The sequence below is a fragment of the Pygocentrus nattereri genome, chromosome 29, assembly GCF_015220715.1.
Source record: "Pygocentrus nattereri isolate fPygNat1 chromosome 29, fPygNat1.pri, whole genome shotgun sequence".
Taxonomy (NCBI): Eukaryota; Metazoa; Chordata; class Actinopteri; order Characiformes; family Serrasalmidae; genus Pygocentrus; species Pygocentrus nattereri.
In genome coordinates this window covers 7625663-7691206 of record NC_051239.1, presented here as the reverse complement: position 1 = coordinate 7691206, position 65544 = coordinate 7625663, and the positions used below count along the sequence as shown (strand labels likewise).

General features: G+C 39.4%; 2 protein-coding genes across 2 annotated transcripts; both read left to right on the top strand.

The window, feature by feature from the left end:
• The first annotated feature begins 26981 nt into the window (after positions 1-26981).
• myl7 (myosin, light chain 7, regulatory) lies at positions 26982-32908 on the top strand. The gene is made up of 7 exons (XM_017721666.2): positions 26982-27124; positions 29127-29225; positions 29305-29380; positions 30439-30543; positions 31115-31193; positions 31288-31336; positions 32559-32908. Exons 1-7 carry the CDS (start codon positions 27122-27124, stop codon positions 32661-32663), a joined length of 516 nt encoding a protein of 171 aa, XP_017577155.1. The 5' UTR covers positions 26982-27121; the 3' UTR covers positions 32664-32908.
• A 4064-nt stretch (positions 32909-36972) lies between these two features.
• tbc1d10aa (TBC1 domain family, member 10Aa) lies at positions 36973-62472 on the top strand. Its single transcript, XM_017721665.2, has 9 exons — positions 36973-38014; positions 45284-45383; positions 49533-49640; positions 53322-53428; positions 53765-53879; positions 54335-54400; positions 58416-58605; positions 59085-59239; positions 60606-62472. The coding sequence occupies exons 1-9, from the start codon at positions 37827-37829 to the stop codon at positions 61557-61559; spliced, it is 1983 nt and encodes a 660-aa protein (XP_017577154.2). The 5' UTR covers positions 36973-37826; the 3' UTR covers positions 61560-62472.
• The last annotated feature ends 3072 nt before the right edge of the window (positions 62473-65544 follow it).

Below are 65544 nucleotides of genomic sequence, written 5' to 3'. Positions count from 1 at the left end.
GACAAAATTCAGTCTGAATCTGACTGTAGCTGACATAATTCTGTCTGAATCTGACTGTAGCTGAAAAACCTCTGTCTATATCCAACTGTAGCTGGCAAAATTATATCTGAATCTGACTGTAGCTGACAAAATTCTGTTAGAATCTGACTGTACCCCAACAAAATTCTGTCTGAATCGGACTGTAGCCCAACAAAGTTCTGTCTGAATCTGACTGTAGCCGACAAAATTCTGTCTGAATATGACTGTAGCAAAAAAACCTCTGTCTGAATCTGACTGTAGCTGACAAAATTTTATCTGAATCTGACTGTAGCCAATAAAATTCTGCTTTATTCCGACTGTAGCTGACAAAATTCTGTCTGAATCTGACTGTAGCTGAAAAACCTCTCTCTGAATCTGACTGTAGCCTAACAAAATGTTGTCTGAATCTGACTGTAGCTGACAACATTCTGTCTGAATTTGACTGTAGCTAATAAAATTCTGCCTGATTCTGACTGTAGCCCTTCAAAATTCAGTCTGAATCTGACTGTAGCTGACATAATTCTGTCTGAATCTGACTGTAGCTGAAAAACCTCTGTCTGTATCCAACTGTAGCTGACAAAATTATATCCGAATCTGACTGTAGCTGGCAAAATTCTGTCTGAATCTGACTGTAGCCAATAAAATTCTGCCTGAATCCGACTGTACCTGACAAAATTCTGTCTGAATCTGACTGTAGCCCAACAAAATTCTGTCTGATTCTGATTGTACCTGACAAAATTTTATCTGAATCTGACTGTAGCTGACAAAATTCTGTCTGAATCTAACTGTAGCCCAACAAAATTCTGTCTGAATCTGACTGTAGCTGACAAAATTCTGTCTGAATCTGAATGTGGCTGACAAAACTCTGTCTGAATCTGATTGTAGCTGACAACATTCTGTCTGAATCTGACTATAGCCCAACAAAATTCTGCCTGAATCTGACTGTAGCAGATGAAATCCTGTCTGAATTTGACTGTAGCCGACAAAGTTCTGTCTGAATCTGATTGTAGCTGACAAAATTCTGTCTGAATCTGACTGAAGCCGACAAAATTCTGTCTGAATCTGACTATAGCCCAACAAAATTCTGTCTGAATCTGAATGTAGCTGATAAAACTGTCGGATCTGATTGTAGCCGACAAAATTCTGTCTGAATCTGATTGTAGCCCAACAAAGTTCTGTCTGAATCTGACTGTAGCCGACAAAATTCTGTCTGAATCTGATTGTAGCTGACAAAATTCTGTCTGCATCTGACTATAGCCAATAAAATTCTTCCTTATTCTGACTGTAGCTGACAAAATTCTGCCTGAATCTGACTGTAGCTGATAAAATTCTGTCTGAATCTTACTGTAGCTGACAAAATTTTATCTGGATCTGACAGTAGCCAACAAAAGTCTGTCTGAATCTGACTGTAGCTCACAAACCTCTGTCTGAATCTGACTGTAGCAAAAAAACCTCTGTCTGAATCTGACTGTAGCTGACAAAATTTTATCTGAATCTGACTGAATCCAATAAAATTCTGCTTTATTCTGACTGTAGCTGACAAAATTCTGTCTGAATCTGACTGTAGCTGACAAACCTCTCTCTGAATCTGACGGTAGCCGACAAAATTCTGTCTGAATCTGACTGTAGCCTAACAAAATGCTGTCTGAATCTGACTGTAGCTAATAAAATTCTGCCTGAATCTGACTGTACCCCTTCAAAATTCAGTCTGAATCTGACTGCAGCTGACATAATTCTGTCTGAATCTGACTGTAGCTGAAAAACCTCTGTCTGTATCCAACTGTAGCTGGCAAAATTATATCTGAATCTGACTGTAGCTGACAAAATTCTGTCTGAATCTGACTGTACCTGAAAAACCTCTGTCTGTATCCAACTGTAGCTGGCAAAATTATATCTGAATCTGACTGTAGCTGACAAAATTCAGTCTGAATCTGACTGTAGCTGACATAATTCTGTCTGAATCTGACTGTAGCTGAAAAACCTCTGTCTATATCCAACTGTAGCTGGCAAAATTATATCTGAATCTGACTGTAGCTGACAAAATTCTGTTAGAATCTGACTGTACCCCAACAAAATTCTGTCTGAATCGGACTGTAGCCCAACAAAGTTCTGTCTGAATCTGACTGTAGCCGACAAAATTCTGTCTGAATCTGACTGTAGCCCAAAAAAATTCTGCCTGAATCTGACTGTAGCTGACAAAATTCTGTCTGCATCTGACTATAGCCAATAAAATTCTTCCTTATTCTGACTGTAGCTGACAAAATTCTTTCTGAATCTGACTGTAGCTGACAAACCTCTCTCTGAATCTGACTGTAGCCGACAAAATTCTGTCTGAATCTTACTGTAGCCCAACAAAATTCTGTCTGAATCTGACTGTAGCTGACAAAATTTTATCTGAATCTGACAGTAGCCAACAAAATTCTGTCTGAATCTGACTGTAGCTCACAAAACTCTGTCTGAATATGACTGTAGCAAAAAAACCTCTGTCTGAATCTGACTGTAGCTGACAAAATTTTATCTGAATCTGACTGTAGCCAATAAAATTCTGCTTTATTCCGACTGTAGCTGACAAAATTCTGTCTGAATCTGACTGTAGCTGAAAAACCTCTCTCTGAATCTGACTGTAGCCTAACAAAATTCTGTCTGAATCTGACTGTAGCTGACAACATTCTGTCTGAATTTGACTGTAGCTAATAAAATTCTGCCTGATTCTGACTGTAGCCCTTCAAAATTCAGTCTGAATCTGACTGTAGCTGACATAATTCTGTCTGAATCTGAATGTGGCTGACAAAACTCTGTCTGAATCTGATTGTAGCTGACAACATTTTATCTGAATCTGACTGTAGCTGACAAAATTCTGTCTGAATTTGAGTGTAGGCCAACAAAATTATTTCTGAATCTGAATGTAGCTGACAAAATTTTATTTGAATCTGACAGTAGCCCAACAAAATTCTGTCTGAATCTGACTGTAGCCCAATAAAAGTCTGTCTAAATCTGACTGTAGCAGATGAAATCCTGTCTGAATTTGACTGTAGCCGACAAAGTTCTGTCTGAATCTGATTGTAGCTGACAAAATTCTGTCTGAATCTGACTGAAGCCGACAAAATTCTGTCTGAATCTGACTATAGCCCAACAAAATTCTGTCTGAATCTGAATGTAGCTGACAAACCTCTGTCTGAATCTGACTGTACCTGAAAAACCTCTGTCTGTATCCAACTGTAGCTGGCAAAATTATATCTGAATCTGACTGTAGCTGACAAAATTCAGTCTGAATCTGACTGTAGCTGACATAATTCTGTCTGAATCTGACTGTAGCTGAAAAACCTCTGTCTATATCCAACTGTAGCTGGCAAAATTATATCTGAATCTGACTGTAGCTGACAAAATTCTGTTAGAATCTGACTGTACCCCAACAAAATTCTGTCTGAATCGGACTGTAGCCCAACAAAGTTCTGTCTGAATCTGACTGTAGCCGACAAAATTCTGTCTGAATATGACTGTAGCAAAAAAACCTCTGTCTGAATCTGACTGTAGCTGACAAAATTTTATCTGAATCTGACTGTAGCCAATAAAATTCTGCTTTATTCCGACTGTAGCTGACAAAATTCTGTCTGAATCTGACTGTAGCTGAAAAACCTCTCTCTGAATCTGACTGTAGCCTAACAAAATGCTGTCTGAATCTGACTGTAGCTGACAACATTCTGTCTGAATTTGACTGTAGCTAATAAAATTCTACCTGATTCTGACTGTAGCCCTTCAAAATTCAGTCTGAATCTGACTGTAGCTGACATAATTCTGTCTGAATCTGACTGTAGCTGAAAAACCTCTGTCTGTATCCAACTGTAGCTGACAAAATTATATCCGAATCTGACTGTAGCTGACAAAATTCTGTCTGAATCTGACTGTAGCCAATAAAATTCTGCCTGAATCTGACTGTAGCTGAAAAAATTCTGTCTGAATCTGACTGTAGCCAACAAAATTCTGTCTGAATCTGAATGTGGCTGACAAAACTCTGTCTGAATCTGATTGTAGCTGACAACATTTTATCTGAATCTGACTGTAGCTGACAAAATTCTGTCTGAATTTGAGTGTATGCCAACAAAATTATTTCTGAATCTGAATGTAGCTGACAAAATTTTATTTGAATCTGACAGTAGCCCAACAAAATTCTGTCTGAATCTGACTGTAGCCCAATAAAAGTCTGTCTAAATCTGACTGTAGCAGATGAAATCCTGTCTGAATTTGACTGTAGCCGACAAAGTTCTGTCTGAATCTGATTGTAGCTGACAAAATTCTGTCTGAATCTGACTGAAGCCGACAAAATTCTGTCTGAATCTGACTATAGCCCAACAAAATTCTGTCTGAATCTGAATGTAGCTGACAAACCTCTGTCTGAATCTGACTGTAGCTCACAAACCTCTGTCTGAATCTGACTGTAGCTGACAAAATTTTATCTGAATCTGACTGTAGCTGACAAACTTCTGGCTGAATCTGACCGTAGCTGACAAAATCCTGTCTGGGTATGACTGTAGCCCAACAAAATTCTGCCTGAATCTGACTGTAGCTAACAAACTTCTTTCTGAATCTGATTGTAGCCCAACAAAATTCTGTCTGAATCTGAATGGAGCTGATAAAACTGTCGGATCTGATTGTAGCCGACATAATTCTGTCTGAATCTAACTGTAGCCCAACAAAGTTCTGTCTGAATCTGATTGTAGCTGACAAAATTCTGTCTGCATCTGAATATAGCCAATAAAATTCTTCCTTATTCCGACTGTAGCTGACAAAATTCTTTCTGAATCTTACTGTAGCCCAACAAAATTCTGTCTGAATCTGACTGTAGCTGACAAAATTTTATCTGGATCTGACAGTAGCCAATAAAATTCTGTCTGAATCTGACTGTAGCAAAAAAACTTCTGTCTGAATCTGACTGTAGCTGACAAAATTTTATCTGACTCTGACTGTAACCAATAAAATTATGCTTTATTCTGACTGTAGCTGACAAAATCCTGTCTGGGTATGACTGTAGCCCAACAAAATTCTGCCTGAATCTGACTGTAGCTAACAAACTTCTTTCTGAATCTGATTGTAGCTGACAACATTCTGTCTGAATCTGACTATAGCCCAACAAAATTCTGTCTGAATCTGAATGTAGCTGATAAAACTGTCGGATCTGATTGTAGCCGACAAAATTCTGTCTGAATCTGACTGTAGCCCAACAAAGTTCTGTCTGAATCTGACTGTAGCCGACAAAATTCTGTCTGAATCTGACTGTAGCCCAACAAAATTCTGCCTGAATCTGACTGTAGCTGACTAAATTCTGTCTGCATCTGACTATAGCCAATAAAATTCTTCCTTATTCCGACTGTAGCTGACAAAATTCTTTCTGAATCTGACTGTAGCTGACAAACCTCTCTCTGAATCTGACTGTAGCTGACAAAATTCTGTCTGAATCTTACTGTAGCCTAACAAAATGCTGTCTGAATCTGACTGTAGCTAATAAAATTCTGCCTGAATCTGACTGTACCCCTTCAAAATTCAGTCTGAATCTGACTGTAGCTGACATAATTCTGTCTGAATCTGACTGTAGCTGAAAAACCTCTGTCTGTATCCAACTGTAGCTGGCAAAATTATATATGAATCTGACTGTAGCTGACAAAATTCTGTCTGAATCTGACTGTACCTGACAAAATTCTGTCTGAATCTGACTGTAGCTGAAAAACCTCTGTCTGTATCCAACTGTAGCTGGCAAAATTCTGTCTGAATCTTACTGTAGCCCAACAAAATTCTGTCTGAATCTGACTGTAGCTGACAAAATTTTATCTGAATCTGACAGTAGCCAACAAAATTCTGTCTGAATCTGACTGTAGCTCACAAAACTCTGTCTGAATATGACTGTAGCAAAAAACCTCTGTCTGAATCTGACTGTAGCTGACAAAATTTTATCTGAATCTGACTGTAGCCAATAAAATTCTGCTTTATTCCGACTGTAGCTGACAAAATTCTGTCTGAATCTGACTGTAGCTGAAAAACCTCTCTCTGAATCTGACTGTAGCCTAACAAAATGCTGTCTGAATCTGACTGTAGCTGACAACATTCTGTCTGAATTTGACTGTAGCTAATAAAATTCTGCCTGATTCTGACTGTAGCCCTTCAAAATTCAGTCTGAATCTGACTGTAGCTGACATAATTCTGTCTGAATCTGACTGTAGCTGAAAAACCTCTGTCTGTATCCAACTGTAGCTGACAAAATTATATCCGAATCTGACTGTAGCTGACAAAATTCTGTCTGAATCTGACTGTAGCCAATAAAATTCTGCCTGAATCTGACTGTAGCTGAAAAAATTCTGTCTGAATCTGACTGTAGCCAACAAAATTCTGTCTGAATCTGAATGTGGCTGACAAAACTCTGTCTGAATCTGATTGTAGCTGACAACATTTTATCTGAATCTGACTGTAGCTGACAAAATTCTGTCTGAATTTGAGTGTAGGCCAACAAAATTATTTCTGAATCTGAATGTAGCTGACAAAATTTTATTTGAATCTGACAGTAGCCCAACAAAATTCTGTCTGAATCTGACTGTAGCCCAATAAAAGTCTGTCTAAATCTGACTGTAGCAGATGAAATCCTGTCTGAATTTGACTGTAGCCGACAAAGTTCTGTCTGAATCTGATTGTAGCTGACAAAATTCTGTCTGAATCTGACTGAAGCCGACAAAATTCTGTCTGAATCTAACTATAGCCCAACAAAATTCTGTCTGAATCTGAATGTAGCTGACAAACCTCTGTCTGAATCTGACTGTAGCTCACAAACCTCTGTCTGAATCTGACTGTAGCTGACAAAATTTTATCTGAATCTGACTGTAGCTGACAAACTTCTGGCTGAATCTGACCGTAGCTGACAAAATCCTGTCTGGGTATGACTGTAGCCCAACAATTTCTGCCTGAATCTGACTGTAGCTAACAAACTTCTTTCTGAATCTGATTGTAGCCCAACAAAATTCTGTCTGAATCTAAATGTAGCTGATAAAACTGTCGGATCTGATTGTAGCCAACAAAATTCTGTCTGAATCTAACTGTAGCCCAACAAAGTTCTGTCTGAATCTGATTGTAGCTGACAAAATTCTGTCTGCATCTGACTATAGCCAATAAAATTCTTCCTTATTCCGACTGTAGCTGACAAAATTCTTTCTGAATCTTACTGTAGCCCAACAAAATTCTGTCTGAATCTGACTGTAGCTGACAAAATTTTATCTGGATCTGACAGTAGCCAATAAAATTCTGTCTGAATCTGACTGTAGCAAAAAAACTTCTGTCTGAATCTGACTGTAGCTGACAAAATTTTATCTGACTCTGACTGTAACCAATAAAATTATGCTTTATTCTGACTGTAGCTGACAAAATCCTGTCTGGGTATGACTGTAGCCCAACAAAATTCTGCCTGAATCTGACTGTAGCTAACAAACTTCTTTCTGAATCTGATTGTAGCTGACAACATTCTGTCTGAATCTGACTATAGCCCAACAAAATTCTGTCTGAATCTGAATGTAGCTGATAAAACTGTCGGATCTGATTGTAGCCGACAAAATTCTGTCTGAATCTGACTGTAGCCCAACAAAGTTCTGTCTGAATCTGACTGTAGCCGACAAAATTCTGTCTGAATCTGACTGTAGCCCAACAAAATTCTGCCTGAATCTGACTGTAGCTGACTAAATTCTGTCTGCATCTGACTATAGCCAATAAAATTCTTCCTTATTCCGACTGTAGCTGACAAAATTCTTTCTGAATCTGACTGTAGCTGACAAACCTCTCTCTGAATCTGACTGTAGCTGACAAAATTCTGTCTGAATCTTACTGTAGCCTAACAAAATGCTGTCTGAATCTGACTGTAGCTAATAAAATTCTGCCTGAATCTGACTGTACCCCATCAAAATTCAGTCTGAATCTGACTGTAGCTGACATAATTCTGTCTGAATCTGACTGTAGCTGAAAAACCTCTGTCTGTATCCAACTGTAGCTGGCAAAATTATATCTGAATCTGACTGTAGCTGACAAAATTCTGTCTGAATCTGACTGTACCTGACATAATTCTGTCTGAATCTGACTGTAGCTGAAAAACCTCTGTCTGTATCCAACTGTAGCTGGCAAAATTCTGTCTGAATCTTACTGTAGCCCAACAAAATTCTGTCTGAATCTGACTGTAGCTGACAAAATTTTATCTGAATCTGACAGTAGCCAACAAAATTCTGTCTGAATCTGACTGTAGCTCACAAAACTCTGTCTGAATATGACTGTAGCAAAAAAACCTCTGTCTGAATCTGACTGTAGCTGACAAAATTTTATCTGAATCTGACTGTAGCCAATAAAATTCTGCTTTATTCCGACTGTAGCTGACAAAATTCTGTCTGAATCTGACTGTAGCTGAAAAACCTCTCTCTGAATCTGACTGTAGCCTAACAAAATGCTGTCTGAATCTGACTGTAGCTGACAACATTCTGTCTGAATTTGACTGTAGCTAATAAAATTCTGCCTGATTCTGACTGTAGCCCTTCAAAATTCAGTCTGAATCTGACTGTAGCTGACATAATTCTGTCTGAATCTGACTGTAGCTGAAAAACCTATGTCCGTATCCAACTGTAGCTGACAAAATTATATCCGAATCTGACTGTAGCTGACAAAATTCTGTCTGAATCTGACTGTAGCCAATAAAATTCTGCCTGAATCTGACTGTAGCTGAAAAAATTCTGTCTGAATCTGACTGTAGCCAACAAAATTCTGTCTGAATCTGAAAGTGGCTGAAAAAACTCTGTCTGAATCTGATTGTAGCTGACAACATTTTATCTGAATCTGACTGTAGCTGACAAAATTCTGTCTGAATTTGAGTGTAGGCCAACAAAATTATTTCTGAATCTGAATGTAGCTGACAAAATTTTATTTGAATCTGACAGTAGCCCAACAAAATTCTGCCTGAATCTGACTGTAGCCCAATAAAAGTCTGTCTAAATCTGACTGTAGCAGATGAAATCCTGTCTGAATTTGACTGTAGCCGACAAAGTTCTGTCTGAATCTGATTGTAGCTGACAAAATTCTGTCTGAATCTGACTGAAGCCGACAAAATTCTGTCTGAATCTGACTATAGCCCAACAAAATTCTGTCTGAATCTGAATGTAGCTGACAAACCTCTGTCTGAATCTGACTGTAGCTCACAAACCTCTGTCTGAATCTGACTGTAGCTGACAAAATTTTATCTGAATCTGACCGTAGCTGACAAAATCCTGTCTGGGTATGACTGTAGCCCAACAAAATTCTGCCTGAATCTGACTGTAACTAACAAACTTCTTTCTGAATCTGATTGTAGCCCAACAAAATTCTGTCTGAATCTGAATGTAGCTGATAAAACTGTCGGATCTGATTGTAGCCGACAAAATTCTGTCTGAATCTAACTGTAGCCCAACAAAGTTCTGTCTGAATCTGATTGTAGCTGACAAAATTCTGTCTGCATCTGACTATAGCCAATCAAATTCTTCCTTATTCCGACTGTAGCTGACAAAATTATTTCTGAATCTTACTGTAGCCCAACAAAATTCTGTCTGAATCTGACTGTAGCTGACAAAATTTTATCTGGATCTGACAGTAGCCAACAAAATTCTGTCTGAATCTGACTGTAGCAAAAAAACTTCTGTCTGAATCTGACTGTAGCTGACAAAATTTTATCTGACTCTGACTGAAACCAATAAAATTATGCTTTATTCTGACTGTAGCTGACAAAATCCTGTCTGGGTATGACTGTAGCCCAACAAAATTCTGCCTGAATCTGACTGTAGCTAACAAACTTCTTTCTGAATCTGATTGTAGCTGACAACATTCTGTCTGAATCTGACTATAGCCCAACAAAATTCTGTCTGAATCTGAATGTAGCTGATAAAACTGTCGGATCTGATTGTAGCCGACAAAATTCTGTCTGAATCTAACTGTAGCCCAACAAAGTTCTGTCTGAATCTGACTGTAGCCGACAAAATTCTGTCTGAATCTCACTGTAGCCCAACAAAATTCTGCCTGAATCTGATTGTAGCTGACTAAATTCTGTCTGCATCTGACTATAGCCAATAAAATTCTTCCTTATTCCGACTGTAGCTGACAAAATTCTTTCTGAATCTGACTGTAGCTAACAAACCTCTCTCTGAATCTGACTGTAGCTGACAAAATTCTGTCTGAATCTTACTGTAGCCTAACAAAATGCTGTCTGAATCTGACTGTAGCTAATAAAATTCTGCCTGAATCTGACTGTACCCCTTCAAAATTCAGTCTGAATCTGACTGTAGCTGACATAATTCTGTCTGAATCTGACTGTAGCAAAAAACCTCTGTCTGTATCCAACTGTAGCTGGCAAAATTATATCTGAATCTGACTGTAGCTGACAAAATTCTGTCTGAATCTGACTGTACCTGACAAAATTATGTCTGAATCTGACTGTAGCTGAAAAACCTGTCTGTATCCAACTGTAGCTGGCAAAATTATATCTGAATCTGACTGTAGCTGACAAAATTCAGTCTGAATCTGACAGTAGCTGACATAATTCTGTCTGAATCTGACTGTAGCTGAAAAACCTCTGTCTGTATCCAACTGTAGCTGGCAAATTATATCTGAATCTGACTGTAGCTGACAAAATTCTGTTAGAATCTGACTGTACCCCAACAAAGTTCTGTCTGAATCTGACTGTAGCCCAACAAAGTTCTGTCTGAATCTGACTGTAGCCAACAAAATTCTGTCTGAATCTGACTGTAGCCTAACAAAATTCTGCCTGAATCTGACTGTAGCTGACAAAATTCTGTCTGCATCTGACTATAGCCAATAAAATTCTTCCTTATTCTGACTGTAGCTGACAAAATTCTTTCTGAATCTGACTGTAGCTGACAAACCTCTCTCTGAATCTGACTGTAGCCGACAAAATTCTGTCTGAATCTTACTGTAGCCCAACAAAATTCTGTCTGAATCTGACTGTAGCTGACAAAATTTTATCTGAATCTGACAGTAGCCAACAAAATTCTGTCTGAATCTGACTGTAGCTCACAAAACTCTGTCTGAATCTGACTGTAGCAAAAAACCTCTGTCTGAATCTGACTGTAGCTGACATAATTCTGTCTGAATCTGACTGTAGCTGAAAAACCTCTGTCTGTATCCAACTGTAGCTGGCAAAATTATATCTGAATCTGACTGTAGCTGACAAAATTCTGTCTGAATCTGACTGTAGCCCAACAAAATTCTGCCTGAATCTGACTGTAGCTGACAAAATTCTGTGTGCATCTGACTATAGCCAATAAAATTCTTCCTTATTCTGACTGTAGCTGACAAAATTCTTTCTGAATCTGACTGTAGCTGACAAACCTCTCTCTGAATCTGACTGTAGCCGACAAAATTCTGTCTGAATCTTACTGTAGCCCAACAAAATTCTGTCTGAATCTGACTGTAGCTGACAAAATTTTATCTGAATCTGACAGTAGCCAACAAAATTCTGTCTGAATCTGACTGTAGCTCACAGAACTCTGTCTGAATCTGACTGTAGCCGACAAAATTCTGTCTGAATCTTACTGTAGCCCAACAAAATTCTGTCTGAATCTGACTGTAGCTGACAAAATTTTACCTGAATCTGACAGTAGCCAACAAAATTCTGTCTGAATCTGACTGTAGCTCACAAAACTCTGTCTGAATCTGACTAGCAAAAAACCTCTGTCTGAATCTGACTGTAGCTGACATAATTCTGTCTGAATCTGACTGTAGCTGAAAAACCTCTGTCTGTATCCAACTGTAGCTGGCAAAATTATATCTGAATCTGACTGTAGCTGACAAAATTCTGTCTGAATCTGACTGTACCTGACAAAATTCTGTCTGAATCTGACTGTAGCTGAAAAACCTGTCTGTATCCAACTGTAGCTGGCAAAATTATATCTGAATCTGACTGTAGCTGACAAAATTCAGTCTGAATCTGACAGTAGCTGACATAATTCTGTCTGAATCTGACTGTAGCTGAAAAACCTCTGTCTGTATCCAACTGTAGCTGGCAAATTATATCTGAATCTGACTGTAGCTGACAAAATTCTGTTAGAATCTGACTGTACCCCAACAAAGTTCTGTCTGAATCTGACTGTAGCCCAACAAAGTTCTGTCTGAATCTGACTGTAGCCAACAAACATCTGTCTGAATCTGACTGTAGCCTAACAAAATTCTGCCTGAATCTGACTGTAGCTGACAAAATTCTGTCTGCATCTGACTATAGCCAATAAAATTCTTCCTTATTCTGACTGTAGCTGACAAAATTCTTTCTGAATCTGACTGTAGCTGACAAACCTCTCTCTGAATCTGACTGTAGCCGACAAAATTCTGTCTGAATCTTACTGTAGCCCAACAAAATTCTGTCTGAATCTGACTGTAGCTGACAAAATTTTATCTGAATCTGACAGTAGCCAACAAAATTCTGTCTGAATCTGACTGTAGCTCACAAAACTCTGTCTGAATCTGACTGTAGCAAAAAACCTCTGTCTGAATCTGACTGTAGCTGACATAATTCTGTCTGAATCTGACTGTAGCTGAAAAACCTCTGTCTGTATCCAACTGTAGCTGGCAAAATTATATCTGAATCTGACTGTAGCCGACAAAATTCTGTCTGAATCTGACTGTAGCCCAACAAAATTCTGCCTGAATCTGACTGTAGCTGACAAAATTCTGTGTGCATCTGACTATAGCCAATAAAATTCTTCCTTATTCTGACTGTAGCTGACAAAATTCTTTCTGAATCTGACTGTAGCTGACAAACCTCTCTCTGAATCTGACTGTAGCCGACAAAATTCTGTCTGAATCTTACTGTAGCCCAACAAAATTCTGTCTGAATCTGACTGTAGCTGACAAAATTTTATCTGAATCTGACAGTAGCCAACAAAATTCTGTCTGAATCTGACTGTAGCTCACAGAACTCTGTCTGAATCTGACTGTAGCAAAAAAACCTCTGTCTGAATCTGACAAAATTCTGTCTGAATCTGACTGTAGCTGAAAAACCTCTCTCTGAATCTGACTGTAGCCTAACAAAATGCTGTCTGAATCTGACTGTAGCTGACAACATTCTGTCTGAATTTGACTGTAGCTAATAAAATTCTGCCTGATTCTGACTGTAGCCCTTCAAAATTCAGTCTGAATCTGACTGTAGCTGACATAATTCTGTCTGAATCTGACTGTAGCTGAAAAACCTCTGTCTGTATCCAACTGTAGCTGACAAAATTATATCCGAATCTGACTGTAGCTGGCAAAATTCTGTCTGAATCTGACTGTAGCCAATAAAATTCTGCCTGAATCTGACTGTACCCCTTCAAAATTCAGTCTGAATCTGACTGTAGCTGAAAAAATTCTGTCTGAATCTGACTGTAGCCAACAAAATTCTGTCTGAATCTGAATGTGGCTGACAAAACTCTGTCTGAATCTGATTGTAGCTGACAACATTTTATCTGAATCTGACTGTAGCTGACAAAATTCTGTCTGAATTTGAGTGTAGGCCAACAAAATTATTTCTGAATCTGAATGTAGCTGACAAAATTTTATTTGAATCTGACAGTAGCCCAACAAAATTCTGTCTGAATCTGACTGTAGCCCAATAAAAGTCTGTCTAAATCTGACTGTAGCAGATGAAATCCTGTCTGAATTTGACTGTAGCCGACAAAGTTCTGTCTGAATCTGATTGTAGCTGACAAAATTCTGTCTGAATCTGACTGAAGCCGACAAAATTCTGTCTGAATCTGACTGTAGCCCAACAAAATTCTGTCTGAATCTGAATGTAGCTGACAAACCTCTGTCTGAATCTGACTGTAGCTGACAAAATTTTATCTGAATCTGACTGTAGCTGACAAACTTCTGGCTGAATCTGACCGTAGCTGACAAAATCCTGTCTGGGTATAACTGTAGCCCAACAAAATTCTGCCTGAATCTGACTGTAGCTAACAAACTTCTTTCTGAATCTGATTGTAGCCCAACAAAATTCTGTCTGAATCTGAATGTAGCTGATAAAACTGTCGGATCTGATTGTAACCGACAAAATTCTGTCTGAATCTAACTGTAGCCCAACAAAGTTCTGTCTGAATCTGATTGTAGCTGACAAAATTCTGTCTGCATCTGACTATAGCCAATAAAATTCTTCCTTATTCCGACTGTAGCTGACAAAATTCTTTCTGAATCTGACTGTAGCCCAACAAAATTCTGTCTGAATCTGACTGTAGCTGACAAAATTTTATCTGGATCTGACAGTAGCCAACAAAATTCTGTCTGAATCTGACTGTAGCAAAAAAACTTCTGTCTGAATCTGACTGTAGCTGACAAAATTTTATCTGACTCTGACTGTAACCAATAAAATTATGCTTTATTCTGACTGTAGCTGACAAAATCCTGTCTGGGTATGACTGTATCCCAACAAAATTCTGCCTGAATCTGACTGTAGCTAACAAACTTCTTTCTGAATCTGATTGTAGCTGACAACATTCTGTCTGAATCTGACTATAGCCCAACAAAATTCTGTCTGAATCTGAATGTAGCTGATGAAACTGTCGGATCTGATTGTAGCCGACAAAATTCTGTCTGAATCTGACTGTAGCCCAACAAAGTTCTGTCTGAATCTGACTGTAGCCGACAAAATTCTGTCTGAATCTGACTGTAGCCCAACAAAATTCTGCCTGAATCTGATTGTAGCTGACTAAATTCTGTCTGCATCTGACTATAGCCAATAAAATTCTTCCTTATTCCGACTGTAGCTGACAAAATTCTTTCTGAATCTGACTGTAGCTGACAAACCTCTCTCTGAATCTGACTGTAGCTGACAAAATTCTGTCTGAATCTTACTGTAGCCTAACAAAATGCTGTCTGAATCTGACTGTAGCTAATAAAATTCTGCCTGAATCTGACTGTACCCCTTCAAAATTCAGTCTGAATCTGACTGTAGCTGACATAATTCTGTCTGAATCTGACTGTAGCTGAAAAACCTCTGTCTGTATCCAACTGTAGCTGGCAAAATTATATCTGAATCTGACTGTAGCTGACAAAATTCAGTCTGAATCTGACTGTAGCTGACATAATTCTGTCTGAATCTGACTGTAGCTGAAAAACCTCTGTCTGTATCCAACTGTAGCTGGCAAATTATATCTGAATCTGACTGTAGCTGACAAAATTCTGTTAGAATCTGACTGTACCCCAACAAAGTTCTGTCTGAATCTGACTGTAGCCCAACAAAGTTCTGTCTGAATCTGACTGTAGCCAACAAAATTCTGTCTGAATCTGACTGTAGCCTAACAAAATTCTGCCTGAATCTGACTGTAGCTGACAAAATTCTGTCTGCATCTGACTATAGCCAATAAAATTCTTCCTTATTCTGACTGTAGCTGACAAAATTCTTTCTGAATCTGACTGTAGCTGACAAACCTCTCTCTGAATCTGACTGTAGCCGACAAAATTCTGTCTGAATCTTACTGTAGCCCAACAAAATTCTGTCTGAATCTGACTGTAGCTGACAAAATTTTACCTGAATCTGACAGTAGCCAACAAAATTCTGTCTGAATCTGACTGTAGCTCACAAAACTCTGTCTGAATCTGACTAGCAAAAAACCTCTGTCTGAATCTGACTGTAGCTGACATAATTCTGTCTGAATCTGACTGTAGCTGAAAAACCTCTGTCTGTATCCAACTGTAGCTGGCAAAATTATATCTGAATCTGACTGTAGCCGACAAAATTCTGTCTGAATCTGACTGTAGCCCAACAAAATTTTGCCTGAATCTGACTGTAGCTGACAAAATTCTGTGTGCATCTGACTATAGCCAATAAAATTCTTCCTTATTCTGACTGTAGCTGACAAAATTCTTTCTGAATCTGACTGTAGCTGACAAACCTCTCTCTGAATCTGACTGTAGCCGACAAAATTCTGTCTGAATCTTACTGTAGCCCAACAAAATTCTGTCTGAATCTGACTGTAGCTGACAAAATTTTATCTGAATCTGACAGTAGCCAACAAAATTCTGTCTGAATCTGACTGTAGCTCACAGAACTCTGTCTGAATCTGACTGTAGCAAAAAACCTCTGTCTGAATCTGACAAAATTCTGTCTGAATCTGACTGTAGCTGAAAAACCTCTCTCTGAATCTGACTGTAGCCTAACAAAATGCTGTCTGAATCTGACTGTAGCTGACAACATTCTGTCTGAATTTGACTGTAGCTAATAAAATTCTGCCTGATTCTGACTGTAGCCCTTCAAAATTCAGTCTGAATCTGACTGTAGCTGACATAATTCTGTCTGAATCTGACTGTAGCTGAAAAACCTCTGTCTGTATCCAACTGTAGCTGACAAAATTATATCCGAATCTGACTGTAGCTGGCAAAATTCTGTCTGAATCTGACTGTAGCCAATAAAATTCTGCCTGAATCCGACTGTACCTGACAAAATTCTGTCTGAATCTGACTGTAGCCCAACAAAATTCTGTCTGATTCTGATTGTACCTGACAAAATTTTATCTGAATCTGACTGTAGCTGACAAAATTCTGTCTGAATCTAACTGTAGCCCAACAAAATTCTGTCTGAATCTGACTGTAGCTGACAAAATTCTGTCTGAATCTGAATGTGGTTGACAAAATTCTGTCTGAATCTGACTGTAGCAAAAAAACCTCTGTCTGAATCTGACTGTCGCTGACAAAATTTTATCTGAATCTGACTGTAACCAATAAAATTCTGCTTTATTCTGACTGTAGCTGACAAAATTCTGTCTGAATCTGACTGTAGCTGAAAAACCTCTCTCTGAATCTGACTGTAGCTGACAAAATTCTGTCTGAATATGACTGTAGCCTTACAAAATGCTGTCTGAATCTGACTGTAGCTAATAAAATTCTGTCTGAATCTGACTGTAGCTGAAAAACCTCTCTCTGAATCTGACTGTAGCCGACAAAATTCTGTCTGAATCTGACTGTAGCCTAACAAAATGCTGTCTGAATCTGACTGTAGCTAATAAAATTCTGTCTGAATCTGACTGTAGCTGAAAAACCTCTTTCTGAATCTGACGGTAGCTGACAAAATTCAGTCTGAATCTGACTGTAGCTGACATAATTCTGTCTGAATCTGACTGTAGGTGAAAAACCTCTGTCTGTATCCAACTGTAGCTGACAAAATTATATCTGAATCTGACTGTAGCTGACAAAATTCTGTCGGAATCTGACTGTAGCCAATAAAATTCTGCCTGAATCCGACTGTAGCTGAAAAAATTCTGTCTGAATCTGACTGTAGCTGACAAACCTCTCTCTGAATCTGACTGTAGCCGAGACAATTCTGTCTGAATCTGACCATAGCTGACAAAATTGTGTTTGAATCTCACTGTAGCTGACAAAATTCTGTTTGAATCTGACTGTAGCCCAACAAAATTCTGTCTGAATCTGAATGTGGCTGACAAAATTCTGTCTGAATCTGACTGTACCAAAAAAACCTCTGTCTGAATCTGACTGTCGCTGTCAAAATTTTATCTGAATCTGACTGTAACCAATAAAATTCTGCTTTATTCTGACTGTAGTTGACAAAATTCTGTCTGAATCTGACTGTAGCTGAAAAACCTCTCTCTGAATCTGACTGTAGCTGACAAAATTCTGTCTGAATATGACTGTAGCCTAACAAAATGCTGTCTGAATCTGACTGTAGCTAATAAAATTCTGTCTGAATCTGACTGTAGCTGAAAAACCTCTCTCTGAATCTGACTGTAGCCGACAAAATTCTGTCTGAATCTGACTGTAGCCTAACAAAATGCTGTCTGAATCTGACTGTAGCTAATAAAATTCTGTCTGAATCTGACTGTAGCTGAAAAACCTCTTTCTGAATCTGACGGTAGCTGACAAAATTCAGTCTGAATCTGACTGTAGCTGACATAATTCTGTCTGAATCTGACTGTAGGTGAAAAACCTCTGTCTGTATCCAACTGTAGCTGACAAAATTATATCTGAATCTGACTGTAGCTGACAAAATTCTGTCTGAATCTGACTGTACCTGACAAAATTCTGTCTGAATCTGACTGTAGCTGAAAAACCTGTGTCTGTATCCAACTGTAGCTGGCAAAATTATAACTGAATCTGACTGTAGCTGACAAAATTCAGTCTGAATCTGACTGTAGCTGACATAATTCTGTCTGAATCTGACTGTAGCTGACAAAATTCTGTCTGAATCTGACTGTAGCTGAAAAACCTCTCTCTGAATCTGACTGTAGCCTAACAAAATGCTGTCTGAATCTGACTGTAGCTGACAACATTCTGTCTGAATTTGACTGTAGCTAATAAAATTCTGCCTGATTCTGACTGTAGCCCTTCAAAATTCAGTCTGAATCTGACTGTAGCTGACATAATTCTGTCTGAATCTGACTGTAGCTGAAAAACCTCTGTCTGTATCCAACTGTAGGTGACAAAATTATATCCGAATCTGACTGTAGCTGACAAAATTCTGTCTGAATCTGACTGTAGCCAATAAAATTCTGCCTGAATCCGACTGTACCTGACAAATTTCTGTCTGAATCTGACTGTAGCCCAACAAAATTCTGTCTGATTCTGATTGTACCTGACAAAATTTTATCTGAATCTGACTGTAGCTGACAAAATTCTGTCTAAATCTGACTGTAGCTGACAAAATTCTGTTTGAATCTGACTGTAGCCCAACAAAATTCTGTCTGAATCTGACTGTTGCTGACAAAATCCTGTCTGTGTCTGACTGTAGCCCAACACAATTCTGCCTGAATCTGACTGTAGCAAAAAACCTCTGTCTGAATCTGACTGTAGCTGACAAAATTTTATCTGAATCTGACTGTAACCAATAACATTCTGCTTTATTCTGACTGTAGCTGATAAAATTCTGTCTGAATCTGACTGTAGCTGAAAAACCTCTCTCTGAATCTGACTGTAACCGACAAAATTCTGTCTGAATCTGACAGTAGCCTAACAAAATGCTGTCTGAATCTGACTGTAGCTAATAAAATTCTGTCTGAATCTGACTGTAGCTGAAAAACCTCTCTCTGAATCTGACTGTAGCCGACAAAATTCTGTCTGAATCTGACTGTAGCCTAACAAAATGCTGTCTGAATCTGACTGTAGCTAATAAAATTCTGCCTGAATCTGACTGTACCCCTTCAAAATTCAGTCTGAATCTGACTGTAGCTGACATAATTCTGTCTGAATCTGACTGTAGCTGAAAAACCTCTGTCTGTATCCAACTGTAGCTGAAAAATTATATCTGAATCTGACTGTAGCTGACAAAATTCTGTCTGAATCTGACTGTACCTGACAAAATTCTGTCTGAATCTGACTGTAGCTGAAAAACCTCTGTCTGTATCCAACTGTAGCTGGCAAAATTATATCTGAATCTGACTGTAGCTGACAAAATTAAGTCTGAATCTGACTGTAGCTGACATAATTCTGTCTGAATCTGACTGTAGCTGACAAAATTCTGTCTGAATCTGACTGTAGCTGACAAAATTCTGTTTGAATCTGACTGTAGCCCAACAAAATTCTGTCTGAATCTGAATGTGGCTGACAAAATTCTGTCTGAATCTGACTGTTGCTGACAAAATCCTGTCTGTGTTTGACTGTAGCCCAACACAATTCTGCCTGAATCTGACTGTAGCAAAAAAACCTCTGTTAGAATCTGACTGTACCCCAACAAAATTTTATCTGAATCTGACTGTTGCTGACAAAATCCTGTCTGTGTCTGACTGTAGCCCAACACAATTCTGCCTGAATCTGACTGTAGCAAAAAAACCTTTGTCTGAATCTGACTGTAGCTGACAAAATTTTATCTGAATCTGACTGTAACCAATAAAATTCTGCTTTATTCTGACTGTAGCTGATAAAATTCTGTCTGAATCTGACTGTAGCTGAAAAACCTCTCTCTGAATCTGACTGTAACCGACAAAATTCTGTCTGAATCTGACTGTAGCCTAACAAAATGCTGTCTGAATCTGACTGTAGCTAATAAAATTCTGTCTGAATCTGACTAGCTGAAAAACCTCTCTCTGAATCTGACAGTAGCCGACAAAATTCTGTCTGAATCTGACTGTAGCCTAACAAAATGCTGCCTGAATCTGACTGTAGCAAAAAAACCTTTGTCTGAATCTGACTGTAGCTGACAAAATTTTATCTGAATCTGACTGTAACCAATAAAATTCTGCTTTATTCTGACTGTAGCTGATAAAATTCTGTCTGAATCTGACTGTAGCTGAAAAACCTCTCTCTGAATCTGACTGTAACCGACAAAATTCTGTCTGAATCTGACTGTAGCCTAACAAAATGCTGTCTGAATCTGACTGTAGCTAATAAAATTCTGTCTGAATCTGACTAGCTGAAAAACCTCTCTCTGAATCTGACAGTAGCCGACAAAATTCTGTCTGAATCTGACTGTAGCCTAACAAAATGCTGCCTGAATCTGACTGTAGCTAATAAAATTCTTCCTGAATCTGACTGTACCCCTTCAAAATTCAGTCTGAATCTGACTGTAGCTGACATAATTCTGTCTGAATCTGACTGTAGCTGAAAAACCTCTGTCTGTATCCAACTGTAGCTGGCAAAATTATATCTGAATCTGACTGTAGCTGACAAAATTCTATCTGAATCTGACTGTTGCTGACAAAATTCTGTCTGAATCGGACTGTAGCTGACATAATTCTGTCTGAATCTGACTGTAGCTGAAAAACCTCTGTCTGTATCCAACTGTAGCTGGCAAAATTATATCTGAATCTGACTGTAGCTGACAAAATTCTGTTAGAATCTGACTGTACCCCAACAAAATTCTGTCTGAATCTGACTGTAGCTGACAAAATTCTGTCTGCATCTGACTATAGCCAATAAAATTCTTCCTTATTCTGACTGTAGCTGACAAAATTCTTTCTGAATCTGACTGTAGCTGACAAACCTATCTCTGAATCTGACTGTAGCCGACAAAATTCTGTCTGAATCTTATTGTAGCCCAACAAAATTCTGTCTGAATCTGACTGTAGCTGACAAAATTTTATCTGAATCTGACAGTAGCCAACAAAATTCTGTCTGAATCTGACTGTAGCTCACAAAACTCTGTCTGAATCTGACTGTAGCAAAAAACCTCTGTCTGAATCTGACTGTAGCTGACAAAATGTTATCTGAATCTGACTGTAGCCAATAAAATTCTGCTTTATTCCGACTGTAGCTGACAAAATTCTGTCTGAATCTGACTGTAGCTGAAAAACCTCTCTCTGAATCTGACTGTAGCCTAACAAAATGCTGTCTGAATCTGACTGTAGCTGACAACATTCTGTCTGAATTTGACTGTAGCTAATAAAATTCTGCCTGATTCTGACTGTAGCCCTTCAAAATTCAGTCTGAATCTGACTGTAGCTGACATAATTCTGTCTGAATCTGACTGTAGCTGAAAAACCTCTGTCTGTATCCAACTGTAGCTGACAAAATTATATCCGAATCTGACTGTAGCTGGCAAAATTCTGTCTGAATCTGACTGTAGCCAATAAAATTCTGCCTGAATCCGACTGTACCTGACAAAATTCTGTCTGAATCTGACTGTAGCCCAACAAAATTCTGTCTGATTCTGATTGTACCTGACAAAATTTTATCTGAATCTGACTGTAGCTGACAAAATTCTGTCTGAATCTAACTGTAGCCCAACAAAATTCTGTCTGAATCTGACTGTAGCTGACAAAATTCTGTCTGAATCTGAATGTGGTTGACAAAATTCTGTCTGAATCTGACTGTAGCTGAAAAACCTCTGTCTGTATCCAACTGTAGCTGGCAAAATTCTGTCTGAATCTTACTGTAGCCCAACAAAATTCTGTCTGAATCTGACTGTAGCTGACAAAATTTTATCTGAATCTGACAGTAGCCAACAAAATTCTGTCTGAATCTGACTGTAGCTCACAAAACTCTGTCTGAATATGACTGTAGCAAAAAAAACTCTGTCTGAATCTGACTGTAGCTGACAAAATTTTATCTGAATCTGACTGTAGCCAATAAAATTCTGCTTTATTCCGACTGTAGCTGACAAAATTCTGTCTGAATCTGACTGTAGCTGAAAAACCTCTGTCTGTATCCAACTGTCGCTGACAAAATTATATCCGAATCTGACTGTAGCTGACAAAATTCTGTCTGAATCTGACTGTAGCCAATAAAATTCTGCCTGAATCCGACTGTACCTGACAAAATTCTGTCTGATTCTGATTGTACCTGACAAAATTTTATCTGAATCTGACTGTAGCTGACAAAATTCTGTCTGAATCTGACTGTAGCTGACAAAATTCTGCCTGAATCCGACTGTACCTGACAAAATTCTGTCTGATTCTGATTGTACCTGACAAAATTTTATCTGAATCTGACTGTAGCTGACAAAATTCTGCCTGAATCCGACTGTACCTGACAAAATTCTGTCTGATTCTGATTGTACCTGACAAAATTTTATCTGAATCTGACTGTAGCCCAACAAAATTCTGCATGAATCTGACTGTAGCTGACAAAATTCTATCTGAATCTGACTGTAGCCAATAAAATTCTGCCTGAATCCGACTGTAGCTGAAAAAATTCTGTCTGAATCTGACTGTAGCTGACAAACCTCTCTCTGAATCTGACTGTAGCCGAGAAAATTCTGTCTGAATCTGACTGTAGCTGACAAAATTCTGTTTGAATCTGACTGTAGCTGACAAAATTCTGTTTGAATCTGACTGTATCCCAACAAAATTCTCTCTGAATCTGAATGTGGCTGACAAAATTCTGTCTGAATCTGACTGTAGCTGACAAAATTCTGTTAGAATCTGACTGTACCCCAACAAAATTCTGTCTGAATCTGACTGTAGCTGACAAAATTCTGTCTGCATCTGACTATAGCCAATAAAATTCTTCCTTATTCTGACTGTAGCTGACAAAATTCTTTCTGAATCTGACTGTAGCTGACAAACCTATCTCTGAATCTGACTGTAGCCGACAAAATTCTGTCTGAATCTTATTGTAGCCCAACAAAATTCTGTCTGAATCTGACTGTAGCTGACAAAATTTTATCTGAATCTGACAGTAGCCAACAAAATTCTGTCTGAATCTGACTGTAGCTCACAAAACTCTGTCTGAATCTGACTGTAGCAAAAAACCTCTGTCTGAATCTGACTGTAGCTGACAAAATGTTATCTGAATCTGACTGTAGCCAATAAAATTCTGCTTTATTCCGACTGTAGCTGACAAAATTCTGTCTGAATCTGACTGTAGCTGAAAAACCTCTCTCTGAATCTGACTGTAGCCTAACAAAATGCTGTCTGAATCTGACTGTAGCTGACAACATTCTGTCTGAATTTGACTGTAGCTAATAAAATTCTGCCTGATTCTGACTGTAGCCCTTCAAAATTCAGTCTGAATCTGACTGTAGCTGACATAATTCTGTCTGAATCTGACTGTAGCTGAAAAACCTCTGTCTGTATCCAACTGTAGCTGACAAAATTATATCCGAATCTGACTGTAGCTGGCAAAATTCTGTCTGAATCTGACTGTAGCCAATAAAATTCTGCCTGAATCCGACTGTACCTGACAAAATTCTGTCTGAATCTGACTGTAGCCCAACAAAATTCTGTCTGATTCTGATTGTACCTGACAAAATTTTATCTGAATCTGACTGTAGCTGACAAAATTCTGTCTGAATCTAACTGTAGCCCAACAAAATTCTGTCTGAATCTGACTGTAGCTGACAAAATTCTGTCTGAATCTGAATGTGGTTGACAAAATTCTGTCTGAATCTGACTGTAGCTGAAAAACCTCTGTCTGTATCCAACTGTAGCTGGCAAAATTCTGTCTGAATCTTACTGTAGCCCAACAAAATTCTGTCTGAATCTGACTGTAGCTGACAAAATTTTATCTGAATCTGACAGTAGCCAACAAAATTCTGTCTGAATCTGACTGTAGCTCACAAAACTCTGTCTGAATATGACTGTAGCAAAAAAAACTCTGTCTGAATCTGACTGTAGCTGACAAAATTTTATCTGAATCTGACTGTAGCCAATAAAATTCTGCTTTATTCCGACTGTAGCTGACAAAATTCTGTCTGAATCTGACTGTAGCTGAAAAACCTCTGTCTGTATCCAACTGTCGCTGACAAAATTATATCCGAATCTGACTGTAGCTGACAAAATTCTGTCTGAATCTGACTGTAGCCAATAAAATTCTGCCTGAATCCGACTGTACCTGACAAAATTCTGTCTGATTCTGATTGTACCTGACAAAATTTTATCTGAATCTGACTGTAGCTGACAAAATTCTGTCTGAATCTGACTGTAGCTGACAAAATTCTGCCTGAATCCGACTGTACCTGACAAAATTCTGTCTGATTCTGATTGTACCTGACAAAATTTTATCTGAATCTGACTGTAGCTGACAAAATTCTGCCTGAATCCGACTGTACCTGACAAAATTCTGTCTGATTCTGATTGTACCTGACAAAATTTTATCTGAATCTGACTGTAGCCCAACAAAATTCTGCATGAATCTGACTGTAGCTGACAAAATTCTATCTGAATCTGACTGTAGCCAATAAAATTCTGCCTGAATCCGACTGTAGCTGAAAAAATTCTGTCTGAATCTGACTGTAGCTGACAAACCTCTCTCTGAATCTGACTGTAGCCGAGAAAATTCTGTCTGAATCTGACTGTAGCTGACAAAATTCTGTTTGAATCTGACTGTAGCTGACAAAATTCTGTTTGAATCTGACTGTATCCCAACAAAATTCTCTCTGAATCTGAATGTGGCTGACAAAATTCTGTCTGAATCTGACTGTTGCTGACAAAATCCTGTCTGTGTCTGACTGTAGCCCAACAAAATTCTGCCTGAATCTGACAGTAGCTGACAATTTTTGTCTGAATCTGATTGTAGCCCAACAAAAGTCTGTCTGAATCTGACTGTCACCGACAAAATTCTGCCTGAGTCCGACTGTATCCTAACAAAAGTCAGAACCAGACTGAAACTCACATCTGTTTCCTCTCACACGCATGTTGACCTTGTGGACCTGACTGTGAGCAATGTGAGTGATGCAATGTGAGGCTCATTAAAAATTGCTTATGGTAATAAAAGTAGAGAGAAACATTAATGTGAAAGTAAATGCAGGCCAAAATCCATTAAAGGTGAGAGATGGGATATGAACCCAACCTGAGGGCAAAAAATGTTTTAGATCTTAAAATTCAAAACATTTATTCTAGCACAGTACTTCCCAAACCTGGAGATCTACCCCCTAAAATATTTAGTTCCAACCCTTACTGCCTCTAATGTTCACATATTTCTGACTCTGATTTTGAGGTATGTTAGATTAAGGCTGAACTTTGCTTGCTGAGTTGATATACGTGTATTAGCACCTTCTCAACTCAGTACAACAGCATCTCACTCTGGAAGCATATGACCTAAAACCCAATCCACATCTCTTAAAAGGTACGGTTTCAGGGGACAACGGTGGTCCAATTGTGTCCCTTTGATCAGTTTATCCCAGTGAAAAAGTACATATTTGTACCTTTCATAACCTTTTGTTTTAAAACAGAATGATAAAATTGAAGGCCTGTAGTAAAGACAACATAAAAAAGAGAACTGCAATGGGTTATGGCACAATTATGTTCCCTTGCTAAAGGTACACTCCTAAAAAGATGCCTATTCAAGAGTTCTTTAGCATAGGGAATGGTTCTATTCGGGACCATGGGTCATATACATATAATATACAGTACTTTGCGAAAGTCTTAGGCACCCAAGACATTTTCAAAATCTATTTATTTTTGTAGTTTGTGTTTATTTGCTGAGAAAAGTGTTAATATTTGAATAAACAAAGTTTTTAGAATTAGAATATTAATTACCGCGACCCTGAGGGAGAAGCAGCTTAGAAAGCTGAAAGAAGAAGAAGAAGATATACATATATATATATATATATATATATATAGTGATTTTATGGATGTTAGTGGGATTGTTTAACCATTTTCAAGCCTCTCCTCGAGGAAGCCCAGTATTATATATAGTTAAAAAGCAGCTCCTGGTTTGCTGAGGTAACTTGTTTAAAAATTTGCTTAGATGCCTAAAACTTTCGCACAGTACTGTATATTGTATATATCATATATATTTCACAGTTTTCATTCATCTGAAGAACTATTTTACCATGCAGAGAACTATGTAACCATGAAATGGTTCTTCAGACAAATGGAGAATGTGTTGTATATGGTTCTATGCATCTATCTTATATGTCAAGATTCACACTTGTTGGTTGATGATGGTTCTTCAGGGGTACTTTAGTAAAGAAAACGGTTCTATATAGAACATTGAACTATCAGAGAACTCTTTGCATGTTTTGCATCATGAAAGATTTCTTCAGATTAACAGTGTGTTTCATATGATTCTATATAAAACCTTTTTGTAACAATAGAACTACTTTTTATTGTTTTTATGTTTATTTAAATTATGAATACGACTTTATTCTAATGTATATTGTGATAAACTCACTGCTGAGGTAAATTGTTTAAAAATTAGCTTAGATGCCTAAAACCTTTGCACAGTACTGTATATAATATATAAATAACCATAAATAAAACCATGCATCAGACATCGGGCAGTACATTTGTAACCACTTCATGTAATAACTTTCTGCAAGGGAGCTTTTAGAGGCATGAGGTATTAGACGTCTGGTTCCTATCACCACCACTGTGAACAATTCTGACTCTAAATTTCTCCAGAACAGAGCGTTTCACACTAAACCACTCTGAGCGACTTTGTTTACATCTCAATCGTTTAATTATGCAGAAATTTGAAACAATCTGTGGAATTCCCCTTTGAGACCACCGTCTTCCACCCCTCCCTCTTCTTCACACCCATCTCTCTCTTTCCCTATCTCATGTCCTGGCTCTGAGGCATCTGGCTACTTACGTGCTTATCATGGCTGCTGTTTTGGGGAGCGTCCGAGTGGCCTTTTAGGGGACTGAGCGAGGCACCACGTTCTTTTTATAAGCAGCCCACTGATAAGATGTGCCACATAAAGACCTAATCAGCAGCACCACTGACCCGAGCTCGCTTACCCAAACCAGTGAACATGGTAAGTAAGCAACATTTTTACTTTCTTCACATCTGTTCACATTTTCTGGCCATTTTTTGAAAATTTTTGGTGTAAATCTCTGTAAGGTGTAACTCTATGACTTAATCCAATGGTTGTTGGCGATTCTACACATTTTAAAGCGATGGCTCTTGAAAAAAATGGTTCTTCAGGGGTTCTTTAGTTAAGACACTGGTTGATGGAGAATGTGGTGTAAATGGCTCTATATAGAACGATTTAGAAAAGGGTTCTATGTAGCACCAAAAAGAGTTCTGCTACTTCTACAATGTGAAGCTTGTTAGAATAGAAGAACCCTCTTTGGTGCTATAAAGAACCCCTTTCAAAAATGTTCCATAGAGAACCATATACATCACATTCTCCACCAATCTGAAGAACACTTTAATGATGCAAACAACCCTTTAAGCATGCATAGGGTTCTTTGAGTGTTCATGTTTCTACATAGAACTGTTTTCTTTGCTAAAGAACCCTTGAAGAACCATTGTTTTTAAGTCTGTACTTTTCTAAGATGTGTGTCAAAAACTATTAGTTGCATATGAGGCTATAAGATGAGCAAATGGCAAAGGATTGCAGAGCTATTTCAACATAATCAGCTAAACCAGAGTAAAAGTAAACATACGTTAAGTGTTGGTATGACAACTGAAAGGGAAATTCCAGTGACTTTTCAATGTCAAGCCTAATTAAATAGTTAAGATGTAGACAAAGTGGTTTGGTGTGAAATGCCCTCTTCTGGGGAAACTTACAGAGTCAGAATTGTTCACAGTGGTGGTAATAGGAACCAAACGTCTGAAGCTCGATATTATGTGCAATATGAATGTCTTGCCTGACGCCCGAGACGTTGTTTTACTACAGCACTCTAAAACAGGGTAAAACAGGCAAAATAATTAACATTATACATAAAACTCAGAAGCCATGTAGGTTCACTAGTGGTTTTAGATAGTAAAACGGCTGTATTCAAGTTGAAGACATTGTCACCTCTGGTTTCTATCACCACCACTACAAAGACTAAATATGGAAAAGCAGCCTTTAGCTCCTATGCTGCTCTTGAATGGAACCACTTGACAGACGAGCCCCAACACTAGACACGTTAAATCTGTTTAAAACACTGTTAGCCCTTCTGGACTCTCCTTTAATGGCACTTTATTATCCTAACTTAGTTTTTAACCTGACACTTTTTTCTCTTCTACCTCTATTGTGTCTGTTCGTCATGTCTTGAGTTTCTATTCTCATATTTTTACATTTTAATTTGAATTGTCTTTGTATTTTCTCTTATGTTAAGCACTCTGAATGGCCACTGTACATGAAAGGTGCTGTATAGCTAAACTCGCCTTGCCTTAATAAACGACGGTCGTTATATTTCTCCACAATGACTGCAGTCACTGCACATGACTGCACTCAAACTTTTGCACACCACAATAAGTTCCCAAAGTAAAGGTGCTGAAGACGTGCAGTAGTGCAGTAGATTTTCCCTCATGGATCACAAGAACATTTCCGAATTCCTTACAAAAATGATAATAAAATGATCTTTACTTACTTAATACTTCTCATATCTATACATACACCGATCAATCAGAACACTCCAGCAGCACTGCTGACTGAGTGTCTGATCCGCTCGTAACACACCAGCACCACGTCAGTGTTACTGCAGTGCTGACAATGATCCACCACCCAAATAGTACCTGCTGTGTGAGGGTCCATGGGGGTCCTGACCACTGAAGAACAGGGTAAAAGGGGGTAACAGAGTATCAGAGAAACAGATGGACTACAGTCTGTAACTGTAGAACTACAGAGTGCAGCTATACAGTAAGTGGTGCTGATAAAATGGACAATGAGTGTAGAAACAAGGAGGTGGTCATGATGTCATAACTATCTGTCTATCTATCTATCTATCTATCTATCTATCTATCTATCTATCTATCTATCTATCTATCTATCTATATTTTTTTATATATATGTATTAAGGAAATGCTTGTTGTTCTTTAATTAGTCTAGTAAGAAAGCAGCAGCTAAGAGGAAGAATGCCCAGCGGGCCTCATCCAACGTCTTCTCCATGTTTGAGCAATCGCAGATTCAGGAGTTCAAAGAGGTGAAGAACTTTAATATTAATAAAAAGATAAATATCATTCGGTGTGAATCATGTAGTATATCACGGGTGTTGTTTATAGGCCTTTGGCTGCATTGATCAGGACCGAGACGGCGTCATTAAGAAATCTGACCTGAAGGAGACCTACGCACAGTTGGGTAAGACCAGTAACCTTTTACATACTAACAGCAGCTCTCTTCACCTTTAAGTGTGCAGAATGACTAAATACTACAGAACAACGAGCCATTAAATCGTCACTGTCCAAAGAGAAACAAGTATCTCCAAAATAGTCACTTTAAAGCGTGCTAAAACGTTCTTAGCTTTTAATGCAAGTTTAGCTTTTTTTTTTTTTGGGCGGAGTGACAATACATGACAGGTTTGCTGGACAGTCCGAATGGACCGAGTGGGTTTGGCTTTCATTGAACAGCCTCGAGCTTCCTTCGTAGAATTTTAATGTTTGACATTTACATATAAAGACAATGAAATCAGATTAGATAAGATATAGTGCACTTTATTGATCCTCTAACCGAGATTCGGTTGCTTCCTAGTAGCAGTGTGCGCACCACAGTGTACTGACTCAGTGTAAAATTGTGTAATATGACTATTTATTTCATTTGTCAGCAAGACAAAATAAATGAAAGCTGCATTTTGATGTGAAATGATTAATTGTGGAGAAACTTGCTGACTGCTTTCTTTACAGTGGTGGTGATAGGAACCAGGGGTCGTCATGTCTACAACACAAATACAGCCATATATATATTTTATTTATTATCCAAAACCACCAGTGAACCTACAAGTGTCTTATGTACTGTCGATGTTGGTAAAATAGTAATAAATATGAAAAAATAACTTTTCTTTAGAGACTATTTTGTCTTACAACACCTGGCATGTACACCTCCATCATGAATGGATTCAAATACACTTTAAGCCATAACCTAATCACAAAATCAGTGTCTCAGACATCAGGCAGCACACATCTAACAGCGTCGTGTAAAACCTTTACTTTCTCTAGAATGCAGCATTTCATATTGAACCATGCTGAATGACTTTGTTAACGTTTCAGTCTTTTAAATTATGTCGAAATTTTGAAAAAGTCACTGGAATTCATTTCTAAGAACAATTTAATAATGTGGAAATTTTGGGGAAAAAGTGGTGGAATTCCATTTTAAGTGCCTTTAACATCATTAACCACATCTTTCTGTGTGTGTGTGTACAGGGAAACTGAATGTAAGCGATGAGGAACTGGAGGGAATGCTGTCTGAGGGAAAAGGGCCCATCAACTTCACTGTTTTCCTCTCTCTGTTCGGAGAAAAACTCAACGGTATGAATGTCTTTTTAAGTGATACTTTTTTTTTAATTAATCCCACAAACAGGGAAGTTCCACCTCCGCATTTAACCCATCCATGAAGTGAAACACCACATACACACTAGAATAGACAAACACTAGGGGGCAGTGATCACACTTGCCCGGAGCGGTGGGCAGCCCTATCCACAGCACCCGGGGAGCAATTGGGGGTTAGGTGTCTTGCTAAAGGACACCTCAGTCATGTGCTGTAGGCCCTGGGGATTGAACTGGCAACCTTCTGGTCACACAGCTAGTTCCCTGACCTCCAGCCCACCCCCCAAAGAGTTAGACTGAATGCACAAAAGCTTTCAGAGCACCGCAAGTTGACTTTTTAGATCAGCATCTATTAGTTCTTTTTCACCCTATAAAGCTGTCCTCTACACTATGTGATCATTTCAGGATGAATGGACCAATAGACAGCAAGTTTGCAGTTACATTAGCAGTTAATATGTTTTTTCTTCTACTGTAAAGTTACTGTTTTGGATATGCAAAGTCTTCATACAGCAGTGACGATGTGGTCTCACTGAAACACCATGTCTCCCCACAGGGACTGACCCGGAGGAGACCATCCTCAATGCCTTCAAAGTGTTTGACCCGAATGCTACCGGCTTCATCAATAAGGATGAGTAAGTACACAAAGCACTGACTTATTCTGTTCAGAGACAAATATATATTTCATGCAGTTGAATGGATTTTGGAGTCATTTTATTTTTTGCTCAGGTTCAGGCGGATGCTGATAACCCAGGCAGACAAATTTACGCCAGACGAGGTTTGTGTTTACTGTCTGCATTCATTGTTTCCACTCATCCAAGTTTGCAGACACGTATCAGCCGTAGCGTTAAAACCACACCCACTGTCCATTTAATCAGCTCCACTTATCATGTAGGAGCACTTTCTAGTTCCACAATTACAGACAGTAGTCCACCTGTTTCTCTGAATAAACACAATAACATAATAATGAGGTACTATTGGGGTGGTGGGTCATTCTCAGTACTGCAGTATCACTGACGTGGTGGTGGTGGTGGTGTGTTAGTGTGTGTTGCGCTGGTCTGAGTGGATCAGACACAGCAGTGCTGCTGGAGTTTTTAAACACTGTGTCCACTCACTGTCCACTCTATTAGACACTCCTACCTTGTCAGTCCACCTTGTAGGTGTAAAGTCAGAGACGACAGCTCATCTGCTGCTGCACAGTTTGTGTTGGTCATCCTCTAGTCCTTCATCAGTGGTCACAGGACGCTGTTGGCTGGATATTTTTGGTTGGTGGACTATTCTCAGTCCAGTGTGACACTGAGGTGTTTAAAAACTCCAGCAGCACTGCTGTGTCTGATCCACTCAGACCAGCGCAGCACACACTAACACACCACCACCACGTCAGTGTCACTGCAGTGTGGAGAATAATGAGTATTGATTTTTAATGAATAGTTTACATGCAAAGATTCGTGGCAGACAGTAGTTCATTTTGTGCTGTGTTTAAAGCTCTGATCGCTAGTGAGCAGTGTTGGAATCCATCTTTAGTGATCTGACTGTTTCTTTCACTCAGATTTTATGCATGTCGCTTTTTTTAGAACACTTCATATTTGTAAAATGGTAACTTTACAGGAGAAGGAGAAAATATACTTTACCTTTAATGGGAGTCAATGGAACCAGACTTCATTCCAAGTAATTTTGGGCCGTTTCTTTTGGAATATTCGTCATAAAAATGATACACAATGTAAAATGCAGCATTTTTATATTATGCCATAAACTGCTCTGCGATATGGGGGTGTAAATACTATGATAGTTAATATCACCTTGCTTGCAGTATTACAGTATATCACAATACGTTGACTTGTGTCCCATGATACAGATTGTAATGCTACATTCTTACCAATACACAGCCCTGATTGCAGGATTACAGTACAGAGTCTAATCAGGTAAATTAATGTGCAAAGCACAAAAATGCTGTTTTTCATACAAGCACCTTGTCTTTTGTGTTTTTGTACATTTTCCAGGTGGAGCAGGCTTTTTCAGTGGCTCCTATAGACGTGACTGGGAAAATCGACTACAAATCACTTTGTTACATTATCACACACGGAGATGAGAAAGAGGAGTCGTAAAGGAAGATCTAAAACTCACCACGCTGGAACATGTCTGCTGTTTTTATGAATAAACATTCAGTAATGTGCTTTGTTGCATTAATTATGTGATTTTGGAATGGACTGTATGGAATAAAAATGAATAATAAATCCTATTTCAATATTAAATCTTCATTAATGAGTCCAACAGGTTCGTTTTGCATTCTCTGAGGATGTCAGAATGTTTTAACTGTCAAGTTGGAAATAAATAACCATCGGCAGTTTCACTCAAGTTGTTCATTTTTGCTTTAATACACTGTTCACCACTTTGTAAAGCACCTCTGCTTATTTATGGCCATTTCCCCAAGATGCCTCAACTTACCTACCTAGTTTTACATCACTTGATGTTCACTAGATGGCAGCAAATGGCCACTGAACTGCAAGTGCATCTGCCTACACCCATCGGCTGTGTTCAATATGTATGCTTGCACCCTAGCTAGTGGCTAAGCTTGTAATTCAAGTTATCATTTAGCTCTAGATAGCTAGAGCGCATCAAATAACACACATGTAACAAAGCTGAATGTGCCTTAAGGGCAGCAAAATGCTCAACTGTTTGGAACAAAACCTGCTATGTTTGTGTAGAAATTAAAGTTTTGATCAAACTTCTCTTTCTACAAGCTTTTGGGCTTATACTGTCGTATTAACTTATGTTTCCATTGCAGTTTCGCATTACAGCTTGTTCACATTAGTTTACTAATGTCCAACAAGTTGACTGACTCAGCAGCTGCAACCATCGCATGTAGTAAAACTGAGTAGAATTTCACTGATTCTTCACATTTTCTGCATGATTACATTTTTCAGATGTAAACAAAGTCCTTCAGAGTGGTCAGAACGGTCACAATACCTACAACATAAGTATATCCAATGTATTCACGATGCAGCACGACCTACACATCTAAGTTTGCCTACCTAATGTTTTTAAATGTTTTTTTTTTTTTTTTTCTAGCATGAAGGCAAGTTTTAGTCAGTCAGTGGCTGCATTTTTAGCTGCATTTGGTCACTCGGCCAGCTGGTTTTGTTTTTTGAAACGAGGTTTTGCCCCACCTGGTGTACTTATAGTAGGACTCAGTGAGAAGCTGTATTAGCAACTGGCCATTGACTTCGATTATGAGTGTGCTTCAATGTCGATGGGGTTTCTGTTCTTTTACTAACCACAGGAAATGCATCAACAATCCTGCCAGTTTTAACTGATCATAAGCAGAAGTATGAGCCTGCGGGAAAGTCCCCATGGAGTTCGTAATGGAGGAAAAGATGGAGAACGATGTTTTTAGGGAGGTGGAGAGTAAAAAGCTGGCATTTTTACAGCACTCATTTTACTGCAGCGTAAGGGCAGGACAGAGCAGGAAAGATGCCTGTGGAGCTGCCGAAACAGCTTCAAACCTACCCTCCTTCCACTGCTGTCCATACACAAACTCCACAATTGTTAATTACATTTCACATTCATTCTCATCTCCATCTGTCTCCAAGGACTTTTTTCTCTGTCTGTCTGTCTCTCTGTCTAAACAGCCATCTAATCTCCATCACTTCTTCTTAATTGTATCTCATTCTGTATCTCTTGGTCAGTAGCGCAGAGCAGCCTGCTCTCCTGGGCCTAATTTAAGGTATTCGGCAGAGACAAGGAGGTGTTATCAAGACGGAGAGAGCAGGTGGAGATGGAGTGGATGAAGCAAGAGAGTAAGAAAATTACCATCAGGCAATGAGACTATCTTTCCAAAAGGAAAAAAAACACAAGGAGAGAAATTAAGTCAGACAGAAAGGCATGATGAGATGAAAATTGTTCTGTTGATTTTGGAAGATGCTGAGTAAAGGAGAAATTTAGGGAGCAAGTGTACACTTTGTATTTGAAAAATACTGTCTCAGAGTCTGTGATCTCTCATTGTGAAGGCTTTCTTAGGAGAAAAGAACTCCTCAGGCCACAGGCAGTATGCCCGGGCAATATTTTGGGCAGTATTTTCCTGTTAAAAAAACAGGATGATTGATTATATCCCTTCTGATAATACAGGGAGATTTACTTGAAAGAGGCATGGAATATTCTGTAATAACCTTTGCTAAGATGAAGCAATCTGGATGAAATGATGTGCTCCTCAGTATATGGAGCTCCAAACAACCTGGGAAGCCCCTGTGTTGGGGCGCCGAACAGCTTTTGAGATGTTTAACCTCCATTTGCAACTTCCGGGTGCATACCGCCACACTGGTGTACAGTACACAGTTTGTATACTGTACACCACCAATATGTATACTGTACCTGATTTCAAAGGGGCTTTGGGCACCATGGTCGCTGGATCTGGCACCACCAGAATTCTTCCTTTGAGGTAAGCTCAAAGAAAAGTATCAGAACAAGTCTCTCACTGTGGAAGATTTTGAAGGAAAACATCCAACGTGAAATTGCTGCTGTTCCACCCACAGTCCAAAGACATGCAGTCAGCCTATTTAGAGACATTGAATTGCCCTTTGGTGGGTGGGTGTGGGTGTGTATCTGCCCCGTGATGGACTGGTGACCTGTCCAGGGTGTATCCTGCCTTCTGCTCGATAAATGCTGGGACCCTCCGTGACCCAGAATGCTTAGAAGATGGGTGGATGGACAGTTTTCTATCAGATCTATTTCCCACATCTCTTACATCTCCCTTATACTCAGGCCCAATACTTTTCTGTGTACTCAGAAGAGAAATCATTGAAGCACATGAAGAGACATTTCTTGCATGATCTGTCTGTCTGCTCTTTTTCTCAGTGCAGTCAAATGCACTGAAATGATTGGTCATGGTAATAGACTGTATGCTACACATGCAGCAGATGGATTTGGTTGAAAGAAATCCTGAAGTATTCCTTTAAACAGAGAATCAGGCAATGATAAATGAAGAGGTCAGCAGCACTCTACTCAATGACAGCGTGAATAGCGTGCTGTTGGCCTTTCGGGATTTGTAGGTGTACGTTTATTTTCATTATAGCCAGGTGGGCCACAGAAATCATCAGTCATCTTACGCTTTGATCAATATGTAATTATTAAACTCTGTGTTCATCTTTGGACTGATAGCTGCTGAGCAGCCTAAGTAAGGAAAAGATGAGCAATAACCTGAGGTGAGTTACAGCGTTTTGTTTTATTGATTGCCACCATTTTAGAGCCGCACTGAGCCTGCAGACTGATTTTGCAGAAGAAAGACAGACTTGGTTGGGTTTTATTTATTTATCAACTTTCACTGATTGCATGAGATGCACAATGAAAGAAACAACTGGTTTAGCATGGAGACATGTCACTTGCAGCGTGTTACGCTTGCAATCAAACTGTGCTGGGAGGGGAAGGTGTGAAAAGGCTTAAGCTCTGAGCAAAAAGCTGCATGTGCATGACTGAAGTGTGTCATGGTAATTTTGAAAAAAAAAAAAACTTTTCTTTGGGGACTATTTGGCTTTACAACACCCCACTGGTACCTCTCCCCAGACAGCAAGGGGACAGTGGGCCACTATTGGCCTGTTGCTAGCAAAGCTGGCGTCCCACTGGCTTTTTTCTCAGCGTTTTTGGGTGGGCCACAGGTTGTTAAACAGAGTGTTAGACAAAATGGCACTTTATGGTGCTCATTTTCACTCACAGTCCAATTTGCTTATTTTTACTACATTATTTTCTTCTATCGTTATTTGTAAATTAGTTTAATAAAGGATTTTAACAGCAATGTTATAAATGCAGTTGTATACTCAGTTTGTAGTATTTATCAAGCGCACTTAAAATCTGTTTGGTAAGGTTAAAAACTGCTTAGATGGGCAATACGCAGGACAATAATCTGGGTGCTCTGAGGATGTACCAGCAGTGGCATACAGAGTCAGCGGGGTGCTGGCCTTATCAAAGCCAGGGGGCTGATACATGCTTGCTATCTGGGTCTGCACAGAAAGGATTACAATAACATTTTAAGCCAACAACTTCTTTTAAAACTGCACTTAAACAATGTTTTGGGCAGCAAGCAATGCATTTTGGACATCTGGTTCCCAACACCACTAGCACAGTGAACAATTCTGACTCGGTAAGTTGCTTTGGAACGGAGCACTTCTCATCAAATCACTCTGAGTCTGTTTACATCCTCCCCATTTTGAAAAATCGGTGGAGTGCCCCTTTAACTGACAGAAAAAGGTCATGTTAAAGTGCTTTCCTTATTGGTTTTGATTGGACTGACCGACTGGTGGATAGGTTTGTGTTCTTAGCTAGTGTACACTAGCTAGTGTCCCAGTGCACGACGTGCCAATTGGAACACAGCCTTCATCGGCTGATCCGCTCGATGCGTGTCTGCGCATGCGCAGAGCTGTCAATTAGGAGGAGACTGACTGTTGGCAAAGTGCGAAAATGACATTTCGTCGCCGAAGGACTATTTTATTATTTTTTTCCAGACCAAATGTGAATTGAAACATAGGAAAACACTGAACTTGAGGGAATTACAGTAGCAAAGCAGTCCAACGCAGCTTAGGTTTGGCTGTACGTTCAAAGGTTGGCTTGTGGAAACTGCCCATGCCTCATAGAGTGAGCAACCGACGCTAGCAGGCTAAGCTAACTGGCTAACTGTAGTTCCAGCAGGTAAAAACACAGAATTGATGTGTTTTGTTCTGAGACAGCGCCGGTCGTTCACAGCGTTTACGGCGCGTTTAGTCTTTTTCGTGCGTGCAGTTGCTGTAGTTATGTAACCCGAGCTCAACCAAAGCTGACATTACTCTGAGTGACACGTCGCTATGCTAATGTAACGTTAGCTGCTAAAAGTTAACGCACTTTCCTGTCAACAAACCGAAGCTAACAGCACATAAACAACCTCTGAACTCAGCTTAGCGGAGGCATTTCATCTCGGTGGACATGTAGACGTTAAACGGCTCAGTAGCTGTTTAAATAACGCAGCTTGTCAAAAATGAGGCGAGGTTGGAGTCTTGACAGCTTTAGACGAGCTGAGCTCCAGTGTCAGCAGTAATTTAATCTGAATGGCCGTTTTCCTCTTATTGTAGAGTATAAAGTAGCTGTGATTGCCTTAAAGGATAGAATGAGTCTTGCTGTCTGTTCGTCCTCCTAGTTAAGAGCCTCGAGTCGTGACTGAGCGGGTGTAGTACTGTAATTGTGGGTGTTGAGCTGGTTGGTTGTTTAGCTGGTGTGCGCTGTGCGCTGATGCTGGCCTGAAGCTGCTGATGGCTCGGCTGGAAAAGCTGGAAAACGGGCGTCAGCCCGCGGACACCGTGAGTTTACAGACTGTGGGCAGCCAGCTGGATGAGGAGAGCTCACTGGGCTCTGACTCGGAGGTGAATGGATTTCCCAGCTCAAGGGAGACGGACAAGTACGGGTTTATTGGAGGCGCCCAGAAGTATTCAGCAGAATCGTAAGTACACACACACACACACACACACACACACACACACACACACAGTCCTGAAATGCAGCTCATCTGTGTGTGACAGTGGTTGTAAATGTGTTCTTATAACACACGACACACACAAACGAAAAAAAAAGTTGCAGTGTAAAGGAGTGAGTTGAGAAGGAAGAGGGAGGTGTGTTTCCCTGAAGGGTGAGGTCCAAAATATCAGAGTAGTAATCATAATTACATATAAGGGGGTCCGGAAGTTAAATACCCCTAATGAAAATGGGTCCATTTTGCAGTCTTTTGTACATTCATACTTCAGCATAACAAACTGAGTGAAAAGTAGAATCTTCAAGACCCCTCACCTTCAAGACCCCACACCTTCAAGACCCCTCACCTTCAAGACCCCTCACCTTCAAGACCCCTCACCTTCAAGACCCATCACATATATATATATATGACACGTTATTATTTGTCATTATTATTAGAAGTGGTCAGTATTACAAGAATATATCACAATGCTTAAAGACATTTTCACGAGTGTCACGCTGTCCATTAGACATTGTTCACGCTGTCCAAAGAAAACCATGTATCTCCATTTTCGCCAATTTTTTTTTCCTTTTTTCATTTTTCTCCATCATTTCAACACATCAGGCGTCCTTTACACTGTGTGAAAATGTCATGGTGAGTGGCCCATTAGAAAGGATCTAAAATCACTTGGAATAAAATCTCTTTATATTAACTCGCACCGTAAGGTAAGAGTGTCTGTGCTTTCTCCTGTAAAGTTATTATTTTGGAGCAACAGTATTTTTATTTTATATTATTGTATGTGATTCTGTTGGACCTGTAGAGTCATTATGTCCTGTTGTCAGAAGAGGGACAGAAAAGGCAATGATTTTACATTACCTGCCTCTTATAGTTTTCAAATAATATTTGATGAAGTGGTGTAGCTGGTTTTATTGGATTGGCAGCAGTTTAACACCTTTAAAGCTCATCTCGTTGGTGTGGGCGTGTGTGTGTGTGTGCATGTGTGTGTGTGCGCGCTCTGTTGGATGTGCATGGTCTTCTGTTTGTGTGGGAAAAGTTGTTTGCTTACAGAAAGCAGTCTTGCAGTGAGAGATAAGTTCAGAAATACCCAGGGGTCTAACTAAGGGTAATCTTCCCCCTTTGTGAGCCAGTTATCATGAGTGTGTATATCATGACATAAACACACTCAGCAAACCAGCTGCGGATGTGGCATCATTTGGATGGACTGTGTCCAGGCTGATGCTGTGATTGATACCGCCGCAGCAGAGTTCAGACTAAGCATGTTCGTGTTTCCTCCAGGGTTGTTTTGCATTTTATGATACAAAAGAAAACGGTGATATCTAGAGTTGCGTATTGCTACATATCTGTACCCACACTTTAACTTTCATAATGATCCTAACTGATACTTTTTTTTCTCGATACCTTCTTTTAAATTGCAAACCGTGTGGGCGTGGCTTAAATGAGTAACGTTAGTGAGGTGCTGGAAGTGGGAGGTCTTTCTTACCCGCTGCTGTACGGCTCTACACCGAGTCTCCTTACTGCAGAGATGGTGCTGATCTCCTGCTGTCTGAACTGAGCTGAACCACGTCACTATCTCTCCTCTCCTGTTGATACATGCTGTGCTATATATCATAACTGCTACTGTACTGACTCTCACTGTGCACTTTACTCTGTAATATTGCTGCAAATCCTAGTTATGTTTATACTCATAGTGTATTCCATTCTGCTCAGTGCCTCCGATCATGTAAATACAACAAATTATTATATGCGCTGCAAATATGCAAATAGATATACTTTTTGTTCTGCTCTCTTCTACTTTAACTTATGTCTGTTTTTTATGTAGTTTTTATTTCAGCCTAATCTATTTCTAGTCTATTTCTATTTTTATATTTTCTGCAGAGTAAATGTAAGTTTATGTGCAGCTATATGTGTTGCTTCTGAAACATTGCAATTTCTATTTGGGATCAATAAAGGTCTGTCTGTGTGTATATCTGTCTGTCTGTCTGTCTGTGTGTATATCTGTCTGTGTCTATATCTGTCTGTCTGTCTGTGTGTATATCTGTCTGTGTCTATATCTGTCTGTCTGTCTGTCTGTGTGTATATGTTTGTCTGACTGTCTGTCTGTATATCTGTTTGTCTTTTGTGTATGTGTGTATGTACGTATGTCTCTATCTATCTATCTATCTATCTATCTATCTATCTATCTATCTATCTATCTATCTATCTATCTATCTATTGATGTAATTTGACTGGTACTGTGAAATAATGAATTTCGATGATCAGCTTGTTTGAGCTTTTGTGCACAATGTATCGTCGCTGTATGAGCAAAACCTTCTCCAAAACAGTGTCATGAGATTTAATTCTACTTAACCTTGGGCCATTGCTGTTGGTCCATTCATCATGTGAAGGCACACAAATGAAGGCATACAAATGAAGGCACAGCTGACATTTTCAAATTATGTTTAAAAAAAAAATCTGCTGAAAAAAAAAATTAATCCGTCAGCCCTGCAACTAAGTATTATCTGGGGTAGGCAATATGATCATATGTTGTCATTGTCATGATAAATCATTGTATCATAAATCATGTTTGTGTCATGAAAAGAAAGGTTTGGACCAATTCATGAGAGTCTGTAGGCCTAAACAACAAGAAACAGTGTGCAGTGTACAGTAACACCTTAGCGTTTATTTCTTTTAACAATTGATAGATTTTTCTTAAATTGATTTAAAAAAAAAAATTAATTATTTATTTTTTGAAATTTTATTGAATTTTTTTCCGTTCAAACTTCAAAACTCACTAACCTCATTAAAGCTAAATATTGTGACGGATATGGTGTGTAATCAGTATCCAGATGTTATTTTTGCGCCATATTTTAATATTATCTGAACACTGTATGTGGATATTAGATTTGACGCCACTTTATACTTGAGGCCTGGATCTGCCTCTGGAGTTACATAAATGAGTGAGAATTGTACAGCATTGCTGAGTGGACGGTAGGCTTCCTGTTTCCTCTGCTTTATGGACTTTGCTGCCAGGAGGTCATGCCAGCCCAGCCCTACTGAGGGACTTTCATTCAAAACAGGCTCCAATTTTTTTTAAACATTTGTTTCAAGTCTTTTTTAGTGATTATTTCATTTCTTTTGTTGCTCAGTACAGGCTGAGACAAATATGCTAGTTGAAGTGTTGGTCGGTCACAGCTGATAAAAGGGAACCATGGCTTTCATATAACACTTCACTTGGTTAGTATCGTGTTATTTTTAAAAAGGAAGCTGTGGAGTAAAGTTGAGGGCTGTGTTCAATAAAATTAAATTGACTGTAATCCACGGTACTTGTCCGGTACTCAGCCCTGTTTAGCCCGTCCGCCTTGGTGTTGAGAAACAGGGCCAGTTATCAGTAAATATTATTGCTTGGACTTTTTGTTTGGGTTTGTTTTTGTTTTTTTTTTTTTTGTTGTTTTTTTTTTTATTTCCTAGCACAGTTTGTTATTGAAAGAGGAAGTGTATAAAATGTGTTCTGTGTTTTTTAAGGGGGAAGTAAGAACGAAACTATGGTTTAGTGGCTTTATGAGTGAATCCTTAAACCTTAACCCATATTAGCCACAGTTCAGCAGTAAAGCATACGTTTTATTTTTGTGTCTTAATAATGTTTCACTAATGCAAAACACTGGTCTTTTTAAAGTGTATTGTATATATTTGTATGTAGGTATCAGCACTGGCGAGCTTAAGGGAAGCCCAGATTTATTCCTGATAGGCCAAAAAGCACCTTTGTAACTCACTCTGGACGGTAAATGTAAATATCAGACAGGCAACAAAATCATCCTGGTTGTGTGTTTATGACTGATGTGCCTGATAAGACTAGACATTTAGGAGTAGTTATTGTCATTTGCTGTAATATTTAAACATAATTACATAAGCACACTGACATTTACATAGGAGCACTACTGGTCTAAATTTTGGAATCAACATTTTTAATAATATAAAACCAACTCTTGCCCTCGAGTGCATACATTTCTTTTAATGTGCTAGTTCTTTACAGTTTCAGCAGGTTTAAGATCATTTGTAGCACACTTGGACGCTGTATGTGAAAGTGAAGAAATCTTGGACAAATGAAGAAAATTAGAAAAGGAAAGAATTAAGTAAAATTTATTGTCAAAACTGGAGATAAAAACTCAAACTTTGTTAATTAGTGCAGAAACAATTGTTAATCATGCAAGTGAAATGGTAACATGTCTTCTACAAAATTCTGCACATTTCAATGCACAAGTATTGTTAATTTGCTTAATTTAATGTTATGACACATTTTAGATTTTATTTCATTTTTAGTCAAATTGTTTTCTAAAATGTTACACTTGACAAATGAATAGAAATTGTGCATTAAAGAGGCAGAAAAATGCCATAAATAGGCTCTATATAGAGGATGTTACCCTTTTCCAACAAAACATGTAATTTGACCCACTATATCTATAGTTATATGCAGAATTTTGAATAATTACAGTCTAATTGTTTAGTATTTTATAATGTACAGTATTTTATTGTTTACAGAATTATTGAAGCATTGGATCAGAGGTCCAAACATACTTCTTGGCAACTAGTTTGTAGTATTTGAATCCACATTCAATAAATTTATTGTAAATAAAATAGCAAATTGTTAATGTGGTAGTGTACGTGAAGAATTACATTTACATTTAGGTGTCATTGACAGTCAAGTCTACGTGTCTGGCGTTTCTGTTTGTTTTAATGTGCAAAAATGACTTTTTTATTCCACAAATTAGGCTGGAAATCTTTTCTGCTTATGTATGTAAATGAAGCTTTGACTGACTAAAAGCCTAGAAGGCCTTGTTAGAAGAATTGTTCTTCTTTCAGTGAACTGTGAGTGAAGAAGTGTTTGTATGACATTACCCCCAGCTTCTGTTATCTTCTAAGGGTTAAGTTGTGCCAGTTAGTCACAGAAATGCGCCTTTGATAAATTGGGTTTTGAACTCGGACTCAATGAAAAAGCTCTACTGACTTACTGGTGAAATCAGCTCGTTCTCGGATGTTGAGGTTTAGGCTGACTGTGTAGTTCTGGGTGGAGTTCACCTCTTTAAACAGATGACTTGCTTTAGACTGACGACTGTGGGAGGAGAGGCCTCACAACAGACGTCTACCACGCCCTCGTCCATCCCGTAATTACAGGATCACGGTGGCAGGTTGGTGTGTAAATATTTATACCATCCATCCATCCATCCATCTTCTAAGCCGCTTCTCCGTCAGGGTCGCGGGGAATATTTATACTGATGAAACTATATTCTTGTTTCACGAACTGCCCTTCAGCTGCAGGAGGACACATTTAAATTGAATCTGCTTTACATCAGCGGTGCTATACGAGAACCTGTTTCGCTTCCATATGAAAGCTGTTTGCCTTTCAAAGCACGGTTCTTTAAAAACACTGTTAAACCCACTCAATTGAAAGGTTCTTTGCTGCCTCTTTCTTTCTTCCTCTGCAAAGAATCCTGTTTACCCCAATTGTAGCTTGTTCTCTTCAGCTTTCTTCCAAAGAATTTCAGATGAACGTGCAGACACATCATACTGGTAAGGCCAGTCCACCTCAAACAGTTATGTTGCAAAACTCATTAAAGAGCTCTGTGGCTATATTTCGAACATAAAGCATCTGTGTTTACAGGGAAGTGTGCTGACATGTTAATATTGCCCAATAAAAAAAAGAGTAAGACTTATTTAGCAGGATTGCTTTCATACAGAACCCGGAAAAATATGAACTTTAATACCTGCATTCGTGTGCTTTGAGAGTTATATCAGATCCCAGCCACCTCTTTGAAGTGACTCTTTCTGTCACTTCAAAACCAGTCTCTTAGCGTGGTCTCATCATCTTTGTCCTCTAAACGGGTGAATTTGTGTCAGTAAAGCTTTTGTTAGTCAGAATCAAACCTGTTCTGTGGTGAACAGAGCTGGCAGCATGATAGCTAAGCTAACAGTCTAGCTCACCAGCTAGTCTCTCCTGGTTAGCAGCACCGTTTTAACAGTTAGAAATTGGTTTTATTTATTTGGCGTCTGTTTGAACGAGCCAGACTCGTTTGATTGTTTTTGGTTTTGAAATAATGCTACAGGATGTGGTGCCACAATATCATCATAAACATAGAACCGATCAGCGAATAGCTACATCATCCCACCGATCAGTTCTGTGGTTCCGAGTATGGTTATCTAACCATGCCAAAAGACACCGGCTGAGGCCGGTTTTTAAGTGTTCTGTGCAGAACTGTGTTCGTGTGGAAAAGCCACTGAAACGGTTATCTTTTGTGCTCAGAGCCGTTCAGCACTGCAGTGGAAAAGAGACGAGGGTTGATTCAGTGAAGATGGATTCATTTGCATTCGTTCTTTTAATGAAGGCAATAAAGGACCAGCAAACAGCAAGAGGGGACTTTAAACTCAGTAGTCGAGATGGGAGGCAGAGATGAATAAAGTAGGAAACAGAAGAACGGCACACAGCTCAGAAACTGGGGATGTACTATCGGAACCATTTCGGTATCGGCAGACAGTTGCTTAAAGAAAGTGTAGCCTCGGACTCAAGTTTATATTTTTGTAATATTTAAATCCAGTATATGATGATGATGTATCTGTTATACTCCAGATGTGTGGAGCGTTTAGGCATCGTTGGGCTACTGTGCTAAAATATCTGCGTTTTATTTGTTTTACTGCATTTATACTGCCCTGCAAATAAATGCTACATTTTCTATAGTGCTAATCCAGGTAGTCCCAATTTCTACATTTTGTAACTGTCTGCCTATCAGCAGAAAGATACATGAAAAACATGGAAATTGTGGATAACAATATAAATATCAATGCATCTCTATTAGAATGTCCACTGAACTAGAGAGAGACTTCATAAGAAGTCTTGGCCTGGAGAGAGGGACCAAAGGCAGTGGTCAGTATGCCTTTAAGAAGGTGTAGTGAGTAATGGGTCTTACTTATTTTTGTAGATTAATAATGGTCATTTTAACAAATAAAGTAAAATTTTAAAATATTAGTCATTTATGCATCAATACCAGCTGGGCCATGCCTTGCTTCACACACATTGCCTGATACAGTCCCAGACTGGCCATTCCTTTATGTCTGCTCTATTTGTGGCATTGAATTTCACCTGGTATACCAGTGCCCACTGCTAGTAGAGCGCATGACAGACTTCCTTCCATGTAAACATAAAAATCACTAAAAAGCAATCCAACGAAAAGCAATTTGTGTTTTAAATAGTTCTTCTCCCTCCTTCCTCAGGGCTCAGGATGTGCCCCCAGAAGTGCTGAGGCAGAGAGAGGTGAAATGGTTGGACATGCTGAGTAACTGGGACAAATGGATCAGCAAGAGATTCAAGAAGGTAAGAGCCCTTTAATTTAAAAGGTCTTCTTCTTACCCTTTCATTGACTTGCTTAGTCACTAGAACAGACTCACAGTCAGGCTCTGCATGATTTTAGCCTTTTTAGAATGACCTCAGTAGTTTAGTGTGATCTTACTATTTTAGTGTGATCTTTCAGTTTGTTTTTTATCACAGACCTCTGTGATATGATGAGTAAGTTCCTCTGCTGCCATACTGACATTTGGAGCCTCATATTTGGTTACACACTAGCCTGCAGTTATTCAAACTGTACAGTTTGACATGACCTGCCAAAGATTTTTCCTCCTGCTCATCGACTGAAAAGCAGCATTCTTTATTAGAATTGGGCAATACGTCATAATCGTGATAAGTGTCCAGATGATATTCGTATGACGTTCTGCAGGCTCTTAAGCCGAGAGGCTCGAGGTCAACATGAGTCATAATTCATAATGCATTTTCCTTCCCTGCAGTGACATGTTTCCAAGTGAAACGAGGGAGGGTCTCTGAGCTAGCTGAGCTTTTACTGTTAATGATAAAATGCCTGTGGGAAGAGGGAGGTATGAGAAGTATTGTGGCTGCAGATTTTTCAGTATAAAAAATAATGAGGTCAGTTCTGTCAAAGGTTACAGGAGGTTGTCTTTTAAATCATGTGATTCGTGCCTACATGAATGGTGCTTAATATGATCAGGCTCGTGAACTAACGAGGTGGAAAATCAATCAGTTTTGACTTCAGGTTGGTTTACATTATGAACAAAACTTTCTCCACTGTGCAAATACCAGCTGTTTCATTTGTGAGTGAATATTTGTGATTATATGTGCTTTAATTTCAAGCTCTGATAAAGGTTAGTTGTGTCTGAGTCGAGTCATGACACAAGTCATCATAAAACCAGCTGACAGCTTCTTTTGCTTCGTTAAACGTGATGAAGTTGCAAATTGCCATAGTTAAATGATGTAATGGGTCAAGTTGAAATTGAGATAATATCGTTGAATCACCCAAACCCGTCCCTTCTACTCTGTGGCTAAACCACTATTCAGATAGCTTTATTTTTGTATGGGGAGGTGCCAGTTTACCACATCTGTAAACTTGAGAAATGTTGGTACAAATGGCAAAGATTGGAGTGGCTACTAGGTTTACATAGAGAAAAGAGCAGAAAACATGTCAAAACATTTAATTTAGCTGTTATTCCGTTTGCTCTAACCATCTGTCTTGCTATCTTAAGTAAATGTGGTGCATCATTAGCATTACTGTTAGTTTGGGAATTTACAGCCAGCAGTCAGCATCATGTCATAAAATCAACCTTTTTCCTGCAATCTTTTTTCACCTTTTCATGTTCTGAGTTGTACACTTGCATATCAGCCTGTGTTTAGCCACAGAGAACACTTTGACTGCCTCCACACTTCACTTCTTTTCCACAGAATATTCCACAGAATCTTTCCTGATGGAGAGAAATTTGGACAGGACTAAATCGATGCATTATTCTATGTCCTTGTGCAAAACTAACCCTATCCGTATAGTGTTTTAAGCTCAAATGATGAAGGGTTTAGGCTTTGGGTCTTTGTACATTTCCCTGAGTAGAGCCTTGAAAGAAATCAGGGTAATTCCTCACTGTTTAGGACTGCATCTGTTTTCTGTATCATTTTTCTTTCTGTTTCTCTTGTCTTCTCCGCCTTCTTGTATCATCTTTCAATAGCAGGATGTTCTGCCACCCTAATTACCTCAAATCTCTAAAATGTGATGCTTGTATGATTCTGTAATAGAGCTGAGCTGGGTTTTGTCTGGACAAGTTCGGCATCTCAATGAACCTGTCTTATACAGTTTTGCCGTATGTGTGTATGTTGCAATAGCTCACTGTTTCTTCTCTTAAGCTCTCTAAAGCTTCCACTGGGTGAAAGAAACCTCAGGTAAAGAGAACAGTACCATTCTGAACCATTAACAGTAGAGTTACAGCTGAGTTTTTCTGAACTGTCATGGTTGGTTTTCGTGTTTGCATGTTTGTCTGTGCGCTTGCTTAATTGCTGAAAACTTGCTTAGTAGCTGAAAACAGCTGGATTGTGGCTCTGTAACAAGGCACAATCACTGTTGCTGCTTTATTATTTTTATTTAAAAAGTCCTTTTTAATGAAGTACGCCTACTAAAGCATGTACATCAGATCTTGCTGAATTTTCCTGTGATGATTTAAAGCCCTGTTTAAAATATACACACACCAGCCACTTTATTAGGTGCAGTTCAGTTGCTTGTTAACGCAAATAGCTAATCAGCCAATCACACGGCCGTAACTCAGTGCATTTAGGCGTGTAGAGGTGGTCAAGACAACTTACTGAAGTGCAGACCGAGCATCAAAATGGGGAAGAAAGGGGATTTAAGGGACTTTGAACGTGGCGTGGTTGTTGGTGCCAGACGGGCTGGTCTGAGTATTTCAGAAACTGCTGATCTACTGGGATTTTCACGCACAACCATCTCCAGGGTTTACAGAGAACGGTCAGAAAAAGAGGAAATATCCAGAGAGCGGTCAGTTGTGTGGATGAAAATGCCTTGTTGATGTGAGAGGTCAGAGGAGAATGGGCAGACTGGTTCCAGATGATAGAAAGACAACAGGAGCTCAAATAACCAACCAAAATCTCTGAGGAACGTTTCCAACACCTTGTTGAAAGTCTGCCACGAAGAATTAAGGCAGTTCTGAAGGCAAAAGGGGGTCCAACCTTTTACTAGCTAATAAAGTGTACCTAATAAAGTGGCTGGTGAGTATATTTAGCATCTTGATTACAGCCTTTGAATGATTGCAGAACTTTTCAGAATGCCTTTGACAGATGACAAGCAGACAAAAATGCACATAGGTGTCATTTCTCAAAACACAAAAACTGAAGCATGAATTCACGTGTTTATTGTACTGCAGGGTTTAATGCCTTTTATATGCCGGAGGGGACAAAAGTAGTGACATTAATAAAAATGTGCCTAACATTTTTGTAAAGGTTCTCCTGACTGATGCTGTAGCAGCTTTAGAGGGCAGCAGGAGGTAATGTTTGTCTGTTTGAGCTAAAGATGTTTGTCATCAGTTGGGAGCTACTAAGTATTAACAGCTAGGAAGTAAGGTTGCATTAGGCTACTTTTATAGTTGCACATAATGAACAAAAAATATTTAGGCAATATATGGCAATTATTTCTAAGGTAATTAATAATTGCCAGCTAAAATTGAATGTTACAAGCTCATTTAAAATAGACAAAAAAAGAGTATATAGTGGACAGGATTTACTTCTTTTTACTATAAAAATGTTTTGTGATTACTTGTCTGTTTTAACAGTTAAAAACTTTAATTTAAAATTTTTTAAATTATTATTTTATTTTTAAAATACCAAACCTGCCGTGTGTGTGTGTGTGTGTGTGTGAAAACATATGGAAAAGGTTTTGTTTTACTTGTTTCATGCTGTGTTGTTACTGCTAATGTGTGCATTTTATTGTGTTATGATAAAGGCCTGTGAGTTATTTTGAGCCTGTTTACTCCTGATATCAAAATGAATCCCAGTTTTGGCAAAATCTGATAGTGGACAGATTTAATTCTGTTCATCTGATTGAACTTTTCTTCAGGATAAAGAGGATCAAATGGTGAATATTGTCCAGAATACATTTCTGTTCAAATGTTTACAGTTGATATTTTCAATAATATGCAAATAATTTGGTTGCAGAAAATGTAAAAAATGATTACAGTATTCTTGTATTCAGTATTCAGCGATTCTTGTACAACTTCTTAGATTTCAAATATTTAGATTTCACATTAGATGTGAAGGATGAACAGAGCTGCAGATAATTCTAAAATGACAGAGAATAAGTTAAAAGGGAAACGATGTGACAAGAATCACTGTAAATAGATAATTACAGTCTATTATGCATCATCAAACATTGACTTGAAATGTTGATCAAATCTAGACTTTTGTCTGATGCTGGTTGCTGATTTCTTTGCTGGTGCCACTGTAATTCTAGTTAATGTGCATCCCAAATGTTAGTTTCACGTAAATTAACAACAGCTATTAATATGAAATTGTACACTTTTGAATGGAAGTGTATGACCACATCTGGGAAATCTGCGAATATCAGGTCTGAATGGCTGTGTGATACATTGATTCTGGATATAACAGAGCTTTTCCTCTCACTCACAGGTGAGGCTGCGATGTCAGAAAGGAATCCCTCCGTCGCTGAGAGGGAGGGCGTGGCTTTACCTGTCGGGAGGAAAAGTGAAGAAAGAACGAAACGGCGAAAAGTTCAAGGTTTGAGACGCTCACTTTCCTTCTCTGAATGAGTAATAGCTTGTTCGGTCTTTTTCTTCCCTGGTTGTAATCATCACTCCCCACTGGTATTGTTTAATCCTGTAAGGAAAAGAAAAAAAAGAAAAAAGATTTCAGTATGCCTTTCAGTTTACTCTCCTTTTATAGTAACACGCTGTCTAAATGCTGTCATCATGCCTATTTTGAATGAAAAGAAATGAGGTGGTGGAGCCAAATGTGTGTAGATTTGTAATGAGTTATCATTTTGAGCAAACACAGGGAAGTGCTTTAGACTTCAGTCGCCTCTCATTGTTTACACGGATTGAGCAAGTGTTCCCAACATCTAAAATAGACCCTTTATGACTGAAACCAACAGCAGCATGATCCAGTGCTTTAACACTTTGTGTTACAATTACTTCTTCTGAAAGACTTTCTCTTGTGTAGATTAATACTCTACACCAAAGGTTTCCAACCACCAGGCCACGGATAGCTACCAGAGCCCAGATAGTTTAAAACCGGATTGCAAATGTTTGAGTGTAAGCAGGGTGGAGTTAGTAACTGTTGGGCTATACCATTATTATTAATTTTATTATTATTATTATTATTATTATTAGTAGTAGTAGTAGTAGTAGTAGTAGTAGTAGTAGTAGTAGTAGTAATGTAATTGATGTCATTATAATTGGGCTGGAGGTTGGGGAACCAGCCTCGTGACCGGAAGGTCACCGGTTCGATCCCCAGTGCCGACAGTCCATGACTGAGGTGTCCTTGAGCAAGACACCTAACCCCCAACTGCTCCCTGGGCGCTGCAGATTAGGCTGCCCACCGCTCTGGGCAAGTGTTCTCACTGCCCACTAGTGTGTGTGTGTGTGTGTGTGTGTGTGTGTGTGTGTGTGCTCACTAGAGTGTATGTGATGTTTCACTTCATGGATGAGTTAAATGCAGAGGTGAAATTTCCCCGTTGTGGGACTAATAAGGGTCACTTAATCTTAATTCTAGTCAACTTCTTGTTTCATGTGGCCTTGTGTTTGCTTATAGTAAATTGTCAACTTTCAGCTGAGACAAAAAAGAAGAAACTGAAAACATTGACAGACTTTTCAGTGGGACTGTAAAGTATGAAAAACTCACCAAAGACAAGAATAAAAGCAGCATTCAGTATAAAATAAAATGACAGCTACATAAAATATGGATTTATCAACACTGGGGTTTATCACCACTTGTTCGTCAGCGTCTTGTTCGTCAGCGTCTTGTTCAGTTTCCCGTTCCACCTTAAATGGTGCAGCAGTTACATTGGCTTCTTTTCACTGCAGTGCTGGATGGTTCTGAGCATGGAGGGTAACTGTGCTGGTAGAATTTCCACATTCCTCTTTGCTTGCTAATTTATCGTTTCTAGTCAGATTGACAGCCAAACAGTCCAGGACAGGTTTGATTCAATTAACCGGTACTCTGTTATCACAAGCATAGACGGTGAAAGTAGGACAGTGAGAGGAAATTCGACTGAATGGTGTTGGAGTGATCTGTTCTGCAGTATTTTAAGTTGTAGCCTGTTCGGCTAACCTAACGTTGAACACGAAACCATTAGCCAACTGTGTTTGCACACAGAGGAATTAGACCTCTGCATTTAACCCATCTGTGCAGTGAAACACCCACATACATGTACACTAGTGAACACACACACACACTAGGGGGCAGTGAGCACACTTGCCCAGAGCGGTGGGCAGCCCCATCCACAGCATCCGGGGAGCAGTTGGGGGTTGGTGGCGTTTTGCTGCCTTGCAGTCATGTACTGTTGGCCAAGGGGATCGAACCGGCAGCCTTCCAGTCACAAGGCTGGTTCCCTAACCTCCAGCCCACGACTGCCACATCAAACATGAGTATGTGGTGGCAGTACAGGCTCGGGTCAGTTTTCTTCAGTGTTTCCTGGTTCTGATTTAGCGGCACAGCAGACAGAAAAAGAAACTGTAACCAGTCGCACGGTTCCACACCAGCGTGGGGCGGAACAAAGCGGCCCCGAGAACCATTTGGCTCGACAGTGGAAAAGAGGCCATTCGGAGGCCAGAATGTAACTGCTGCGACATTGAAGGTAGAACAGGAAAGAGAAGTGGGCGAATAGGAAGCCAACTTCAGCCTCATAAAAACGGTGCTGAATGTTGTTTTCTGCCTGCAAGTCTTTTGTCTTATATGTGAATCACTCACATTTGAGCTTTACTCTGTGACCATCAGAATCTGCTGGAATTAAACATTACAGGCTGTTCATGCTGTCAGTTTAGCTGAGAAGCTGTGGAGCCTCTCGAGGGTGTTCCCTGAAGCGGCTGTTTGAGTGAGGAGCACTGCACGTCACTAGCCAGCTAGTCTCTATGCTAGGCTAATAGCTAACAGCTGACCCCCAGAGACCCCTTTCCTTCTGCTCTCTTTTCTCCTGTTAACTCATTAACTCATTACGTTCTGATGTCTGGTCCTTTGACGAACTTGCCTCAGGCTTACCTTAAGAGGTGAGGGAGTCAGCCTGTTTTGTGCTGTTGGTACGTGACATTTTCTGCATTTATGTGCAAAATAACAAAACTAATACCATAAGAAGAATTTCAGTCGCTATACCAGATGAACAGGTATGTTGGCCACTACTACCAAAAGTCCTCATCTGCATCCAACGTGATACGCCTCAGTTACTCAGCCAGCACAACTTCCTACTTCCTTTGGCTGTGTTTGAATAGTAAAATGTTCCTGGGCGTACTACTGTGTTTTTGTACAACACTATTGCTCTCACTCTGAGAGTAAGTTTCTTATGGCCTTTGCTTCCCTTTCCTGGCAGTTAACTGGATACGTGTACATGAACTCTTAAGAAAACTTCAATGTTAAAATTAGTCGGAATTCACATCCCTAGTGGCATCGCCTCCTCTACCTGTCTGTCACATCTGTGGTGTTAATAAGACTGGGAATCCCTGGTCTGCACCACTAGGGACGTGTGTGACAAAACAGACAAAATACACCTGTTTATCTTAATATTTTGTCTATTAATAAATAATTGTTTGACCGTCTGGTCCAAACTGCATGTGTGTGCATGTTGTGTGCATGTGTGTGTGTCACTTGTGACGATTGCAAAGCAAGCTGGATATGGAAACCGCTGTAATCGTGTTTAAGAGCAAACCACTTGATTTTAGCCACAGACACTACTGTGACTACTATGACTATTGGTTTCCTTAAAATATATTGTTTTCTTTGTTTATTTAATTATTATTATTAAGTTAATATTTCTCATTTATGTGTCTTACGTGTCAAATTTTTTTTTTTGGTACATTTTTGTTGATAAATGTATTAATGATTGCCATACTATATATTTGTGTTGTGTCTAGCTGTCACGTTAGTTGCACAGGGTGGGTTTTGATGAAAAAGGGTGGGTATCTGAAAAAAAGTATCCTTTTTTAATTATCAGTCCAAAGCAGAATATAAGCAAGTTTTGACTGCACTGCCCTTAAATTTAGATAGTGAGGCTGAATTGAGTTTGTTTTTTTTTTCTTTTTTTCTTCTTTTTTTTTTTTTCCTTTTTTCCCCATAATTTTCCCCTAAATTAATAAAACCTTGGGGTTCTTCATTATCACTTTGTCCGAACCCCTACCTCATTTTGTGAGAATTCATAAATTATTAAGGCAGATCTGTCACAACTCCGTATTGCGTTGTTGTCGTTTCCAGGAGCTGGACAGCATGGAAGGAGATCCGAAGTGGATGGATGTGATTGAGAGAGATTTACACCGACAGTTTCCTTTCCATGAGATGTTTGTGTCACGAGGAGGACACGGGTCAGTGTTTAAAAGTCTGTGTTTTGTGAATGCTTGGACAATTCAGGAAGATGCTGAAATGTTAGAACCTCTGAACAGCACATGAACAAGAAACTTTAGTAATTCTAGAGTAATTCTACAGCCATTCACAGAAAACTCACGTTCTTGCTTTGAATTGAATTTCATTTGTTAAGGACATCCTCATTAAAAGCCAGTCATTGAAAGAACTGAATACCAAATGCATGATTAGAAAAACAGTCAGTATAGAACATAAAGTCTGCAAATTAGTGGAGTCTTGAATATAAGATCATGCTTCTTCAATTATGAATTTCTTTCTCTCTCTGTTTGCATGTGTAGGCAGCAGGACTTGTTGCGAGTGCTGAAGGCCTACACCCTATACAGGCCGGAAGAAGGCTACTGCCAGGCTCAGGCTCCCATAGCTGCAGTGCTGCTCATGCACATGCCTGCTGAGGTCAGTCTTACACAACTTACAATCACAGCTTTGTGAACGATAATAGCCTAACTGTTTTCCCTGATTTACAAGGCCTATATCTTCATCCTGTATCATATCATATAACTTCAAGACAAAATTCCTGTTTTGCTGTAATCTTCCATCAAAAAAGGATGCATTCTTTTTGCCTCTCTCTACAACATATTCTGATTTTTGATTGGTCACTGTGCACTAGTGAGCAAAAGGCCAGCAAGAAAAATATTATAAACTAAGAATATCATATTTCAGCCTCCCCCCACCTCCCCTTCAGAGACCCTCCTTTAAAATGCGTCTTACTCAGACATACAGCATGAAAGGAATATTCACTATGGTTTCTCATTTGTGTTGACTAAAGGAACATTTTAAATAATATTTTAAATATTATATAGAAATATTTCACTTATTGTGTTCATGTGTGTGTATTTGTGTGTCTGTAGGATGCCTTTTGGGGGCTGGTTCAGATTTGTGAGAAATACCTCCCTGGTTACTACAGTGCAGGCCTGGTAAGTCTAATACAATGATGTGAGTTTGTTTGAAACTGATAGAGCTTGACTGTTTAAAAAGGCTTTCCGTTTAAGATGACCCTAACCTGACAAAGTTTAGGGTCAGTATCCCAGACAAGGATGAAGCCTGGTCCTGAACTCCATTTTATTTTCAGTGGAGAATCTCCATTCAGAACGCTGTGTAGTTGAGGTCTAATAGTTATGGTTGAGGCATAATCCCTGTCTGTAAATATGACCCATAAAGTTTTAAAGGAGGTTTGAAACATTTAATATTGTCAATCCAAACTTTTTTGTTAAACACTATTTGAAAACACCCACTGCCCTCTTACGCTGTGTGAACATTTCCACCCGAAGCTGAAAAATTCCCAAAATTCCTTGAAATAAATCTCTTTACACTAACATACCTTAAAGTTAATGCTGATGTATTCATTAACTATTTGAGACTTTTTGGAAGTTTTGGGTTTTTTAAATACGTTTGCTCAGTTTGTTTGGCTCATCAGTGACATGACATGAATTGTGCTGCTTTTAACATATGGATCTCCTTATTTGCCATTGTAAACAAATATCTACCCTGGCTCACCAGTTAGCTAAACTGCCAAGATCTTTGATAAAGCCATACTGTTAAGCCCATCTGATAAATGAATATGAGATGTACTCTCTGGAATGCAGCCATTGTACTAATTCCCCCAGCTTACGCAACACAACAGTTTAACCAGCCAAGAACTGAGTGCTAATTAAATGGAGCTGGAGAAACAAAGGTTGGCCTAGCAAATTATGCTTCATCTGTTGAAGGGTTTAATTGAAAGGCTATACTTTGCGCCAAATTACAGTTTAAGTTTTTTGTTTTGTTTGTATGGCTATTAAGGTTAATCATTCATAAAACTGCACAAGACCACATACACAATATTGTTATTCTACAATCCACAGCATCTTCTGAAAATATTCAGTGCAGCTTCCAAGATATGAAAGTTTGTCTTTCATTTCTGGGTCCAAACTAAGCTAACACAATCTCTTGCTTGTGTGTAATGTGAGTTCATGCGTCAAGAGTTATTTTTCACATTCCATTCATTACAGTCATATCTCAGATTTGCTGTATTCAGTGAAAAATCAAGAAGTAAGGCTCCTGTACACTAGTTTTGCTAAAATGTCCAAATGTTTGTAGACACGTGTTTCTTCTGAAATTGAGGGTGTTAGTGGGGGATTTGTCTTACTTTGCTCCAGTCCTCTTCTGGGAAGGCTTTTACATCAGTTTCCAACATCTGTGGGAACAATACTGTGAGGTTTTGATTGCATTCAGCCACAAGAGCATGAGGTATTGATGTTGGGTGATTAATTCTGGACATTCCAACTCATCCAGTGTTTTGTATGAACCTCCATCACTCCAGAAAACATAGTTCCACTGCTCCTCAGCCCAGTGCTAAGGGCTTTATACCCCTCTAGCTGACGCTTGGCATTGAGCATGGTGACCTTAGGCTCATGTCCAGCTGCTCCAGAGTGTCCCATTCTATTTTGGTTGTTCTTCTATGGAAAGTATACTAATTCCAACAAGCGTTTGGACTTACAGTGCTTGCTCTAGGCCAGTGTCCCCCAATAGGCGGCCTGCAGGCCTAATACGGCCCCTAAGGCTCAAACTGTTGGCCCGCCGCCAAACACCTACGCTTGTGCAGTTACAGTCTACTGAAATACGATCTCACAGAGCAGTACAGCCAATGGCTGATGAGCTGCCTCTGTGGAACACAGCATATGTAAGTCCTGCTTGCACAAAAACATGGCCAGTGCTAAAAAATGAAAAGTTGATAACGAAAATAGACAGTTCAGCTCTGTCTGCACAGACGAATTTTGTTTTATTTTACCAGACCGTGCCAATGCTAATTCAACTTGCTTGCTATGCTCTCAAACTGTAGCTGTATGCAAGGTGGCTAACATAAAGCAGCACTTCGAAACACGCCACAGCCATTTCAGTGACAGCTTCCCGGCAAAATCAGAGAGTCGAAGACAAAAGATTGCAAGTTTGATTGTTGCCTACAATCATTCTGTTACTACCATCCATAAGACAACATCTGCACAAGAAAACGCAACGACGGCATCTCTGCCCGTATCGTGGAACTTAGTAAAAGCTAGAAAACCTTTCACGGATCCCGAGTTGATAAAGACATGTGTGATTGATATGGTGGAAGAAGTTTTGAGCCACGACGAAAAAACAAAGAAAACTGTCGTAGACTTGTTAAAGGCAGTTCCATCATCAGACAGTACTGCAGTCAGAAGAGTGGAGGTTCTAGTGGAGGACTGCTTGTGTGTCCTGCTCTCCTGTCTGACGAAAGTGGACTTCATGTCACTCGCCATTGACACGCCTTGTGATAGGATGGACGTAGACCAGCTGTCAGTGTTCGTGCGATTTTTTGATGAGAAAGCTTTTCGAGAAGAGCTGCTTTGTTTGCTGCCCCTACATGGGCGCACGACAGACAGGTGAAGCAATTTTTAACAAACTAACTCGGTTCTTTAAAAAAAATGGCTTGGACATGAGCAAAGTCACGTCTGTTGTCACTGACGGCGCCCCGTCCATGGTTGGTCAACACAAGGGTCTGGTAAGCAGGCTATCAGCTGTTATCCCCGCTCTAACGGCATTTCACTGCATCATTCACAAATCAGTTTTGTGTGGAGAACTGTGTGGGAAAATGAAAGACACCATGGATACAGTAATGAAGCTTGTAAACTTCATTAGGGAGGGTTCCAGTTTGCAGCATTGCCTTTTCAGGGCCCTGCTGGAGGAAATGTCTGCTGCATATCACGATCTGTTGCTGCATAACGATGTGCGCTGGCTTAGCAAGGGCAGAGTATTGGAGAGAGTGTGTGAATTACATGAAGAACTCTTCTTTTCTTGGCAACTTGCAAGGCTCACTCTTTTCTGAAATTCCTGAATGACAGCAAAGAAATGGCTTATGTGCATTTTTTTATGTGACGTTACGTCTCATCTTAATCAGCTTCATTTGCAATTGCAAGGAAAGAACTCTACTATTGCAGACATATATGAAGCAATTGAAAACTGCACTTTCCTAAGCTGAAGCAACACTGTGAGAAAAACAAAATGCAAGAGGATGCCGTGATGCGAGCGTTCTTGGGAAGAGTGGCAGAAAACTTCAAGGTACGATTAGAAAGCTTTAACCTCTCAAATGATATCCTCTTGTTTTTGCGTCAGCCGTTTTCCATTTCTGCAGATGGCCAGTGGACTGCTGAGGCCAAAAGGCTGCTTCCATCTCTGGATGAGGCATCTCTCCAGATGGAGATCTTGGAAATGTCAAAATCAGATTTGCTCAAAGAGCAGCACAAGGATGTTAGTGTGACTGACTTCTGGATAAACATGATTCCCCAGTTCAGCCAGACAAGACGGATTTCAATGCTGCTTCTCACAGTATTTCTCTCCACCTATATCTCTGAGTCATCATTTCCTACAATGAACATTTTTAAAAGCCAGGACAGAAACAGACTCTCCAGTGCACACCTAGATCAGTATCTTCGCATTGCCACAACAGAGCACTGCCCAAACTTCAGGTCTCTTGTTTCAACCCGCCACTGTCACTTCTCTCATTGAATTGTGAGTAAAATCATGCAGCTGCAGTTGACATTCCTAATTAATGACATGCACTATGACAACAAACAATTAATTACTGTACATTCTGCCTAATTATGAAACATTACGCGACTAATGCACTGGCCCTTGCTTTTGTGGTGTTGGCTAAATGCAGCCCTTAAAAAAATGTAATTGGGGACCCCTGCTCTAGGCTGTGGACTGTTTCTGTAGCTCAGCATTTTGTAGTACTTAGTAGGAAGAGAGTTGCAGGATCATGGCTACACTGCTGTTGTGTTTATTTTACCACACTTTTGGAAATGAGGTAATCACTGGATCTGTAGATAATTATGTATTACAGCCATCAGCCTGACACCACCCTGCTACACGCAGAGGTTATTCAACAGCGCCATCTTGTGTCGGTCTTTGTATGTGTGTCTGTGAATGTAGGAGGCCATTCAGCTGGATGGAGAGATCCTGAACGCACTGCTGAAGCGTGTGTGTCCTATAGCATACAAGCACCTGGACAAGCACAAGATTGAGCCCATCCTGTACATGACTGAGTGGTTTATGTGTGCGTTCTCCAGAACCCTCCCCTGGGCCTCTGTGCTCAGGGTGTGGGACATGTTCCTGTGTGATGGTGAGAAACACCATTTCTGTTTCCGTTCTGGATCTCGTGTGTATGTATTCACTGTCCTTTGCCCGTCTTTACAAAAGTCAAACGATGTCAAATGATGTTTTGCTGTTTTTCTTAGTAAAAATAAGGAAATGCATCCTCTACAGAGAACACACACTTGCACATTGCACTGTTTATTGGCTGGAAACGTAGCGAGAAAAACAGATCTTTCATTTATTTATTTATTTATTTATATAATATTTGTTTATATTTGTTATATATTTGTATGTGAAATAGTTAAGGCACATTCATGATTGAATGTTAAACTCAACAATTACATAGAAATTGAATGCTTTGTTCCCTCCATCCAACTTTCTCATCCTTTTCATCTTTTCACTCCCTCTCTGTAGCCTCCTTAGTGTTCTTTCTTTCTTTTTCTTTCTTTCTTTCTTTCTTTACTGTCTCTACTGTCTCTTACTATTTTTTGTCTCTCTCTCTGCCAGGTGTGAAGATAATATTCCGTGTGGGTTTGGTGTTGTTGAAGTCTATGCTGGGCACTCGTGAGAAGCTGAAGGCCTGCCCTGGTCAGTATGAAACTATGGAGCTACTCAGAGCCCTGGAGCCCAAATACATGCAAGAGGCCTATCTTGTACAACAGGTAACCATTTAAAATGCACACAGTGTTCTGTTCTTAAATAAAATATTCCCAATAGAGGTTAAGATACAGCCAACCTTAACCATGGAATCTCTTTTATAACGGTGTTGATGGTGCTGATGATTACTATATGTGCTGTTAGAGGATGGAGGTTTGCCTTACTAGATTTTAGTATTGTTGAAGAAAAGAGAAGCGGCTGGCTGCAGACATGCATGCTCAGCCTGACATGCTCTGAAAGCCTATTGATGTCAGTGCACAGTGCACGATCTGCCACCAGTGTGTTTTTGTTGGTTTTATGAGGAAAAACAGCAAAATACGTACTGGTGGGCAACAATAGTTAAACTGAATATATATTAATTTTGTCGTACTGATAAAACTTTCAGAATAAAACCATGACAATAAAATATAATGTTGACTTTATTCATAGAAAAAAACTAACAGGCTAGTGCTGAAACTCATGAAAGCCATGCTGAAGATGATTTGAACCATTAGGAATTAAACCTGATGGTTTTGCTTGCTAACGGGAATTGGCTTGATGGTTGCCGTTAGAGACCATTAGGAAATGAACAGCTGTATATGGAATCAGTCACAAAACCACCAGATTAAATTATTTGAATCCTGTGATATCAGCCCATTAGGAAAGCACAGAAAACTATTAGTGACTACTGAAAACCACTAGGAACAGGGGAGTTTTGAACAGGGGGTATATTAAATGTAATTCTCTGGCTGTGTTATGGACAAAAAATGGATTAAGTGATGATAGCGCTAAGCAGAAGCAGCCAGAAGTTAATGTGCCATTGGAGCAGAGAGTGCATGTGCACATGACATCATTGGGGCTGAGAGTGCACGTCTGCAGCCAGACTCTATGGGAACAGAGAGTAAAGTTATTGGTTAAAAAAATACATTCACACAATTTTAAGTGCTTTTCCCAGATGTGGCATTGTGTGAAGGACTTGTCTAAATCATTATATGCTTGCCCACAGTTGTAATGTTAAACAGACTTGCTTAAGTGGTCTTTAACACTGTACTATATACGAAATACTCTTGTCCATAGAAATGGACAAAGGTAAGCTTCCAGCTTCAGTATATCCATATCTAACAACTATGTGACTATATTTGGGTAAAGTGGAACATGCGTAATTTGATACGTATCACTTTAAAAAACGATAAGGCTTCTAACAATAGTCACTAGGTTTCATGGGCTTAGTACTCAGTTTTCATTGGTTAATCTAAATACTTCTTTCCAATGTCTGGTTTTTTCTTCTCTATTTAGAATGTTCAGTCTTGTGTTGGCCAGAGAAGTATAGGTTTCCCTTTTTAGTCGACATTTGAATTTATTTGAAAACAACAAAACTCTCCTGTGCTGCAGGTGCTGGAGTTGCCTATCTCAGTGCGTAATGTGGAGCGGGAGCACCGTGTACAGCTAAAACGCTGGAGAAAAACACACGGAGAACTCCGATACAAAGCCGCGCCCAGAATGCACGGCGCTCGGATCATCATGGACGCTGAGCCTCACACACGGCAAGATCTCCGCCAGAAGCCTACCATCATTGTCCATTACCCATCAGCCCCTGAGCTCAACCCTGACTTCAATCGGGGTAAAAAGCGAGGGACTCTCAGGAAAAATCCAACACCTGCTCCCAACATTCCAAACCCATATGCCTTACCCAGCGACCATACATCTGCCCAGCAAGCAGCTACTGCTAATCAGTCTGGCCAGCCATCAGCCGCAGCAGAGCCGCCTCAGAATCCTGCAGCTTCAAAGAAAACATCTCAGCCACTGCAGCAGCCTTCACTGACTGACCAGCAGGGGCATGTTAAAGAACTTCCTCCAGTAGAGGGGCTCAAACTGTCTCCTAACAATTCAGTCAAACAGAATTCTTCTGCACCAAACACTTCGTTCATTGAGCCTGCAAACCCATCTACTCAACCTTTGTACTTTCCTCCACCACCAAGCCCACCTTTCAACGAGCCGCCACCACCACCACCACCACCACCAACTCCACCTCTTCCACCACCAACTCCACCTCCTCTAGCACCTCCTGTAGAAGTGCCACTCCAAAACTGGCGTCCGCACCTGCAAGACTATCCACCTCTCCATGGCTTAGGATCTGTTACGACACCAGTTCCCATTCCTGAGGACTCAGAAGTCCATGAAATTGTGGAAAACTCAACTGCTTTGGCTCCACCACCCACTACAGATTCAGCCCCTCTGCTTACACCCAGAGCACCTGCCAACAAGGACTTTCATGCAACCCATGATAACGACATTCTATGCCACTCAAGTGAAAGTGTCAACAGTTCAGAGGACACTTACTTATAGTTTTTGTCACCATCTAGTGGTGTGGAGTAGCAGGGGTGTTTCTAGCATGGTCTGAAGTCTGGCAGACAGCAAAAGGGGAGAAGGACTACAAAATAGCAGAGAGAGCAAATTTGTCTTCTAGACGTTTATTTCATGGGAGAGCTTTAGTTGTTACAAACACATCCATAACCTATGATAACCTTGCCATTAATTCACTACTGAGGAAAGCTCACTTGAGAAAAACTTTCATCCTGAGAAAACCAAGATGTGAAAGTGCCAGAAGGATGCAGCAATGGATGTTTAAATTTCACTTTGAGGGAGCCTCCATCAGCATTCATCTCTGACCACTCGTATAAATAAGTTACACAGGTCACACAGTTTTACTTCTCTCAGGCTTGCCATAAAGGACCATATATATTACTGAAATGGCCTTTAAGTGCTGCACAACTGTCAAAAACTCTAAAGACTTCCTTGGCACTCTGACATTTGGTCCTCTAAAGCTGATGGGAAGTTAGTGGATTAGATGTGTGGGGTGGTAACTCATGTCCACACTGCTTTCGGATCAGTTTCAGCACTCAGTCATGTTTAAGTCTCTAATTTTTAGATGCTTTCTGTTACTCTTTCATTTGCTGCTTTGAAAACGAGGCCATTCTAACACATTTGTACTCAAATACACTTGTATAACTGTCCTTCCTCATAAATGCATAGCAAGGCCCACTAATGCAGAACCCTTACTCAAATGACTACGACCAAACCATTTGTGCTTTTCAGTTTACATGAGTGCGAAGATTGCTCATTGTAGCACATCGCTGCTTTTGGAACAAAACCTCTTGTCTTCATTTTGTTTTTCAGTTCATAATTTGAAAATGCACGTTGCTCTTTACATTGTGTGTAAATTTCACAATGAATGAAAGAAAACAACCTTGAGGGAGAAGCGGCTTAGACAGTGCGCGTGTGTGCGCGCGTGTGTGTGTGTGTGCGTGTGTGAAACAAAACGAACAGCCCAAAATGATGTCAAAAAATGTATGGTTGCTTAAAATGTAAAAATTTATATTTGCATTAAAAGTAAAGTATGTTTTTTGCTTTTTCTGTAAAGTTACCATTTTGGAGATATGAGCTTTTGTTCCAACAGCAGTGATATTGATGATTACCATGGACTGTAATTCCCCCTTATTTAGAAAAGAACATAAGAAAATACTGACTCAAAATAAGCTTATAATAGAAGCCAGTAAGCAGCATTTCAGCATCTCTCACATTCAGCTCCCATTGTAAATGTGGGAAGCGCAGAAATTATTGTCTGTGATAATGTCTGCTACAGATGCAACAGAGATTAGGTTGGAAAAAACAATGGAGTATCAGGTGTATTTGCAAAATACATCTTGAGAAGAAACTCATGGATGCTGTTCCACCTTAGGTGCCACTAGAGGGCAGACTTGTTCAACACAGAAGCTGAAGTGCCTGAGCTGTTGTTACTCACTACAGCCTTCATGAGGGAAATATTCTGTATCCATACCTCACTCTAGCCTTAACCCACAATGAAATCCTTCCACTCAATGTTTATAAACTTTAGCCTGACTTAGCCTGAGATGACTTTATCAGAGACCGTAGGCTGTTCAATTCGGTCATCCACGTCCGATTACAGACTAATTAATCTGTTACCTAATATGCAGCGTAATGCTGAGCTGTCATAGAGGACTGGACATTCAGTTAATGGAAGCTGTTACTTTAATTTTACTTTTTTAATAGCTGGAGCTTTTTGACACTAGTGTTTTTTGTTTTTCTAGAGAACTTTTTGGGCACTTTCTTAATATAAAAGAGTATAAGAATCAGGATTTGCTTAATACTGATAATTGATCATACTTTTGTATCACAGTTTGCAAAATATGCATAAAGCTTTGTAACGGGTCAGTTTTGCTTTGTGTCTAATTTAACCTTCCTTAAAATCGAACTGTTACTCTGCAGATTTTGCGCCTTAATAAACACAAAGCCTAACCGAAGTGTTGTTGATGGTGATGGTAGTGAAGCAGTGTTTCCCAAGGGTCAGGTGTTCAGTAAAGGCATCGAATCAGTGAAGGTTAAACCTTTTATGTTGTGCATTTTTAGATGTCAAGCACTTCAAGCACTTCAAGTGAAGGTTTAGGCTGTGGAAATGACCACAGGAAGAAAGAGTGATGCTATGTGTCAATGACACTGTGTACCTTTTGTTAATTCATAGATATAAATATATAAACTATTTTCTCTTTGGAGTTTAAAACATTATTAAAATGGGACAAAATGTACTTGGGTGGCCCTCAGTATACTTTGTGTGGGAAACACTGTCAGTGATGTTGGACTGTCTGACATTAAGGGCTTTGTAAGCTTCTGTATGCTTAGTCAGTTTAACCTAATAGAATTCAACTGTGTCTTAACTCAGGGAATTGCGGAAAAAAAGCAGTGGAGGTCAGTGGGTTACAGGGGTTAACTGCAATTTTATTCGCAAAGCGGACAATTACAGAGTGCTTTTCTTTGCTTGCTTTTGAGTTTCGGATTTCAGAGGTGCGTTTGTGTCCACAGATTACCAGGGAGGACTTGCCTGCAGGGGAAAAGGAGCTTAACACAAATGGCTGTTTTCACGCCTCTAATTAAGGGGAACTCGGTTTACTTAGTGTTCCAGTGCGTTACGTCTCCGAGAGGCGCAACTTTGTACATGTGAGCATCTGACTATAGAAATAAGGCCTGTATAATATATCGTAAATGATTATCATGTTTCTGGCCCTTGTTACATAGATGTGTTGTAATGTAATTGCACTTAATATATTACCTACACACAGTACAGTTCCAAAGGTATTTAATTGCACACATACAGCTTGTATAACCTCCATAGAAAAGCAATAACCAGTAGGATGGAACGCTCTAGCACAGCTGCACACGAGCCTAAGGTCACCATGTCCGTGCATTGGCTAGAAGGGTATGAAGCCCCTCAGCATTGGGCTGTGGAGCAATGGAACTGCGTTCTCTGGAGTGATGGAGCTCCATTCAAAACCTTGAAGATCAGATGGAGTGTTCAGAAGTCATCCAACATCAATACTTGACCTCACTAATGCTCTTGTGGCTGAATGCAATCAAGTCCTCACAGCAATGTTCCAGCATACAGTGTAACCTGTGCCTGACCTGAAGAGTAGAGGCTGCTACTGAATCAAATTCCCTTTTAATTCCCTTGATTTCAGAAGCATAATTTTAAATGGTGACCTACTCATAACTGGCAAGAACAGTGATAACAGATTGTTTTATTGTAATAGAAATAACCTGTATGACTCAAGCATACAGGCTGGTAGGTCCACTCTACTTCCCATATATCTACCATATACTGTACTGTGCAGAATCAGAGACCACCCTTAATTATTTAATTTCCAGTTTAAACAGCCATTATTGACAAATTATTCATTTATGTGTAAGATAATCCACCTGGAAGACCTAGTCGTCACTAAAATTGTCCCCATCAGATAAACAGCACTTAAAGCTTTCATCTTTGAGAGAGGGGAGAAAATCAAGCTGCTTCAGATCTGAAAACATCCACAGGTGTTTCTGACCATCCTTCCACTGTGAGAAGACCACTCAGCACTGTGGGTCTGAAAGGATGTGTAGCTTTTCAAGAAGAACCTCACTGAGAAAAGGAGATGGACAAGGGACTGACCACCCCAGAGTCCAGACCTCAACATCGCTGAATGTGTTTGGGATCACTTGGATCGTGAAAAGCAGAAAATGTAAAACTAACTTCTAAGACTGAACTTTAGAGGTGAGGAAACACATCCCTGCAGATTTTTATGAAAATCTGGAAATGAGTCTCCTGAAAAGAGCAGAAGCTGTAATTAAGGCAAAGAGTGTATTTCAGTGTAAAAATTTATAAATTAACCTGTACTTAACGGCTGTTTTGACTGGGTTAAATAAATGGAGGGTGACTTGCACAGTACGGTATCTCCAGTTTTCTTGTCTGCATCATTTACAAACACTGAAATTACTACTTAAG

Bases quoted from the DNA above. Each gene is read 5' to 3' on its own strand.
- myl7 (XM_017721666.2), top strand. The intron at 29,381-30,438 runs GTAAGACCAGTA...GTGTGTGTACAG, and splicing joins GGAGACCTACGCACAGTTGG to GGAAACTGAATGTAAGCGAT. The intron at 30,544-31,114 runs GTATGAATGTCT...GTCTCCCCACAG, and splicing joins GTTCGGAGAAAAACTCAACG to GGACTGACCCGGAGGAGACC.
- tbc1d10aa (XM_017721665.2), top strand. From the start codon at position 37,827: ATGGCTCGGCTGGAAAAGCTGGAAAACGGGCGTCAGCCCGCGGACACC. The intron at 49,641-53,321 runs GTTTGAGACGCT...TGTCGTTTCCAG, and splicing joins GAAACGGCGAAAAGTTCAAG to GAGCTGGACAGCATGGAAGG. The intron at 53,880-54,334 runs GTCAGTCTTACA...GTGTGTCTGTAG, and splicing joins TCATGCACATGCCTGCTGAG to GATGCCTTTTGGGGGCTGGT.